The sequence below is a fragment of the Lampris incognitus genome, chromosome 2 (assembly GCF_029633865.1).
Source record: "Lampris incognitus isolate fLamInc1 chromosome 2, fLamInc1.hap2, whole genome shotgun sequence".
NCBI lineage: Eukaryota > Metazoa > Chordata > Actinopteri > Lampriformes > Lampridae > Lampris > Lampris incognitus.
The window spans coordinates 92,715,181-92,784,580 of record NC_079212.1 but is presented as its reverse complement, the minus strand read 5'-3'; the positions used below and the strand labels follow the sequence as shown (position 1 = coordinate 92,784,580).

The following is a 69,400-nucleotide window of genomic DNA, read 5'->3' as shown; positions in this document are numbered from 1 at the left end:
TCCGTTGATGGTGATGGGGTCCAGCCTCCACCTTCTCTTCTTGTAGTCCACAATCAGCTCCTTGGTTTTGTCGATGTTGGGAGAGAGGTTATTCTCCTGGCACCACTTTGTTAGATTGTTGACCTCTCCCCTGTGTGCCGTCTCGTCATCGTCAGTGATCAGGCCCATCACTGTTGTGTCGTCAGCAAACTTTATCACCAGGTTGGAGCTATGTGTGGCCACACAGTCATGGGTGTACAGGGAGTAGAGGAGGGGACTCAGGACGCAGCCTTGGGGGGCTCCTGTGTTGCGGGGCAGAGGTGTTGGAGCCCATCCTCACCACCTGGCGTTGGCTCGACAGGAAGTTCAGGATCCAGCTGCACAGGCTGGGGTTGAGTCCTAAGTCCCTGAGTTTGGTGTAGAGTCTGGAGGGGACTATGGTGTTGAATACTGAGCTGTAGTCTACAAACAGCATTCTCACATAGGAGTTCCTTTTCTCCAGGTGGGTGAGGGCGGTATGGGGTGTAGTGGCTACTGCGTCATCAGTGGATCTATTTTGTCCGTAGGCAAATTGGTGGGGGTCAAGGGTGGGCGGTAACATAATCCAGATTCATCCCTTAACGAGCCTATCAAAGCATTTACTCACTATGGGAGTGAGAGCAACAGGACGCCAATCATTCAAGCATGTTCTCTTGGTCTTCTTCAGCACCGGTACAATGACTGACAATTTAAAGCAGGAGGGGACTACACACAGGGAAAGGGAGAGGTTGAAAATATCCATAAAGGCACCCACCAGCTGCACTGCGCACGCTCTGATCACCGGCCTGGAATGCCATCCGGGCCAGCTGCTTTGTTCATGCACATGAATGACCTGCGCACATCGTACAGATTTAATGGTAACAACTATATCAGTGCCTGGATGCAGGTGGCTCCTTCAAGGACTTGAATGTCTCATTACATAGGCAAGAATGAGCTTCAAGCCCACAAAATCCAGGTCTCTGGTCCTCAGGAAAGGAAGAATAACTGACTAGTTCACCTTCTCTTTGGGAGGCATTCAATTTCCATCTGTGACTGAAAAGCCAGTCAAGAGCCTGAGTAAGATCTTCACCAGCAATCTGAAGGACACAGCGGCACACCAGGCAACCAGTAATGACCTCAACACTTGGCTCTCCACAATGGACAAGTCAGGGCTTCCTGGAAAATTCAAGGCCTGGATATATCAACATGGAATCCTGCCTCGACTCCTCTGGCTACTGCTAATCTACCAAGTCCCAATTATGATCATGGAGTGCTTTGAAAGGAAGATCAGCCAGTTCCTGCGAGGGTGTCTGATGTTAAGACCTGAAATACTTGATGACCCCGTGTTCATTACTTTTTTTTTTTTTTTTAATTTTCCCCCTTTTTCTCCCCAACTTGGCAAATTACCCCACGGCCGTCCCGGTCGCTGCTCCACCCCCTATGCTGATCCTGGGAGGGGTGCAGACTACCACATGCCTCCTCCGATACATGTGGAATCGCCAGCCGCTTCTTTTCACCTGACAGTGAGGAGTTTTGCCGGGGGGATGTAGCGCATGGAAGGATCGTGCTAATCCCCCCAGTGCCCCCCCCGAACAGCTTCCTGACCGACCAGAGGAGGCGCTAGTGCAGAGACCAGGACACACCCACATCCGGCTTTCCACCCACAGACACGGCCAATTGTGTCTGTAGAGACGCCTGACCAAGCCAGAGGAACTGGTGAGCCCCGTGTTTGGTTGGCAATGGATTAGACTGCTACGCTACCCGGATGCCCCTTCATTTCTGACGATGTGTCCAGGTTGCACCACATGATGTATCACTTCTCCTAGATCGCCACCTTGCCTTGGTGGAGAAGCTTGCATGCACCAATGATCCCAAGAGCTATGCCGCCAGGAACTTGGCTCTTAGTAGGGTCCCCCAAGGCGGATAGGTCAAGGGGGAGGTTCCAAATGAAGCGCGATCCAACAAAGACCTCAACAGCAGAACTGGCGGAAGATGGCTACAGGTCACAACGGCAGTGAAGGCAGATGAAGACTGCACCAGAGGGTTGTCCCCAGTCGTCTTGGTTCTCCATGACATTGGACTCTGGCCACCCATTGCTAAGGACCGTGTGGTGGCTGCAGGCGCATCAGCCACGCCACATAAAAAGCTTTCACGCACAGGCATCTTCCCATTATGCGGCTCCAGGATCAGCCTCTACGCCCACCTGAGGACCCAGAGGGAGGACGGTCATTCGACCCCGAGTGACCGCGGATGATGATGATAACATGGTGTATCAAAGAATGATGAGTATTCCCAATATGCTTTATGCAATCACATTTAAACCAGTAATATTTTCAGGTTTTTAGCCATTACAAGTCCTCTAGGATAGGTTTACTGTAATTTTTTTCCACATTAGATTTGAAGTTAACATTCAATATTAAACTCCAAACATTTTTCTTTTTTGTCATTTAAATGTTTTATTTATTTTCTTATCAATCACCCCGAAACATTAAAAGTACAAAACATACTTGTCATATGGTAGTCTACAGGTACAGTACACAAACACGAACAGAAAACAAAAACGGAAAATGAAAGCAAATACAACAGCACAGCATGATAGATCCCCCTCCCCACAACACACAATATTCCAGCTGACATAAATTAAGGCTTCTATTGCATATTACTATCTGATGATCCCCACCATTAATAAATCTGAGGACGCTACCCCACATTTCAGTAAATTTAGACACAGAATCTTCCAGTTTGGCTAATATTCGTTTGTATGGGGCTGTCACCGTCATGAGTTCGATCCAGTCCTTATAACAAGGTGTGCTTGTATTTGTCCAGTTCCTAACTATAATCCTGGCTGCATTAAGGAAGCCTGCCAGGGCTAACCCAAACTGTGGCTTTGTAAGTCCAGCTGGTAGAACAGATATGTCTCCGAGAGGGCAAAAACGTGGCGAGCTTGGCAAGCGCTGATCCAGCCATTCCTCAACTGCCCCAACCACTTGGGTCCAGAATGGGGAAACCAGAGGACAGTCCCACATGAGGTGTAGAAAAGTACCCATAGAACTATTACGTTTCCAACACTCATTGCTTTGAGATAAACCAAGCTTTTTAAGTCTGACTAGATTCCAATAATATCTATGAATTATTCTATAATGTATAAACTTGCTCTTACTACACTTACTGGCCAACCCATGTTATGGACAACATTCTTCCAGACCAAATGTCAAGCTCAGTGTCCAGGTCCCTTTGCCATATTATCCTCAGACTCTCACTTTTACCATACAAAGCGTTTGCTGCCATTTTGTAAAATACAGAGGGGGATTGTACAATATTTGGAAGCTTTAAGAACCTTTGCAATACACTTCCATCCTGTCCTGTATTGTAACCCATAGACCAGGGGTCAGGAACCTTTTTGACTGGGAGAGCCATAAAAGCCAAATTTTTCTAAATATATTTCATTGAGAGCCATATAGTATTTTTAACGTATAATAAATTAAATATGTCTTACTTTTAATGCGACTTCTGGTGCTGCATGGTTTTGCTGATGGCCTTGTAGTCTGGTTCATACGTGGTGAGGTTGAGCTTCATGCAGGTGTTGAGGCTTCCATCAGTTAAACGTGAGCGTAGGTTGGTCTTAATGTTCCTCATATGCGAGAATGACTGCTCACATGCATATGTAGAGCCAAACATGGTCAGTACGGCAATACTCACACGCTGCATTGTGTGGTATGTCACAGGAAGCTCGTTCCAAGTTTTAAGAATCAGCTGGTCTTCAGGTTGAAGATTTTTCATTTCTGTCCACTTGTGTTCCCTTGCCAGCTCTGCTCGCTGTTGTGCAAGACTTTCCAACTCTCCATTAAGTGACTTGAACTTACTCATCCACATGTCTGATGCCTTCAGGTCAGCAACTTCCAGCTCAAAGTCTCCGATAGAGACCCCGGGGATGCATGTCAGGTCGATTTTGTCCACTGCACACTCATGTGGATGAGTGATGAACTTGAAAAGACCAGTGCGCGCACGAAATTCTCCAAAACGTGCTTTGAATGACTGCAGGAGATTGGACGTAAAGCCAGCTAGCTGCTGGAGATCCAGATGTTGAGTGGAGTCACTTGCTAAGCATGCATCTCTAAATTGTTGCAGTCTTTCAAAGTGCAGAAGACGACCTGTTTCAATGTCCCTGAGAAAGACTTCCAGCTTGCTTTCAAATGCAAACACTGCTTGTTGAAGGGATGTGATTGTATTTCCAATACCTTGCATTTTCACATTGAGCTGGTTCAGAAGGCCAGTTATGTCCACGAGATAGTTAAACTGCAGGAGCCAGTCAGTGTTGTCTAGCTCAGGATGCTTGACGCCTTTAATTTCAAGAAAAGTCCGGATTTCACTCAGGCAAGCTGCAAAACGGCTGAGCACCTTCCCCCTTGACAACCAACGCACGTTGCTGTGTAAAAGCAGACCGGGATAATGATTCCCAACTTCTTCTAACAGAGCTTTAAACTGGCGATCATTTAAAGCTCGGGCAACAATAAAGTTGACCACTCGAATGACCAGCGACATCACCTCGCCAAGCTCCTGGCCACACGTCTGAGCGCAAAGCGCCTCCTGGTGCAGGATGCAATGAAAACTTAGGATGGCTCTCTTTTCATGTTCACGGAGAAGCGCTACAAATCCTTTGTTCTTCCCCAACATACAGGGTGCACCGTCAGTACAGACAGAAATAAGTTTATCCATCGGTAGTTTTTTTTTCTTTAGCAAACTCCATGAAAGATGTGAATAAATCCTCTCCTCTTGTTGTCCCTTTCATTGGCAAAACAGCCAAGCTTTCCTCACGCAGTGTGTCACCTGCAGCATACCTGGCAATGATACTGCACTGAGATAGATGGCTAACGTCTGTTGACTCATCTAACGCGAGAGAAAAGTATGTCCCGGCATTTATGTCTTAATTTGTGTTTCCTCGACTTGATTTGCCATCATGATGCTACGATCGTGCACAGTTCTTGCTGACAGGGGCATGTCTTTTATTCGTTTGATTATCTCGTCTTTATTTGGGAAGTCATCAAACAGTTCATTGGCCACATCAAGCATGAATGTTTTGGCATACTCGCCATCTGTGAATGGCTTTCCATTCCTTGCTATTGCCAAAGCACCCGCAAAGCTAGCGGAATTCCCGTCACCTTGCTTGGTCCACACACGTAGTTGCTGCCGACTCATCTGCACTCTCCGCTGTAGCTCCTCGCATGCCCTTTTCCTGCCGTCCCCCGCTGGAGATTTCCATGCAAATGAAGCATGGTGCGTATCGAAGTGCCGCTTTATAATTGACCGTTTCATCGAAGCAATTTTATCATTGCATATTAGACATACCGCAGATCCTGCTCTCTCCACAAATGCAAATTCCTCTGTCCACGCAGCCTGGAATGCACGGTAATCATCGTCTTTTTTTCTTTTCGCCATCTTTTCCGTTACAAGGGTTGAAGCGGATAAACTAGTTGGCTATCTGATCAAATTGATTTCTTCACTTTACAATGACCCGGACATGCTTGCGAGCCATTGGTTCCCGACCCGACCCACGGGTGACCCGTGACCCGTGAAATTTATCTTCAAAACTAATTTCTGTTTACTTTAAAATGACACAGTATTATTAAGAAATATCACAAGTATTTTAAAATCAGTTCCAAACTGATTTTTTTTTAAAAAAAATTTCAACTCAAAATTGTCTGGGAGCCATATGCCGTCACCGGAAGAGCCATATATGGCTCGCGAGCCATAGGTTCCCGACCGCTGCCATAGACTGTACACAACTCCATGGTTGGAGGTGTATTTCCAAAAGTCCCCTTTATCAGTTAAATTATATCAATCCTTTAGCCTCTGATAGGAGTAGAACACTTCTTACCCAAATAGATCAGCAACTGTGGCTAAACTTTTAATGTGCCATGCCCTCCAATATACTGTTTTCTTCCCTATCTTAATCGCAGGATTCTCCCATAAGGATGAGTAACCTTGTCTATACTGGGACAGGCCAACCCCCCCCCCCCTTTTTTTCTCCCCAGTTGTACCCGGCCACTCTTCTGAGCCATCCCGGTCGCTGCTCCACCCCCCGCTGATCCGGGGAGGGCTGCAGACTACCATATGCTTCCTCCGATACATGTGGAGTTGTCAGCCGCTTCTTTTCACCTGACAGTGAGGAGTTTCGCCAAGGAGACATAGCACGTGGGAGAATCACGCTATTCCCCCCAATTCCCCCGCCCCCCAGACAGGCGCCCCGACTGACCAGGGGAGGCGCTTGTGTAGCCATAACCACAACCGTTATGGCTGCACATCTGGCTTCCCGTCCGCAAACACGGCCAATTGTGTCTGTTGGGACACTCGACCAAGCCAAAGGTAACACGGGGGTTCGAACTGGCGATCCCTGTGTTGGTAGGCAACGGAATAGACCGCTACGCTACCCGGATGCCCCAGGCCAAACATTTTACTTTGTTCCAAACCTCTCATGAGTGCTGAAGTAATGGGTTAATATCCCCTTCAGGAGGAGACTGTGATGGTTTTTGAGATAAAGCATCTATAAATCTAAAAGGGGAGGTAAACGGCTTCTCCATCTCCATTCAACCCAGATGTGAACCACTCCCTGACCAGTGTTTGAGTTGCACACTTGGACAAAGAGGGGCTTCCAGGCGTGCATGGGTTTTCACTCTTTTTAATCTGATAATTCAGAGACACAGACACATCAGTCACTCGGTCATTTCACTGCAGGCAATCTGTTTACTGACGCACCCTGCCTTTACCTGAGGACCCCCGAGGACACCTAGCTGCCCTAAAGTGCCTGTATTAACTCCTCACATGTAACCCACATTCATATAGCCAAATATTAAAGTTGTGATAAATAGTCCAAAAATAAACAAACCAATTAATGTGACAAACAATGCAAACTACTGAAAATGGGGTGCCCCGTGTCCATAACAGTTCCAATATTACCCCGGGCCCCACATTTGCAATAGCTTAACCATTTCAAAGGCAATACTGTAAAGTTCTATATTTGGCAATGCCAGTCCTCCTCTCATTCTAGTAGTAAACAACTTAGTCTGACTAATTCAGGGTTTCTTCCCATTCCACAGGTGATCCCTAACTGCCTCCTTATACTGCTTAAGCACTGACACAGGACATTTTAAAGGAAGCATCATAGAGATATAGTTAATCTTTGAAAATACCATCATTTTAGCTTGTATTTAATTTCCCCCACAGAGACAAATTCAACATTTTCCACTTGACAAAGCTAGTCTTAATATTTTGGAGCACTGAATTTAATTTGAACAATCTCCTGAAAGTCTATAGCCAATATTGTGCCCAAATATTTCATCCCCAATGATAGCCATTTAAATGGAAATGCAACCCAAGGAGACTGACTGGCATTACCTCTGATTTTTGCCAGTTGATTTCGTAGCCTGAAATCTCAGAAAAACTCTCAACAATGTCCATGACACCTGGAATAGAGGAAGCTGGGTTTAACAGTAGCAACAAAATGTCGTCTGCATACAAAAACAGTTTATGCTCCCTCCCTCCTGCCAACACTCCCTTAATTCTCAGATTCTCTCTGGTTGACACTGCTAGTGGTTCCACAGACAGAGCAAAGAGCAGCGGGGAAAGAGGATCCCCCTGCCTGGTCCCTCATCCCAGATTAAAGAAGGGGGATATAATGCCATTTGTCAGAACTGCTGCCCGCGGTGCTGAATATAGTGCCTTAACCCATTTAATAAACCCTGCCCCAAAGCCAGAAGCCTACAAAGTATACATCAGATATCTCCATTCCACCCTGTCAAATGCTTTCATGGCGTCAAGCAAGAAAGCAACTGGAACATCTCCTTTACAATTTAACCAGATAAGATAGAGTAGGCATCTAAGGTTGTCAGCTGATAATCTACCTTTAATAATACCGACCTGGTCATCATTAAATAACTTGTGGTAGAACTTTCTCCACTCTCTTTGCTAATACCTAAGTCGAAATCTTGCAATCTGCATTCTCCAGACTATTTGGCTGAAAGCTACTTGGCTCATAGGGCTTCATGTCTTTTTCCAGCAGTACAGTGATTACTGCGTTGGTGGCAGCTGTCCCAGCGCTTCTGTATTAACTTCGGTCAGAAAAGGTGCTACTATGTCAATGTTCTGCAGTATTCGGCTGGAAAGCCATCTAAGCCTGGTGATTTACCAGACTTTGTTGATAATATAGCCTCCCCAACTTCACGCTCGTCTACAGGCGCATCTCCACTTGGGCTGGGACGCCATAGGACGATCTGTTTTTTAAAAAAAAAGCAAAAAAAAAAAACTCCTGCTATTTGCCTTCATCGACAGATGCCCCTGACTTACACAAATTCTCATAAAAGCTTTTGAAGACCTTGTTGGTTTCCACATTATCTGTTAAAAACTTCCCTCTTCTCATCATTAATCTCTGGAATTAAAAAGCTGGCATATTTTTGTGTCAGTTGTCTTGCCAACAGCTTGCCATATTTCTCTCCACTTCCGTAGGAGCTTGTTTTAATCTAAAGACGGCATGTTCTGCCCTCTTATTATATATATATATGATTTAGCTGATTTAGCTGATCACTGAAGTCACAGATATCTTTTAACCGGTTGTCACTGTAAAGGTGTGACAGCCCATTTTCAATGTTTTTAATCTGAGATTCAAGCTCTTTAATTCTCATGTTGGTCAGGTTTTGGTTTTTCTTTTCAGAGAATTAGTGGGTGAAATAATCCTGCGCCTTATGTACGCCTTTGAAGCCTCACGCACCGTCCCATCTCTCCACTGAGCTAATATTATGATCCAAAAAATCCTTAAGCTGGTTTCCAAAACAGTCTTAAATGTGGGGTCCTGAAGCAGCGATGCAGTCTCCACCCATTTACCCTATTTCCATTCGATGCTTAACTCTACATGATCAGACAAAGCTACCACCCCAATCTTACAATCTGCCCCTCCCGCAATAATTTCTCTAGAGACCAGGAAATTTTCTATCCTTGGGTATGATTTATGATTTATTCTTCTTCTCGGGGCTTGACCAACCTCCATAAGTCTACCAGACCAAGGTCTTTCATCATCAAATGTATAGCTAGTCTATCCCTTGGCACAACTTTACGAGATTTTGTTCGGTCTAACTGGGCATCTTGTACCTGGTTGAAGTCCCCAGCAATCAACATTTGGCCCTCCTCAATTCCTCCTATTGTCTTGTTAACCATACGAATAAAATTACCGTCCTCTTTGCTTGGAGCATACACATCACATATGATGGCCTGTATACACATCATCCTGCCCTCGTCGTCCTTTTTTTTTTGATTAAGTGCAACTAAATTCAGTTTCTTATGCACTAATATTGACACCACATTCTTTTTACTAGAAAACGGATTATGAAACACCTGCCCTATATACCCAGTCACGCTTAAGTTTGTCTGCTTCTTTGCCCTCCATGTGTGTCTCCTGAATCGGGCCTACATCTGCTTTGTTAGGTTTCAAATGACTCAACCACTTTTTTTCTTTCTATAGGATTCTGGGATCTGTTAATAGTCCACGTAATCAACTTTATATATTTAGCCATTAGGCTACGTATTATTATCTAGCATTTAATCGAGTGTGTGCCCGCATGAGAGGAGAGCGCCCACACCCATCTCTTGTGCTGTGCATATCACATAAAACTCTGTCCTGTACAAACCATAATGAACAACAGGAACACTTAAACTAACCCCCCCCCAATTCCCTCAACCTTCCCTATTTCCAAAGGATGTCCCCACCCATACATGGTTCGTGAGGCGCAACAAGTGGAAATCCCTACAGAACGCCCCCCACCCCATCTTAGATACACTTCACTGCCATGTCATAACTACTACCACGTCTTACCCAAACGTACCTAGAAGCGAATCCTCATTTTAACACCATACTGCTTGCTTATTAACCAGCTCAAAGTCGCTGTTCTTGTAGAAATAAAAAAGAGAAAAATAACTATCTGTATACGTACCTGTATAAATACCTAGGCTACGGGCCATACTCACAACCACTAATACTGCAACTAACTCGGTCATGTCTAGACAGTCCTGCATGCTCCGTGCGCACACACATCCATCCATCCATCCATCCATCCATCCATCCATTATCCAAATCACTTATCCTGCTCTCAGGGTCGCCGGGATGCTGGAGCCTATCTCAGCAGTCATTGGGCAGCAGGCGGGGAGGGGGGCACCCTGGACAGGCCACCAGGCCATCACAGGGCAACAGACTACTAAGCAGCTCTCTCTGAAAAATGAGAGACACATACATCTACAGTGAAATTAGTGTTCCGGTCCAGTTCCAAATTCAAGTATCCATTCCAGTCTTGACCTCTTGATCATGTTCGTGTGTCCCTTCTGTGGGCCCGATACAGTAGAAGAAAATTGTTCATCAACTGCTGACATTGTCTTCCTTGCCCTCCAGTCTAGCTTTGACCAGAGCTAGCCTCCGTTAACTCGGTTCAGACAGCAGGATGAAGATCCGCAAAGCTCACCTTCTCCCCCTTCCATGTAAAGCGAAGCACAGCCGGGTATGCCAACATGAAGCGAACATCCAAATGTGGAGCTTCTCTCTGACCTTGTTGAGCTGCCTCCTCCTCTCAGCAACATCCTTCACCATGTTAGGGAACAGGGATAGTTTAAAGCCGTCCCAATGGATCCCTTCGCTATCTTTCACCCCAGTCCTCTGAGAATAGTTCACATGGCCATTGAAACTCTAGTTAATGATCACAATAATTTGCTAATAAAACTGAGGGTTGTTTTTGGCTGTTATGCCACTGTATTGTTTATAAGGGTGGGGATACCTGCAGTCAGTTGAGACTGAAGAGGTCACTTAGATGATGAGACGTTTCTCACAGTAAACCTTGTGTCCAGATGAACTGATTCACCTTTCTGTGATTTCCTTACCTGGATTATTGAGCATGCATAAAGACATCCCTGCCTTACAGTGTGTTATAAGTCCTCATTACTGTAAGCCTGCTTAATGAAACAGACTGTGTTCTGCTTAAAAAATTATTTGTATTTGAAGTGAGTTTAACTGCCCCTTTCACTACTGTTAGTACGGTGGAGTAACTTACGGCGTACTTGAGTGTACTTGTAACCTAATATCTCCAGCCTTAAACCCAAAACTCCTTTGCCTGACAGTATATTAAATGCTGTCATGGGTGTTTTTATGAGTGAACTAATTAAAACGTGTTCTTTGTTTAGAAAAAGTATTACATTTGCATAGCGAATCCAGGGGGCAACCGGGATGTGAACCCGGGTTGCCCGCGACTGTGCTAACCAGTCGACTAAAGGGCCCGACCCGTTAGCCAAGGGCTAGCGAGTCGTCGTTACACTACCCCACTCCTTCGGGAAGCGCGTCCCCTCACTTCAGCATACCAGCTCCTTCTCGCCCCTGGGTGAACGCCCTTCTGATGGCCTCACGGTCTCACCATCCCACTTCTGACACCAATGTAGGTGGGACACGAACCCTGGGCGGCTACGTTAACCAGTCGACTAAAGGGTCCGACCCGTTAGCCAAGGGCTAGCGAGTCTAGTCATCCGTGGTCATTACATTTGTACAAGAGAAGTGATGTTGATTGACATTACCAATGAAAGCTGGCTACAAGTGAAGCAGATGCTGGTACCTGTGGAGGAAACTGTGACCATTCTTCTAAACCAGAAGCTTCTGACCTTGTATTTTCAATCTGGAAATGTATGTCAGTAGAAAGATGCTGCTACACTCTAGGTAAAATATATTAGTTTATTTTTTTTCTTATAAAAAGATACACTGATTGAAATATATTGGTTCAGTTTTTTTTTAAAACATAGCCTACATAGGATTTAGAAAATGCTTACTACATTGTTCATGAGAGTTGGATTTAGAAGAATACATTTCTTTGGTGCATATTGTTGTGAGTTAAAAAGAGTGCAAAATTATCACGTATGAAAGAGGAATAGGAGGCACATTAACAAGAGCTATGTATTGCCAAAACAACCACTCATAGAGATTACTCTGTTGAAAAAGAAAGTTTGCGACGTCCCCGTCCGAAAGTCTGAAGATGCACAGGAGAGACTCTCCTGTCTTGTTGAAGCAGGACTCCTGTCACTTCTTCACCGGTTCCACCTCGCCCCGGGTTGCGAGGCCCGGCATTAGTGCTCGGCAGAAACAAGGCTCAGGTGGCAAGATTTGCAAAGCACCCTTCCATCCAACGGATAGCAGCCTTGGTCGTTTGGCTCAGGAGAGAGCTGGATGAGACAAACCTGCACACAACAAGGAGTTGGACACTAAGACTGAATGTCTTTTTGTACTTGGCCAATTACCCCACGTTTCCGAGCCGTCCCGGTCTCTGCTCCACCCCCTCTGCCGATCCGGGGAGGGCTGCAGACTACCACATGCCTCCTCCGATACATGTGGATTCGCCAGCCACTTCTTTTCACCTGACAGTGAGGAGTTTCGCCAGGGAGATGTAGCGCGTGGGAGGATCACGCTATCTCCCCCCCCCAGTCCCCGTGAACAGGCATCCCGACCGACCAGAGGAGGCGCTAGTGCATCCACCAGGATATATACCCACACCCGGATTCCCACCCGCAGACACGGCCAATTGTGTCTGTAGGGATGCCCGACCAAGCCGGAGGTAACACGGGGATTTGAACCAGCGATCTCCGTGTTGGTAGGCAACGGAATAGACCGCTATGCTACCCGGACCCCCCGTAGAAAACTGAATATCTGAATGAATTCTTACAGATCACTGATTATTAGTGCGTGTGTGTGTGTGTGTGTGTGTGCACACCCTCACGTTGCATGCTTAAATGTATGCGGCACATGCCTACCTCACAGCGGTAGCAGTCCTCGTGGAAGGAGCGTCCCAGGCATTCTACCGTGTAGCTGTCAGTGCCGTCTTCTCTTGGAATTATAAGCTGCTTGCAGGCACAACACTGAGGAGCATATTCCCTTCAGAGATAGAGAGTTGAGAAAACACAACCTTACTACCGACATTACAGTGATTTACTACCAACATTCCAGTGATTTTTCTACCGACATTACAGTGATTGACTACCGACATTAGAGTGATTTATCATCATAAATAAAAACAATTTCCTCCAAATACAACATAATGCCATTGGCTGCCCCCCCCCCATTTTTCTCCCCAGTTGTATCTGGCCAATTACCCCACTCTTACGAGCCGTTACAGTCGCTGCTCCACCTCCTCTGCCGATCCGGGGAGGGCTGCAGACTACCACATGCCTCCTCCGACATATGTGCAGTCGCCAGCCTCTTCTTTTCACCTGACAGTGAGGAGTTTCACCAGGGGGACGTAGAGCATGGGAGGATCACGCTATTCCTCCCCAGTTCCCCCTCAGATGCCCCAACTGACCAGAGGAGGCGCTAGTGCAGCGACCAGGACACATACCAACATCCGGCTACCCACCCGCAGACACGGCCAATTGTGTCTGTAGGGACACCCGACCAAGCCGGAGGTAACACGGGGATTCGAACCAGCGATCTCCGTGTTGGTAGGCAACAGAATAGACCGCTATGCTACCCGGACGCCCTGACGTTGGCTGCTTTAATGTATCGTTGCTCTCTTCCATCTAGTAAGCACTTAGATCAACTGGTCTAGTGTCGGTATTTTTTATTTTGGGTGGACTATTATCCAATGCTTTATACATGAGGCCTCTTCTTCCTGTGGGGAAGTGGGATGACTGTGTGCTGATCCACCTGAAACATTCAGCCCTATACTTAATCACCATGACTTGGCTGAAAAAAACAAACATTTCACAAAAATGCAGCTAGAGTTTTTATTTAGCGGGTGCAGTGCTAGAATAGGCGGCACGGTGGCGCAGTGGTTAGCGCGGTCGCCTCACAGCAAGAAGGTTCTGGGTTCGAGCCCCAGGATAGTCCAACCTTGTGGGTCGTCCTCTGTGTGGAGTTTGCATGTTCTCCCCGTGTCTGCGTGGGTTTCCTCCCACAGTCCAAGGACATGTAGGTCAGGTGAATCGGCTGTGCTAAATTGCCCCTCGGTATGAATGTGTGTGTGTGTGTGTGTGTGTGTGTGTGTGTGTGTGTGTGTGTGTGTGTGTGTGTGTGTGTGTGTGTGTGTGTGTAGGCCCTGTGATGGCCTGGCGGCCTGTCCAGGGTGTCTCTCCACCTGCCTGGGATAGACTCCAGCATCCCCGCGACCCCGAGAGCAGGGAAAGGGGTTTGGATAAAGGATGGATGGGTGGATTTCATAATGCCGACTGGGTGGAAGGAGCTCAAACTCCCAGGTGCCGAGGGGGATTAGGGTTGTGAACTGCACCTCCTACAGCTGGATCAACTAGCTCCCTCTGCTGCTGCTTTCAAGACAACTTCAATTCTATGAAGTACACAGGAAATGTAGATTCTAGCAATTTCTATTTAGTACTTTGGCCTGTTCTTTCTTTCTGCTGTCTGATCACAGGAAATACGTGTGTGTGTGTGTGTGTGTTTGTTTGTTTGTTTGTTTGGGTGTAGGGTTGTTTGTACCTGTAGTAGTCCTGGAGGCAATAAACTTCCCCAACTTCTCCCTGGGCAAATCTTTGCTCCCCGATTGGCTGGTGACACGTTGCACATGTAAAGCAGGGGGGGTGATATGTTCGTTCCAGTGCACGGATGACGTTATCTTTGATAACTTCACCACATGCCCAGCAAAGGTCCAGACTGGCCTGCAGGAGGGAGGGAGAGAGGAAGGGAGGGAGACAGACAAATAGATGTAATGATTAAAAAAAAAAAATTTTTGTACAAGAGGGTATGGCATTGGTATGGCATTGTGATCGTGTCCTCATAATCAAAGCTTTTTTTGGGGGGGGGGGCAATTGTATCCGGCCAATTACCCAACTCTTCCAAGCCATCCCGGTTGCTGCTCCACCCCCTCCGCCGATCCGGGGAGGGCTGCAGACTACCACATGCCTCCTCCGATACATGCGGAGTCGCCAGCCGCTTCTTCTCACCTGACAGTGGGGAGTTTCACCAGGGGGACGTAGTGCTATTGAGGATCACGCTATTCCCCCCAGTTCCCCCTCCCCCCTGAATAGGCGCCCCGACCGACCAGAGGAGACGCTAGTGCAGCGGCCAGGACACATACCCACATCCAACTTCCCACCTGCAGACACGGCCAATTGTGCTTGTAGGGACGCCCGAGCAAGCCGGAGGTAACACGGGGATTCAAACCGGCGATCCCCATGTTGGTCGGCAATGGAACAGACCGCTACGCCACCCAGACGCCCTGATCAAAGCAGCTTTGAGGTTGTCTCTACCTGGTAGCAGTCCTCACAGAGCGGGACTCCTGCCTTGTTGTAGTACAGTTTGCCAGCTAAAGGAGCCTGGCACTGCCTGCACTGGAAGCAGCTGTCATGGTAGGTCCTGTTCAGGGCCTCTATCGCAGGCTCAGCAAGAGCCACTTTCTTGCGACAGAACCCGCACACCTCTGGTGAGAAAGACCACATACGTTACATGTCAAAGCCTGCATGCTACAACATGCATGTTGTCAGAGATGAATTGTGTGTGACATGAGTGGTAAAAATGCATGGAGAGAAACCCTTACCACGACTGTCTGGACTCATCAGCTGATCACTGCCGGGAGCCAGTTGGGGCTGTTCTTCACCCCCCTCACTAGACACTGTTCTGGTCTCTGTCTGCAATGTAGAACATTTCCAATAACGTGCCAATGAATAGCACTGAAAGATATTAACAAATGCCCCACTAATACACAGTAGCAGCTGGCTAGTACGGGGTGCCGGGCGCCGCCTCCTCCAAACATCAAGAGATTCACAGACAAGTTAAATATAATTTAGTTGTATAATGCAAATAATTATGTTTTCAGTCTGTGAGCGCCTGTCAGCAGCATTAAATATTGGTTCCAAATGGCATTTGGTTTATTTCTGTCTGAATACATATACTTCCTGGGTGAGGGGCGCCAGCCATACCGTACCTTATGTAAGCCCTCGAACTTGTGGCGAGCCGGTGACCTGAGGCTGCTGTCTGATTGGTTTCTTCAGATGTTCCATGGGGCACCCCAGACACTCCCACTTTTATTGTCAGCGAATTGGTATTGTTTTAATGTTTTTTGATCTAACATGATCAGACAATTCTCGTGGCTGTCAATCATGTTCACACCCACCACCACGCCTCGTTTTGACTGTCAATAATCCGCCGTCTACGAACCCCGATAGAATCTATAGGCTACATTGTCCTTCTTAATAACTCTGTGACTGTGTGGACATTAAAGCAGCTGTCAGGTGTGTTGCGCCGAGGTAAATTGCGCCTCCCCCCCCAAAAAAATTTGTAGCACCAGCCGCCACTGCAAATACATATTGGCAGTAGACTTGCCCGCATTTTATGTGCAGATACATTTCATAAGCATCAGCGCCATAGTAAATTTTACGCTCTTATATTTTCACACTTGCATTTACAAAAATTCGAAGCTGAAGCCCTACAATACCCAAACCACGAAGAGGAACTATAACGTCTTTATGCACGCTCAATAATCCAGGTAAGAAAATCACAGGAAGTTGAATCAGTTCATCTGGACACAACGTTTATTGAAAGAAACGTTTCATCACTCATCTAAGGCCCCTTCTCCACTACATGGCACCAGCTCAATTCGACTCAACTTTCTGGTTTTCCATTGCCGGAAAGTAATTTGGTGACCGTTACCACTTTTCTGGTGCCACCTTTGCTGAGGTCCCAAAAAAACTGGAGCGGGTACCCAAATCGATGCAGACCAGCTCCACCGAGGGGGGTACTGTTACGGTAATAGAAAACGACACTCTGCGAGTCGAGTCGAGTCGGGTCGAGTCGAGCTGAGCCGGTACCATGTAGTGGAAAAGGGGCATAAGTGACCTCTTCAGTCTCAACTGACTGCAGGTATCCCCACCCTTATAAACAACACAGTTACGTAACACAGCGATCGGTTTCACATGCAAATATGGGTGTGAGCATTAACTAGAGTTAAAACGGCCATGTGTACTATTCACAGAGGATTTGGGAATGTTTGCAATCACAGCATTGTAAGATGGCGACAGATGTACTGAGCACCGCCCTTAACACTGACCAAGTGTGTCTGCTCCTGAAACTGTGTCTTCACTCCACGTGCTTCTCATACAGGGGGCAGTACTACAGGCAGAGGCATGGGTGTGCTATGGGTTCCCCAGTCTCACCTGTAGTGGAGGAAGTGGAAAAAAGAGGGCTCTGATGTCTTATCCGGGGGCACCACCTAGCCATTGGTTCAGATTTGTGGACGACACCTGGGTTAAAATTAAATCTCAGGATGCACCACATTTCACCCACCACAGTAACTCGGTGGACAACCACATCAAGTTCACCAGGGAGGATGAGAAAAATGACAAGTTAGCCTTCTTAGACTGAAATTGCAGTAGGTGATGGGGGACATTTGATTGTTGATGTTTACCGTAAACCAACACATACTGATCAGTACTTAAGGTTCGATGCTCATCATCCACTGGAGCACAACCTAGGAGTGATCAGGATGCTGTACCACCGAGCTGACAATATCCCCCCCCAACACAGCTGACGGGGGAGGGGAAAATCCCACATTCAGCAGGCCCTGGTTGGGGGCGTCTGGGTAGCATAGCGGTCTATTCTGTTGCCTAACAATATGGGGATCGTCGGTTCGAATCCCTGTGTTACCTCCGGTTTGGTCGGGCATCCCTACAGACACAATTGGCCGTGTCTGTGGGTGAGAAGCTGGATGTGGGTATGTGTCCTGGTCGCTGCCCTAGCGCCTCCTCTTGTTGGTTGGGGCGCCTGGAAGGTGGAACTGGGGGGAATAGCGTGATCCTCCCATGCACAATATCCCCCTGGTGAAACTCCTCACTGTCAGGTGAAAAGAAGCGGCTGGCGACTCCACATGTATGGGAGGAGGCATGTGGTAGTCTGCAGCCCTCTCCGGATCAGCAGAAGGGGTGGAGCAGCGACCGGGACGGCTTGAAAAAGCGGGTCAATTGGCTGGACACAATTGGGGAGAAAGGGGAGGGGATAATAAACAGGCCCTGGTTCAGAGTGGTTATCCCAACTGGGCGTTTGTCAAAGCCAGGAAGATGCCCAAACAGTGCACCAGCCAGTCGAAGAGAGGAGAAGGACAACAGCTGCCCAAGTGTAAACCAGTGGTGAGTCCGTATGTGGTGGGACTGTCGGAAAAGTTGAGATGCGTATTTTCCAAACACCGTGTCTCAGTTGCTTTCAAACCCCAAAACACCCTGCATCAGAAGTTGGTCCACCCCAAGGATCGGGTCCCCAGGCACAAGCAAAGCAATATAGTGTACGCTGCTAAGTGCCAGGTGGACTGACGTGACTTGTACATTGGGGAAACTAAACAGACGCTGGCCAAGAGGATGGCACAACACAGGAGAGCTAACACGTCAGGCCAGGACTCCACAGTCTACACCATCTACAGACCAGGACTCCATGGTCTACACCATCTACAGACCAGGACTCCATAGTCTACACCATCTACAGACCAGGACTCCATGGTCTACACCATCTACAGACCAGGACTCCATAGTGTACACCATCTACAGACCAGAACTCCATAGTCTACATCATCTACAGACCAGGACTCCATGGTCTACACCATCTACAGACCAGGACTCCACAGTCTACACCATCTACAGGCCAGTGGCCACTCTTTCAAGGATGAGGATGTGCACATCCTTGATAGGGAGGAATGCCGGTTTGAACAGGGAGTCAGAGAGGTCATCTATGGGGCGCCCCAGTGGCTCACCTTGTAGACCGCGTACCACATACTATCAAGGCTGTGTCTTTACTGCAGCGGCCTGGGTTCGATCCCGGCCCGGGCCCTTTGCGGCATGTCATCCCCTCTCTCTCTCCCCTGCCCTCCCTGTCTCTCTCTCTACTGTCAAATAAAGCAGAAATGGCAAAAAAAGAAAAGAAGAGGCTATCTATGTGAAGAGGGAACAACCATCTCTGAATTGAGGGGGTCTGAGGGTACATCTGTCACCAACTTACAATGCTGTGATTGCAAACATTCCCAAATCCTCTGTGAATAGTACACACGGCCATTGAAACTCTAGTTAATGGCCACGGTAATTTGCACATGAAACCGATCGCTGGTTTGGGTCGTTATGCCGCCGTATTGTCAGTAAACATTGTATCCACATGAAATGATTCAATGTTCTTTGAACAGGAACCTCAGCCGTCACAATCTGCCACATCTTTGCAGGCATAATTATCTCATTTGACACCTATTTGGGGGGGAGTTCGCATTAATTACACACAAAATCCACCATATAGAAACCCTTAAAGGATGAGATAATCACAAAGTTTACACTGAAAGTCCATTATTCGACACAATGAAATCACAAACGGTGTATGCATAGCAGGTATTGTGTGTACAGGATTATTCAGACCACACAACAGTACAGATACAGATATCTATCTTCCTTCCTGTTCTCCTGGCCAGAGATGGACTAGCTCGCACCTCCTGTTATTGAAGGGGGCCAGAGCCATTGTGGGCGCTCTCAGCAAATACACCAGTTCCCTCATGACCAAGAAATGGAAAGGCTCCATGCATATACTATATCCACCCCCCCCGAACCCCCCCCCAGTTCAGCCGGGTTGATCACTGTGTGATTTCATTGCTTCTACAGTGACATGGGCTGTAGTGAAGTGAAGTTTTGTGTTGAGATTATCGCCAGTTTTGAATAACCGTCTCCAGACAAACAAGGCCACAATGTGGTTTTGTGTCATTTCGCCATATGTTTTTTATTCACTTATGTAACGTGTTTCGCAGATCATTCCTTATAGTCAGTGTTCAGCGTGATACTGCCTCTGTGAAAGGTGCGGAGAGTTGCGTTCCTCGAGGCTGAGCGAAGTACAAAACGGTCAGGATAAAAGCAACACACGTCGGCCGGAGGAAGTATTACTGCGAGCCAAAGCCGCCGCCGCATACCTGTTTGCTGTAAAGTGGTGTTTGGCCTCGGGACAGAGGGGAGGAGAGAGGTTCCTCTGCAGGAGAGGGTCGCGCAGGAGCTGAATCCTCCGCGAGTCCTGTTTGTAGAGACGAGGGCGGCAAGGGAGCCGGAGGAGAGACCTCTGCTCGGGAGAAAATGCAGAAAACAGGACCATAAGGTCAAGTTAAGGTCATTAATCCAGAGTAACAGATTTCCTTATTCACGTCTGTCCCCAGTTACCTTCGTTTCCCCCGTCCCTCTGCAGCTCTGCTCTGACTGGTCCGGGGCGGGCGGCCGTGGGGCTGCGAGCCTGGGCCTGGTCCAAAGCCGCTACATCAGTCTGATTCGCGCCGTCTCTGCCGCCGTGGGGCTCAGACGAGCGACTGTCGTTCCAGTACCTTTGGCTGTGCGCGTGGATGCTGCCGCTCGGGTCGACTCGCACGGCGGTGTACCGTTTATCCCTCGCGGGGGCATTGTGGGTTTGGAGCGTGTGCTGCTGCGGCGTCACGGTGGCCCGGTAAGGGGACGCGAGAGTGATGAAGACGGAGGACACCATCCTCTTCGGTGAAGCTGCCGATGCCATGCCTCAGTGACACATACACACATGCATATAGACTGACAGACAGACAGACAGACAGACAGACTCCTGAGCGTGTGGCACTCTGGTTTATAGCGTTGTCAGAACACAGCCAAACCGACACACATCACAGCAGTGCACCGTGACCGAGGTGAAAGCGTTGGGAGCAACCGGGCTAGGGTGAACTGAAAGCAAGTGCTGTGTCAGACATTTAGTCCTTCTGTCTCAGAGGCTGTTGGACTAAAGGGTACACACCCTCTTGATAAACTCTGATGACACATCAGGTCTCGAAGTGCTCTCCTGGATGAGCAGAACCGTAAAACACACAAAAGCCCAACACGTACACAACGCTCATTGAACCACAATAACTGCTTTTAAAAGGTACATTGCATGAATGTGAGGTATCCTGCTGGCTCTGAGCCCCCCCCCCCCACACACACACACACACACAGCCGGCGGGCTGAAGATACGCCGTTTTACATACCTGGGCGGAAAACGGTGTGGTCGGCTCGCTGGCTGCCTTTCTTCTCGCTGCCTTTTGTGCCTTATCTCGCACTCTTCTGGTTGCTCTGTTTTCCCTCCTAAGCGCCACTGAGAGGACTTACTCTGCTGGAAAAGGCAGCTATCTACAGAAAGCCACTCCTTTTCCTTCTGTACCCCCCCCCCCCAAACTCTCTCTTCCAACGAACCCCTCCTCCTCCCTCCCTCCCTGGCTGAAGGACAATACCTCTCTCCCAGCCGTAAAAGGTGAACAGTTAATCCCGGGCGAACCGCAGTAAAACAGCATGACACACGCGTACAGTATGAGAACTTGGGAGGGCAAGGGCGCGCGCGCACACACACACACTAAGTGGCGACGGTTGTGCAATCAAGAACACACTGGAATGTGTACAGATAGTCACACAAACTTCAGCAAAATACAGAACAAGAGGAATACGCAAACTGCTCACCCACCCACACCCGTAGAAAAGAGGCCGCTCAGCCCCCCTCCTCCTCCCTCTTTCCACCCCTTTATCTTTACAAATCCCACAGGATGTGACCGTACCTGCCTTTTCCACCAAAATCTCTATCTCAAACTGTCCCCCCTCCCTCTCTCATATTGTTCTGCCAGCTTTCATTTTCCCTACCTCCCTCAGCGAGTCTGCCTTCTTTCCCCCCCTCTCCCTCTTTCCTTTCTCCCTTCCCCCCACACACACCATTACATCGCGTCAGTCTTCAGCCTCGACTTACTATCAGCGCTGCAGATCATAGCTCGTGCTGACGCCTCGCTTGACGCGCGGCTCCGGCGTGCCGCGTGCTCGCCGGTGACAACGGGGGAAGACTTGCTTCTTCTTCTTCTGTCGAATCGGAGCGCTCAGCTCCCAGCCAGCGTTTGCACCCAAAAACCAACCAGTGATTGAGCAAAAGTGCATTACAGTGCGATGAATCACGGCATTGTTCAGAGAAGGGAGATGGCGCTTCTTGAAGAACCGGGGGGGGGGGCGTGGGGTGCAGAAGCGGCGAGCGGTTGTCCGCGAGAGCCACGGACCAGCTGCTCTTGTTGTGTTTGCTGTCCTGTCCCGTGACACCCCGTTTACACTGGGTTTTAAAATGGGGGGGGGGGGGTTGCGATCGGATCACAAGTGGACAGCGCTAAACACAAGTGTAAACGACCACCAAAACGTTCTGCGAACCGCTTACTCAAACCACTTGCCGGGGTGGTCTGGGACGCATTTGACCACATATCTTTTGTAGTGTAAACACTAATGCGTCCTGGTGCGTCCCCGACAAGAAATACGTCATCAGTGCAGGTTGTGGTGGTTGTTTTGGGGGAGGAGAGTGTGCGTGGCTTGGAGTACAAGTGAAACGAGATGCCTAATCTCCATCTAGGCAGAAGAATCGGTCCTGTCAGTCTCAACAGTTGGAATAGTCCGTACGTGTAGTATATTAGTGCTTGAAACGTCTTCAAACATTAGCTATTGTTTTCACAGCTAGTCGGCAAATCTGGCGCTTGACTGAGGCCCTTTGACCGAGTAGCGGAAGTGACGTAGACCGTAACGAACTCGTCTGATCACACGTGGTCAGCAGAACGCATTTGGAGACGCGGCATAGACACGGGTGTAAACGGCGACGTGTCCCGCTGTCCACTTGTGACCCGATCGCCCAAAACGCATTTTAAAACCAAGTGTAAACAGGGTCTAGCAGAGCGTCTGGCAAAATCAGCTCTGCTGATCAGCAGATATTTCGGAATTTTCTAAAGCCTAACCTTGCGGCGGTCACGGCCCCAAATGGAGCCAAAAAGGAGGAGGAGGACGCGACAACAAAGTGGAATGCGGATAAATGTTAGATTAACCCCCCCAAAAATACATACATATATATATCTGCGCAGGAAAAAAGATGGTGGGGTGGGTGGGGGTGGGGGGTGAGTCACTGTGAACAATAAAGTGATCTAGGAATTTATGAAAGAAAGCCGAGTGAGAGAGGGTTTTAGTGGAGACAAGCCGGGCACAGAATGGGGAAAACTTGTTGGGGGTGAAGGGAGGGGGGGGTCCTGGGGAATGGAATGCTGCAGTGATGTCACAGCTGCAGGAAGGAGCATGTCTAATGATGACACAATCCTCCACATTTCTACAGCCCTTCCCCCCACACCTAAAACCTTCATCACAGACGCCAAAACTCTTGTGCTCAGCGGGCTGAACAGCTTATCTTTTCACCAAAACATCGCTATCAAACATGACAAAATAGAGCCCCCTTTAACTGAAATACGTGAGTTTTGACGTGTGTGAAATGTGGTGTTGCGACGCTATAGATGAGTGAGCAGAAGGAATTGAGAAAGTTGATTTCCCAAACCATAACCTCGGTATATGTTGTTTCGTGGTCTGTATACTTTGTTGACAAAAGCTCACTGTCTGCCAATGGCCCCAAAGCCATTCAACCTTGTTTACAGTGCTGCTGGGTTATACTCCCCTCAGGTCCCACTTTAATCTATCATCTGTAGTGCCGGTTTGGACTGATCCGGTTGGATTTAGGGTAGATATGCCATACCCAGATAGCAAAATTGCTGTGGCCCGGACCCGTCCCACACCGGCACTTTCATCCGGCCCACTTACCGTGTGGAATGATGGCACTTGGGCGGTCCGCTCCTGTTTGCCGGATCTGGGCCAGAACCAAGCCATAGCAATGCCGCATGTGCCACATGTTTGCCAAAGGTGGCCCATAGTTGTTTTGTGATATTTGGTCCATATTCACCATTTACCACACGGGCCACTTCAGGGTCACATCCAGATCACATGTTGCCGAGAACACATCTTGGCCAAAAAAGGCCCACATGTGATTTGGCATATTTGGGCCATATTTGCTATTATACATGTGGGCCGCTTCAGGCTCACATCCATTTTGTCAGGGCCAGAAGGAGGCCATCGATGCTGCATCATTGCCGGAAGTGGCCCACATCCGGATGCTATCCGTATAAGTGAAAGGAATGGGTAGAAGGAATTAAGAAAGTTGATTTCCCAAACCGTAACCTCGGTATATGTTGTTTCGTCATCTGTATACTTTGTTGACAAAAGCGCACTGTCTGCCAATGGCCCCAAAGCCATTCAACCTTGTTTACAGTGCTGCTGGGTTATATTCCCCTCAGGTCCCACTTTAATCTATCATCTGTAGTGCCGGTTTGGACTGATCCGGTTGGATTTAGGGTAGATGTGCCATAGCAGCACAGAGAAACATATAACGACTATGCTCGATGCAAAATGTATTATTTGTCCATGTTGTCCATTATTGAATGTTCAGCAACAATGTGATGTATTAACACAACAGTCACACCAGTCACAAATGACTTCATTGGTCAAAGAAATAACAGGAAACAACTGTTTCATTGTGGCATTAGATGGCAATTTTATGTTTCAGAAAACTATGAAAAACATTATTAGATAAGCTTGTTCAAGGATTATATCAAAACACCAGCAATAATTGTTTAATTGATGGTAATTTATTTATTTATTTGCGTTTTCCCCTCTTTTTCTCCCCAATTGTACTTGGCCAATTACCCCATTATCCGAGCTGTCCCAGTCGCTGCTCCATCCCCTCTGCCGATCCGGGGAGGGCTGCGGCCTCCTCCGATACACGTGGAGTCTCCAGCCACTTCTTCTCACCTGACAGTGAGGAGTTTCACCAGGGGGACGTAGCACGTGGGAGGATCACGCTATTCCCCCCAGGTCCCCCTCCCCCCTGAACAGGCACCCTGACTGACCAGAGGAGGTACTAGTGCAGCAGCCAGGACAAATACCCACATCTGGCTTCCCACCCGCAGACACGGCCAATTGTGTCTGTAGGGATACCCGGCCAAGCCGGAGGTAACACAAGGATTCGAACCAGCGATCCCCGTGTTGGTAGGCAATGGAATAGACTAAGCAGAGGTGGTCATTGGTATCAGAGCTAGCATGGAGTAGTGGCAGCCTATAAAAGTGTGCTATCTAGTGTTCTGTCTCTGTGCTGTGTGATGGTGAAGTACAGGACTGCGTTCCCTTTTTGTGTCCAGAGCGCATGTCCTCTTCACATCTGTCGAGATCCACATCATCTTCTTCCTGAAGATGAAGCAAGGTAACTAACCGCCACTTCTCAATGTCCCATTCCCCAACATTATATGGGATCACAACTACATGACAATATTACAACAATAATTGTGCAAAAGCAGTGACTAAATAGAATCAGTACTGAAATAAGAAAACGAGAGGGGCCATGAATGAAAGAATTAAAGTAATTCTTGACAAGTAGTAATCTAATAGTAGGCTAGTCTAATAGACTTCTACAGTAAGACAAGATGTACTTTATTAAGTACTAGTAGAATACTGGTGAACTAGTATTCATAGAAATGTTAAAAACAAAGTGGCTAAGATTATACTTTTACCCACAGACCATTGGCAGAGCTTGGAGAAGGTCCTGAGAGGGCAGCAGGCACACGGCTTCCCCCAGCAAGCTGATGAGGACATGCAGAACATCAGTCCAGTGACCCGCCGTCAGCATCAGCACCAACAATGCCCCTAGACGCACCACAGCAGAATGCAATACGGCCTCTCCTGCAGTCTGGTGATGTTTCTCCCCTGTGTTGCAAGGTCAAAACACAAAGTTTAACTCAACCATGCCGGAAAAGCTTAAAAGGCAAGGTTTCTCCCTCTCTCCACTCACTTTTTATTCCATTTTCAAACTTGCTTTCGCCATTACCTTCCATGTAGACAACTAGCATTGCATAGCAGAGTGTCAAAGGTGTCCAAAACTTTAGGGCATCTTTTTCAGACAGGAACTGCTCGTGCACAATAGCAGTGGAGGCCACGGATGCTATTGCGAAGGCCAGGACAACCGTCTTCTGCAGCGAGCTTAGCAGAGTGTGTCTAGAGGTCAGGAGGAGGATGCATTTCCCACAGTAGCGCTCTGTGCTATGCAGAGGGTAGAGTCTCACTACATGACCCCAGAAATGGTGGCAGATTCCTGCCAGCACCCAGCTGAGACCTGCTGCGAGCAACAAGCTGAAGGTGCTGTGTGAAGCCCCCTGCTGGAGAAAGTTAAGGGTGCAGGTGAGAGCACAACCCAATGAAAACTGGCACTGGATCAGGCGCAGCTGAGGAACTCTTCCAAGGGCTTCCTAGGAAAGAGATTGAGAGTTGGGTGGTTGGGGGTAATGCAAGAGATCAAATATTTAAATCACTAACTTCAGAACTAATATCACAAACAAACTGAGCCGAAGAAACCAAATCCTTACAAGGAGTTGAGTTGGTTCCTCTGCCTATGAGTCTGAGAAACGTACCGGTCCTGCTGTGACCCAGGCAAACACAGCCCTGAGAGAGAACTCCAGCACGATCAGCGAAGAAACACGAGAGCCCACCAAAGACAGCAGGGCAGTCAGACACCAGAACTGTAATCCTGTTCTCCAATGTCTTTCCTGCAGAAGGCCTGCCGAGGAAGACCTCTGCTTCCTCTCATTGTCATTTCCAGAATCCCTGGAGACAACAGAGAATAATAGTGGTTACACATTAAGTGCATGCACGAACCCATGGCCACAGCGACCCTGTCTAAGCGCTAAAGTACGCTTCCAGTTTTCTTCCCTCAAGACTACACAGAAGTCAGTTTACCTGCATGTTTGGATGAACAAGTGAATTCTCATCAGATTACCAAGTACTGAGAGTCCACATGCACCAACCAGCCCTGAAGAAAACAGATCCCAGCAAAGATTAAAAATTGGAAGAGAGAAGGCGTCATCACCTCTGTTGCGTAAGAAGGCCGCGTGACTCAGTTATAGTGGGAATATCATTAAAAAAAATTGTGTAACCAATGAAAACAACTACAGTTGCTGACTCACCTTGACAAACGCAATCGACTGGGCTCGAATGAAAAGGAAGCCGTGTGAAAGTCTCGAGGATCCAGGAGAAAGGGAGAAACATCTTAGTGATTTCCTCGGAGGAACTCAACGAGGAAAGACTAAAACGGTGTAATATGAACCAGCTCACATGCTGGATCAGTGTGACATCTTATCAGTAACCACAGTAAAGTGTTCTGCTATTATGAAACAGGTGACGTGATGTTGAAATCCTCATAACCAAGCTCCTGGAGAAGACCAAGCTCCTGGAGGAGACCAAGCTCCTGGAGGAGACTTGAGCTTGTCTTTCTTTCTTCCTATTGACCACTACTGGGTGCCGACTTCCAAAGGTCAAATGACATTTGATAAGACCAACAAAGTCAAATGACATTTGACTTTGACTGCTGGTCTTATCAGCGGCTGATTAAAGGGTCTTAATGTCCTCTTAAACAGATAATTAGCCCCAAGAACAGACACGTTCAAGAAAAGTTTTTGTTTGGATAATTGCGTCACAACATTTGCTTTGTTTTCACCCACAGGGAATTAAAACATCACAGATGCCAATAAAAACCGACGCATATAGCACCTTTATTTTAGTGAAAAGTCTTTATTAATTGCACTTAAAAGGCTTAAAACAACAACAGTTCATATTTCAGGAAACGAAAAGCTCGTTCACATGTCACATGTCACAAAGCTTTATCACATTCTTTACTTCCAGCTGTCAAAAAGGCAATTTAACTCGCAAGAATTAGAGGATGTGACATCAGTGCAGCCTGATTTTGGACTTGGAATAAAGCCCCTAGACCTGGAATAGAGAGAATTTGTCCTGTCAGTCCAAACTATTTCGTTTCAGTGCATCATCGAGTCATCAGCATTACCCTTGATTAACTCACAGCTGTCGTTTCCTCTCTCCTGACAGCAGAACATGGAGTTTTCTACATCCGGATGGTTTGCAAATGAGTCTACTGAGGTATTGAGGTAAAACTCGCCAGTTCGAGAGAACTCAACAATTTGACATATCTTAAAACCAAACAACAGCTCCTCGGGTCGCTCATGAGAGTCAGTGCATTACTGAGTCAAGTAAGTGAACAGTCATCCATTTTCCCCATTCCCGGAGACGAGACGAGTCTGAAAGTTCAGCGCTGCTCCTTCGGCGCTGGACTGCCCGTATGTATGCTGGGGTGTTTTGAGTCCTTCCTTGGCTTCACTTGTCCCGGAAGGCCTTCTGCCTCATCAAATCCCAGAACAGCATGCTGAGTACTGTGTGTGGCGCCAAGCGAACAAAGACGGGGCCCATTCCTTTATATAACCCCAGCAGGCCTTCAGTCTGGCACACCTTCAGTAAGCAATCGGAGAAGCCGTGGTACAGGCGGCCCTGAAAGACAAGAAACTCGTGTAAATGATATGTATATTGAAAAGAAACCCCCTTCTCACAACCGTCTTTCCTGATGTAATCTGGCATATGCAATAAAACTTGACAGCAAGAAGGTATTGGCGGTGGAGCGCCCGGATGGCATGGTGGTCTATTCCGTTGCCCTACCAACACAACACTGGGATCGCCGGTTCGATTCCCCGTGTTACCTCCGGCTTGGTCGGGCATCCCTACAGCCGTGTCTACGGGTGGGAAGCCGGATGTGGGTGTGAGTCCTGGTCGCAGCACTAGCGCCTCCTCTGGTCGGTCGGGGCGCCTTTTCGGGGGGGGAGGGGGAACTGGGGGGAATAGCATGATCCTCCCATGCGCTACGTCCCCCCTGGTGAAACTCCTCACTGTCAGGTGAAAAGAAGTGGTTGGCGACTCCACATGTATCGGAGGAGGCATGTGGTAGTCTGCAGCCCTCCCCGGATCAGCAGAGGGCGTGGAGCAGAGACCGGGACAGCTCGGAAGAGAGTGGGGTAATTGGCCAAGTACAATTGGGGAGAAAATGGGGGCAAATCCAAAAAAAAAAAAAAGTGTAGGTGGTCTGAACGAGGCGAGTGCAAAGTGACGTTATGGTTATGTAGCGCAACTGAATTCACCCTGTGACTCTCATCCACAGGCTGGTTGTAGAGCCGCGTGCTGATGACATCAAATGGTGACATGGTGATCGTCACGGCAACGCCGCTGATCATGGCTGCTACCAAAGCAATGAGCCAGCTGTTTGGACTGAACCACTGTGAGGAGAGAGAGAGAGAGAGAGAGAGAGAGAGAGAGAGAGAGAGAGAGAGAGAGAGAGAGAGAGAGAGAGAGAGAGAGAAAACAAATACGGCGTGCTTAAAGACAAAAGCGGAAGGACACATTCAGACTATTCCGCTACATGGCGACTATTTAAAAAAAAAAAGGCATTTCCTGGCCACACCTGGAGATGTGACACCCATTCCTTGGCAGAGCTAAAGGTTGCCAGCTGAGCAGCTGAGCCCACCATGACGCGAGGAACGGCCCCGTTCACGCCTCTCCACAGTCCAATCACCCCCTCTCGTCTATAGATAGTAGCAAAAGCACTTGACACTCCCTAGAATGGAAGAGAAAAAAAGGTTTAGGTACAGTTGAAGTACACCATATGGGCGCCCGGGGCGGTTAGAACAGTCCAAACAGCGATCTAGATGACTAGAAGGCTGATTTACGGTCTCGTATTTGAGTCAGTGTCACACCCAACACCCAACACCTCGGAGTAAACCCGGCTGGCTTGTGGTTTTAACATTTTTTCAGGTGCGGTTTTGGCACAAAGGTCAAATATGTTTGGCACTTGGACGGCGATCAGCCATGCGTACGGCTCAAATTCACACACACACACACACACACACACACACACACACACACACACACACACACACACACACACACACACACACACACAAATCTATGTAGACACACAAAGAGTTGAACCACAAAGCAAGCCATAATTATTTACCTGATGGTTATGCTGATGACCCACCGCTATGGTTTGAACCGCCTGTGCCTGCAGATGGGTCTTCACCTATACCAACAAAACCACACACACACGTTTGTTTTCCCCTGTATATTCACTATGCTCAGCTGTGATTTATTGTGTATCAGGAGAAATTGTGTCGCATTGAATGCAAAACCTGTCAGGGGAGGGAAATATGTTTGACCTGAGATGTCGGCCGCGGGTTATGCAACATCTAATCTTTTCGTCTTAAGCACACTTTCACACACGGAGCTGAACCTTTAACTAGGTCACAGCAGCCCCACGATGATGCTGTGGCTCAGTTTTGAAACCCAAGTTCGGCTCTCGGCTTACCCACACGCACACGCCGGGCCGCCGGCCACTATTTCTCACATAGGATCTAAATAAACGACCTTTACATTTCCCACCCCACCCCCCGTTTGCTGCCAAGGACCACGTGGCGAAGGAAGGACAAGGAGTATTTTCGGCACCACCGAGAAGCCCAAAGCAACACGCAGGGGTATATTTAGTGACTTAAAAATACACCAACATTTCGCCACGTGTATCGTGTGTCCGTTACGGTGCAAAAGGGTGGGATGGTTATGCAGACGTACTGACTTGAGACCTGCTGCAGGAAAACAACATCGCCACCGCTGCTGCACAAGGGGGACATGAAGGAGACACACACCGACACCATGAACAGTGAAACCGGACTCCCCGGTGTGATGGGGTCAAAGCACGGGTCGAAAAACTGGAATAAAAGTAGTGTTTCAATATGGAGTTCCTTCTCACACACTGAGACTACGTCCTTTAAGTCTGACCCCCTTTCAATCAAACAATCATTTGATCATTTAATTAGGTAGCGCGGGAGCAGATATGAACAATCTTGGAACCAAGAGGCTAAATGGTTTAATGATGAGATCCATCCATCCATCCATTATCTAAACCGCCTATCCCAATTCAGGTCGCGGGGATGCTGGAGCCTATCCCAGCAGTCATTGGGCGGCAGGCATGGAGACACCCTGGACGGGCCACCAGTCCATCACAGGGCCCACACACAGACACCTAGGGACTATGTAGTACGGCCGATTCCCCTGACCTACATGTCTTTGGACTGTGGGAGGAAACCGGAGCCCCCGGAGGAAACCCACGCAGACACGGGGAGAACACGCAAACTCCACACAGAGGACGACCCCCAAGGTTGGACAACCCCGGGGCTCGAACCCCCGACCTTCTTGCTGAGGCAACCGCGCCGACCACTGCGCCGCTATATATAGAGTTTGTTGATAGAGATTAGATGTGGAATGGAGGCAGGCGCCTCATAGGAAGCGTGAATCATCAGTTTCTATAAAATAAAGGCTAACCCACTTCACGGTGTCATGCTGTGCACACTTGAAGGTCAAGCTTTCAGGAATGTATACACACAATATGACCCCGAGTGCGAGTCTGATCCTGGTATACAGACCGTGTCGTAGGTGCGTCCTTGGAAGACCCCTTTGTAGGCAGCAGTGTTTAAAACTCTCAGCTGTGTCAGGAAGTCAGATTGATATAAAGGACGTGAGCAAATAAACATTACTGGCTCTTTGGGCTTTAGCATGACATCTGTTTAGGCCGGACATGGATGGTACCGATTTTGTAAGACTCGTAAAGTATGAAATGAGCAACACGCGATAAAGGATCTGACATACACATGGGAATAACTTTATGGGGAATATCCCTCGGCCATCTCTCCGCTTTGCATCGTTGCCTCGGGTGTGCAAGTTAGAAAACGTTTTAATGTGTAAATACAAAATGTCAACTGTCTTGATGACTTTTGATTAATCAAAATATAAAAAATAAATCCGTTCCCTCTAATGAAGTCTATGTCTCTTAATGGATTGTTCTTTCATGTCACCAGCAGCAATTCTATTTTTTATTTTGTTTTATTTAATATATATTTTTTATTTTTATATTGATTTTCCTATCATTTATTTTTATATAATTTGTATTTAATTTTTATATTACTATCATTTAATTTATTTATTATTTTATTTATTTGTCAGTTTATTTTCCATATTTAATATATATTTTATTTTAGCAATTGGACAAAATGAGGTCGATATAAACAAAACCAAGTGGTCCACAGACCCGAATGGTGTTTCGCTCTGCAGTAATGCATGGGCTGGGTTGCACGGTGACTGTGCTGTGCTGAAACCTTTGCATAATGTATAGGCCTGCTTGCTTCAGAAGATGACATTGTGTTACCACAGTAGCTCTGCAACAGGACGTTGCCTTCTTACCCATCATCTTCATATCTCATGTCAGTGGTTTGCCGCTTACGGTTATAACGAAACCGATCGGGTTAAATTAGTTATTCAATTTCTGAAAATAACTGGAAGTGAACGAAACCCTTGAATCTGACCGTCCTCTGTCAAATTCACAACAGCACTTGCTAAGAACTGATCTGAAGAAAAAGGGAAGATATCACAATATTCAAGGCCATTTTACAACCACCATCTTACATAATTGAAATCAAATTTGAAAGATTATTCCTGGCAAAGATGTCACTCATTTTCTGAAGAAAAAAAGAAAAAAACAACTTTGTGTTTTATGAAATTGGGCACATACAAATGTGTCAACGAAATAACAGCGAGACCACACAGTAACGCCATTTGGACTCACAGCTCTAACAATCTTAATCAGCCGAAATAGTCTTAGACAACTTACCAAATAGGCAGGAGAAGCAATAAAAGCCCCCAGCGCCCCAGCCACGGCCCCGGACAGGATGCTGCCCCCGTGGACTGCAGTAAGGCCCAGAACCTCACAGTAGGAGTAGGAGCCCAGCCTCACGCCATTCATAAGGCCTTGGTACATCAGGCCAGCCGAGAGCCCCTTCTGCAGGCCCCGGAGCCCATCTGTGCGTCCCACCACCCAGAGGGCCTGAAGGACCCCGCGGTAATGTCTCTGATAGGTGCCCTTTGCAAGAAGCTCTCCCTGAAGCTGCAGGCGAGTTTTCACCACCTCCAAAGGATTGGTAAAGACACATGCCCCACAGCACGCCAGGGCGCCCAGGGCAAAGTCCATAGGGGGCCAAACAGCTGGCAGGGCCGGAGAAGGGTTCAAAACGCCACACGGAAGACCAGGTACGGCAGACGCCACCCCACACTGTGGCTGAGAGGTAAACTGTGAGTCTTGGGAGGGGTACTCGAGGATCTGAGTGGTTGTCATTGCTGAGACGTAACCTTCAAAATGTGCCCAAGGAGTTTTTAGTGTTATTGTCCACCATCCGTCTCGGTCTTAAGAAGGAATCTTCGGTGGGGGGGGGGGACCCGGGGACCCCAGCGAGGTCAAAGATAGCTGCCACTAACTGTCATAAGATAAGTGCTTGTCTGTTCTGGTAACAACTGTCACCATGTTCCTTGGGTATCTTTGCTTGCTGATAAGTGTTGGAGATTGTGTCAGCCTGGTCGTGAGAGGGAGCATCTACATCCCCGTGGTGTCTACCTCCGCATCACGTTAACTTCTGCTGAAGCAGTCCGAGCAAGACGTCAACAGTCCAGCCGGGAGTGCGGGACAAGCAGACCGCAGACCGATATTTTGACTTGAGGACAAGATTCGGCGGAAAACTGTGGGGGCAAAGGACACGTTCAGATCTTTATTCGCACGTATCCTGAAACATGTGAGCACAAATTAAAACCGGAATACCCTCGAGCACAACACCCCCCCCCCGTCAACTTCATTCAAACTCATGTGCAAGTCCATAAACTAGCACAGCAACTTTAATGGCAAACAAACGCCAAAACCAAAAAAAAAACAACCAAAATCCTCAAGTTTAATTATTGGTCACTTTAGGAAATACCTGTTAAATTGGCTGCCGGAGACAGACGCCCACACCGATCAACATTCCTGTTTGTTGTTCTTCCTCTCGCCCTCAAAGGCAACGTTGTAAACATGTGTCCTCAGCACGTTCATTGTCAGAGTCCCCGCCCACCGCCTTCCGTCACAGCCAATCCGGGAGCAGGCCCGTCCGCCACCTCACCACGGCCCTCCGCCCGCACGAATCAAACGGCTCGCTCCGGACGCCCCCCCCCCTCACCTCCCCGCCTGCCCCGCTTTGGTCCTATAGAAGCTCTCTGGGTAAAAGGTTATTGTGAGCCAGAGTCTGGGGTGGGGGGTGGGGGAGTGTCTCAGGAGAAGGGGACCAATGTCCAAGCCCAGCTGGCTGAGACGAGTGATGGAACGAGGCTCATTCGGGAGGACCCAGAACAAAGGAAGTAAACATACGCTAACTTCATCCTCGTGTTTCTAAACAAGTATTTCTAAAGACAAAAAGCTATATGGAATCCTCGTGCCTCAAACTACTTGGGTGGTGCAAACTGGGGAAAAAAAGTGAAATATGTGTGTCGGTGTGCGTCCCCCCCCCCCCTCCCCAGTGTGTGTTAGTGTGGTGTTTATATTTTAATCCCGGTGTGTCTCAGCAGGCGAGTAGACAACCTGGAGAGGCCGATAGGCTCCACCATCCCAGCTACCCTGAGGGCAGGATAAGTGGTTTGAATGGATGGATGGATGAAAAAAAGATCATTGCTAGGCACCATTCTAATACAAACGCATGCTGTGGTTGGAATTGAAAATGTTGGGCCATCTCTTGATGTGGTTGTTCATCTACTCAATATTCCTCATATGCTGTACCGCACAAGGAGCCACCAGAGGACGATGTCCTTCAGAATTAGACCATCAAAGCCTCGTCCGTATTACTCCAGCTGACCACCACCTCAAACAGGCCGAGTTCTGAATACACGCCATACCGAACTGCAAATACTGTGAGAAGCGTTACGCAACAACAAAAACGACATCTGAAATGGACCCCAAATTGTATGACAGGTAAGACATGGAGGCCTTTATTGTTGAACGATGTTTATAGTACAATACAACATCCCTCACCTGCCATGCCCCGCCCCAAGACATTAGTCAAACAACTTTAAACAACCACCATGCCCACGTAACACACACACGCACGCACACTCAAACGTCTTCAATGTAAACAATGCAGGCTTAGAGAGTGATAAAAAAAGCAAAGGTAGTCGTCGAGTGCCCCTCTGGAGTGTCCTTCGTCCAGTCCTCCAGCACTTCTCTCGATACCCTTTAAGCGGGGAGATACAGGAAAACGGAAACATCCTCGTATATGGTGGAACACCATCTGGAAACAATGGAAAAGCACTTTCGTCTCAAACCACTGCACACCAACACTCAAACGGATACACACACACACACACACACACACACAGACCCGCGTTCGTGCACACACATATACACACCGTCAACACACTCAGTCAACCAAATGCTGTTATCAAAGTGTAGCTAAACTGTATGTCACTTGAATGCTTGCAGTAGGCAAGGGTCAGCGGTGTAAATCGAAAGTGAAACATCTAATAATGATTATGTTCTTTTCCCATAATCCTTTCTACAGGAAAAAGGCCTTGTGTGTCAGTTCCCGTGTGTGATCACAGGGTCCAGTGTCCGTCGTTCTATTCCTGGTTCCCACTGCATTACCTTTTAGCTCGGACAAAGTACAAGGCGTTGGTTTTAGGGTAGTACTTCACATTCTGTTTCTTGTCCATTAGCCCCCCGAAAATAATGAGTTCTCCTCTTCCTTGCACTACCGTGTGAAGGCTGGTCTCAGGCGGCCCAGTGACAGCAGCAGGGGTTCCGTTTCCGTGCACTCTCCAGGACACCATGCCAGCACTTTTTGCCCGAGACACATCCAGAACATACATCTGCATGGGCTTGCAGTTGAGTGACTGGTAAAGTGGCTTCCCAACGTTCAGGCTCTGAGGTGGGTGGTGGCCAAGACGCCGTGCAATGGGTGGAATAGCGTGTCCGTCAACCCCGGGAACATGTGGTGGACTTGAGGAGGATGAAGGTGGCGTTCCAGCGGGTGCTGGCCCAGCTCCGCTACTTCCTGTCCCCGGAGTAGGTCCCTGTGTCTGAAAGGAAGATGAGGACGATGAAGACGACAGGGATGAAGAAGATAGATTTTTCACTGCCTCCAACCCCCTCCGCAATGCAGCAGGGGATACCGCTCCTGGTGGAGTGCATGGGCAACTGGTGGGAGGCGTGTGCAGGCCGTTAGTGGCGGACACCTCATGGTGGTGTGTAGAGGATGGAGGAGACTCCCAGCCATTGTCTGAGGAGGAAGGCTGGTGGGGACGAGAGGGCGGAGATGCAGCTTGGGCTGGGCTGGTTCGGGGTGACGGGGAGGATCCGTTTAGTAATGGAGGCAGTGGAGGGACAGGTGGGCTATCTGGCCCCTGTGAAGGGGAAGGCTGTTGGGAGGAAGATGGGCTCCCATCTCTAGCACTTCCTCTGGCTGAAGGTCGGGGTCTCAGGGTACCCCATCGGCCGTTTACACAGGGTGCCTCCTCAATGGCTCCCAAGACCACACCAGCAGCCCCACTCCGTACAGGAGACTGGGAGCGCAAGGAAGGCGGTTCAGGGCCCAGTGGAGCAGGAGTGGCACTTATGGGGGAGGGCCGTGAGTTTAGACTTGGGCTCAGTGGCGCACGGCCAGAGGGAGCCTGTGAGAAGACCACCACACACTGGCCAACCTTCATGTAAAAATGAACAAAAACAATGAGAGAAACTCATGAGTCACAAACTTGAAGGTAACACAAAACAAGTAAGCTCGGAAACAGACCCATAACTCACCCTACAAGCTGGATGACACCACAGTTCAGGGGCCCCGTGGTCATCGTTCTCCACTTGAAGCTGCTGCCATGTCCAAGGTAGAACACCCATGTGAAGTAGCCAGGCATCCTTCAGGAGCTGGGGGAATATAATCACAGTTCATGTGACATCTGCATGTGGAACACTGACTTGTAAACGGAGAAATACTGTCCTGATCCAGGACTACAAAAACAAAGGAAACGTACTGCATTGGGTCCGCCACAGCCTCCCAAGATAAGCAAGGTGTCATTATCAATCACGATCTAGGAAGAAAGGGAGACATTTGTATTTTAATGGTACTTTTCCATTTTGATGTCAAAAAAGGCTTGCAGTCAGAATGATAAAGTAAACATTTTTGTCAGGAGTTTAAATATGAAGCAGGCACAACACTTCCAGGCTCATCTTTATTGGGAGCGGTGTTGTTTATGCGATTGTATGCTTTGCTTCAACTGCGAAATCTCCTTACTTGAGACTGGCCCCCTCGTGGGTGTGGGGACGGACCAGATATGGGAGGTTTGGACCAGGACCACTGTTCAAGATCCAGAACCCAGACCTCGTTACTCCTGATCGGGGATCAACACAGAATAGGAACAAACAGACAGCAGGGAAATACAGTGAGATAAGACAGCCAGTTACGTACTACATAAATGTACAAACTTGGAATTACAAATTACGTATGGATTCTGAAGGTTTAACATGTGCCAGCAGGTTTCCTCATCGGGTTTGTACGAAGGATGTAACCGAATACATATACATTATTTGGAAAAGCACAGATACTGCGTCTTAAACAGACAGAAACCTCATCCAAACGGGAGACACGTTATTCAGTTTGTGTGCTTGGTTGTTTGTTTTTACTGCACAGGTCACCTCTGAAAGTTTTGATCCGATTGCTAGAAAAAAATCGTGGAGGAAATTTGAGACGCAACCCTTGAGAGCCGACTCAGTCTGTTCTGTATGGAGGCGCCACAAACTCCGCTCCTCTGCTCACCCAAACACAGCAGATTAACTCCCAAAATAATCCAAAAAGTTCTACATGCACTAGACCAAACTTTAAAAAGTCTACAGTCTGTAAAATATATATCTCATACTGTACTGTATTGTGTAATTTAGGGCTGGGCAGTATATTGATAACACTAAATATCATCTGGGATTCTGTATATCGTAATATCATGACATGACAAATGTTTTCTTTCCCTGGTTTAAAGGATGCATTACAGTAAGAGATGCAGTTTTCTGAACTAACTAGACAGTTCTAGTTGTATTATTTGTCTCTGTTTAGATATCATATCCACATTACAAGTGTTTATCAAAAATGTCACTGTAAATATTTTGTGAGAGCACCAATAGTATAATTTTAATAATAATCTCCACAACATCATCAAAATATCGATAGAGGTATTTGGTCAAAACTAGTGATATCTGATTTTGTCTGTATTGCCCAGCCCTAGTGTCATCATCCTGGTTGTCGGTCATAAAATAATGCAGAATTCATAAACGCCTCACATAGAAACACAAAACTGCTTTGCTAGCTCAATACGATTGTAACTGAGATTTACCCATAGAAATGTTTTCATGCATCTCATGACTGTATGATTCTACCTTCCTGGTTGAAACCAAGCCCTTCTCGCACTCCCTATTTCAGCTGAGCTTGTTTTTTTGTGGGAAACCAACATTTTCTGTCAAGCTTTATTATTGGGGGAAAAAAAGCAGTATTAAGAAAATTACTTTTTTGCTATTGTCTGTGAACAGATGTATGGTCAAACATGAGTAAAAATGTACTATAATTTTTTTTCTGTCCCTAATTTCAGTATTCAGTACAGCTCTTGCTGACTAAAACATCCATCCATCCATTATCCGAACCGCTTATCCAGCTCTCAGGGTCGCAGGCATGCTGGAGCCTATCCCAGCAGTCATTGGGCGGCAGGTGGGGGGACACTCTGGACAGGCTGCCAGGCCAGCATACAGGGCCCACACACCCACACATTCATACCTAGGGACAATTTAGTACAGCTGATTCACCTGACCTACATGTCTTTGGACTGTGAGAGGAAACCCACGCAGACACGGGGAGAACATGCAAACTCCACACAGAGGACGACCCGGGACGACCCCCAAGGTTGGACCACCCTGGGGCTCAAAACCAGGACCTTCTTGCTATGAGGGGACTGCGCTAACCATTGGGCCACTGTGCCGCCCTGACTAAAACAGACATATATAAATACAGACAGTGGTGTTGTTTTAAACCCCTAGTTTGTGCATTGTGTAAAAAATATTCAAAAAGCTGCATACATTTGGCGTGCCCCCAGCGATCCACCAAACACCACCATGGTGTTGCGAATAACGGAGGAAGAATGGCCAGCCATTGGTGGAGGTCCATGAGTCGTTACTATGCAGTTCCACCTAAGAGACCAAGGGAACAATTCACAGAGCAAAAAGAAAAAAAGAAGATGAACTCCACAAGACTTACATTGATGTGTGTTCTCTCTCACCAGAGGAGAGAACAACTTGGAAAAACCAGCACTGAGGTTCAGCTCACCAGTTCTTTGAGGGGGAGTATGTATGGATTTCGTCAAAGAACCTCTCTGGCTGATGCAGTGGATAAGGGCTCGGGCGGGTCCAGCCCCCAAACAGCACCAGCAGGTCTTTGTACATAACTAGAGTGGCTCCAGCTTTAGGGGAGGGATAAGATCCTGTGAAAGAGAGAAAAACAAAAACACTTATTCTTCATAGGTTTGTATAGGTGTCCATGTGTTCAGAGTGCATACTATTTGTGACATAAACTCTCAAGTCAAAAAAAGACGAGATATCAAGTGTTTTTGTCAGCAGCAGGGTTTACTCCCCTGTGTGAAAACAGCCCCCATGACAAGGAAAATAAAGTAGAGATTAATAAAACTCATCTTTCCCTTCTCAAACAGATGACATGAAACAGCAAAAACATTCTCTTCAGAGACCTGAAGTGATTATTCAAGCGTTTGAGAAACATACCCAGGGATGACATACTCAGAAGGAGAGGACAAGCCATTAAAATGTCTACAATGATTTGCACCCCGAAAAATCCAAAATAACTTTTTTTAACCAAGCTGTCCAATGCCCTGTGAGGTCATGCATACCTACTGCAGGCGTGATCAATGTCCAAAATATTTCATCACACAGAGATGTCTTAAAGAGCAACTGTACATTAAAATGCAATTTGAGTGGAAAAATATGGCTTCATTTCAATGAAAGACATCCATCCATCCATCCATTATCCAAGCCGCTTATCTCAATTAGGAATGCGGGACACTGGAGCCTATTCCTGCAGCCACTGGGCGGCAGGCGGGGAGACACCCTGCACAGGCCGCCAGTCCATCACAGGGCCCACACACCTGACTTACATGTCTTTGGACTGTGGGAGTAAGCGGAGCACCTGGAGGAAACCCACGTAGACACGGGGAGAACATGCAACCGCCACCCAGAGGACAACTTGGGGTGACTCCCCCCAAGGTTGGACAACCCTGGGGTTCGAACCCAGGACCTTCTTACTGTGAGGTGACTGTGCTAACCACTGCGCCACCGTGCCGACCAAAAATTGATCATTTATGAGGATGAGGATCCTTTTTTTTTTTTCAGCCACTTGTGGCATCATAACCCGCTCCTCCTTACTTCAAACCAGTAGGGAAGTGGCTTCATTTGAATGAAAGACATCAGTTCTGGATAAAATCAGCATCTCTATCAAAATATATTGTCTGCATTTCTTGCGATAAATCTGCCAACACCGCCCTCCTGGTGGTTGAACTCTGCCAATGACATGCAGTCTCAAATGCTCACACGTCCCAAGTACTTCTGTCCATACATGTACACGTTTAAACCCAAAAGCAAACCAAACCAAACACTCCCATGTTGTTGTCTGTCAGTGACAAACTGCCCCTCCAGTTCAGTTCTGAGAAGAAGACGGGGAGCTCTTACTGTTATTTTCCATTTGCAAATCCTACACATTTACTGCCATAATTTAACTTCAGCAAAGGACGCACATCATATCTTGCTCTCCAGGTTTGCTCCTGTTTTGTCCTTCTTCCTCCAAATAGTCATTTGACCCCCCTCTGCAGAACGCTCTGTGAGAAAGCTTTCTAATCTGCATTCAAAAGAGCAACGTTCTGAGTGACATTTCATAACAATCTTAAAGTGCTGCGCCGAGGCCTGGTTTCCAAGGCAACATATTTAAAGACTGGCATTTTTCATCTTTTAATACGGCAGTGGTTTAAAATAAAGTACCATGATCCAGCAAGAAGACAGCAAACCCACTGTAAACCCAGCTACAACCCCGTTTCATCAGAGCTCGTTTAATCTTTCCACTGCCGCCTCCGCAACTGCTGCAATATCAGTTTATGATTGCGGCAGGGTGAGGTGTGGACCAGCTATCCCGACTTAGTCCGATTAAATCAGGACAGATAAATTGGCTCCGAAACCCAAAGGAAGACATACCAAAGCCGGGACGAGAACTGAATGCTGTGGGGATGGACCTACATGGCTCGCTTCCCGCCATCTTTTAATAAACTGTTTAATATTTTAAATGGTTTTAACGCCCGTGTTTTTAAAACCCATGGTTTTAATAAATGGGCTGTTGTGCCTTCATTGACAGTCCGTGTCCATGCGCCGGGGAGCCCCGGTGGTGGCGTAGGTTTGCCACACTGATGTTGAGCATCTGACCACTATTCGCCCGTATCAAGCGTCCTCTCACAACCCCACTTGCGTAACTCCTGCACACGATTCCCTTTTTACCACACATTGTAAACCGAGTTGTTTTTTGTTTTTTTTTGGATTTTCCTCCCCAGCTGTACCCAGCCAATTACCCCACTCTTCCAAGCCGTACCAGTCGCTGCTCCACCCCCTCTGCCGATCCGGGGAGGGCTGCGGACTACCACATGCCTCCTCCCATACATGTGGAGTCGCCAGCTGCTTTTCACCTGACAGTGAGGAGTTTCGCCAGAGGGACGTAGCACGTGGGAGGATCACGCTACCCCCCCCCCCCAATAGGCACCCCGACTGACCAGGGGAGGCGCTAGTGCAGCGACCAGGACACACACCCACATCCAGCTTCCCACCTGCAGACACTGCCAATTGTGACAGTAGGGATGCCCTACCAAGCCGGAGGTAACACAGGGATTCGAACCAGCGATCCCCATGTTGGTAAGCAATGGAATAGACCGCTACACTACCCGGATGCTCTTAAACCGAGCTTTGATAACAATTCAGTTAAGTTTTTGCAGGACTCTTAACACATGATGAACAATGTGCCAATACCTGAGGCTAAAGGTCGAATCCACTCCTTGCTGTTCAAGTCAAGTCTCCAAAGATCATTGAAGGCAGCGTTGCAGCTACTCTGAGTGCAACCCCCAAACACATACATGGACTGGTTTGAGTCATAATAACATGCACCTGCAACAGAAAAATAGCAAACGTCAGCCTTTCAATTTTAACGGATAACCAACACCTTGTCTCAACACCCTGGGGGCAGTAGAAGAACTGGAACAACTAAGAAAACCTGAGTTGTTATTAAAATTAGAGGCCTACCGTGGTTCTAAAAGTGCAATATCAAATCACACTGCTTAAATTTTGAATGGGATTTCTGAGTTGCAGGAAACCTATTCAGATTAATTTGGGCATTTAAAACAAACTGAAAGATCAGTGCAACTTAAGTAATTTCATTCTGCTTTACATTACTTGCTGGACAAGTAAGCTGGTTTTCAGTTTGGATTCAAGTCTCAGACATGGCAATCCGAAATTTGAAGTCAGTCAGCAAAAATTAACATGAACAAATTTTAAAATGCTTGTATTAACTTTGTGAAGTGACAGGTTTTTCTTGCTAATTTTCACACTGAACAAATTTGACTAATGGAGAAACATCACAAAAACCTAACTGCTCTGGCTCTTGCCTATCAATCTGTCCTACATGACAGTGATCCAGACTGACCTTGAATATCTAAGCTGATTGTTATATATTCATGTATTGCAATATATAACCCTGCCCTGAAAGTGGGTAGACTGACCACATCAACTATTCAAAAATGGTTAATCACACAAGAAATAAGGTTATGCAGCTGCCCCATTATATACAACTTTACTTCAAACAATAAGCAATTTTCACATCAAGTTGAATCAGTTCATCTGGACACAATGTTTACTGGGAGAAACATTTCATCACTCATCTAAGTGACCACTTCAGCCTCAACTGACTGCAGGTATATCACCCTTATAAACAATACAGTTGCATAATGACCGAAAACGATCAGTTTCATATGCAAATTGCTGTGACCATTAAGTAGAGTTTCAATGGCCATGTGTACATGTTCAGACAGGATTGGGATGGTCAGGGATGGTTGTTCCCTCTTAACATAGATGGCGTCTTTGACTCCCTGTTCAAACCAGTGTTCCTCCCTATCAAGGATGTACACATCCTCATCCTTGAAAGAGTGGCCACTGGCCTGTAGATGGGTGCAGACTGCAGAGCCTGACACATTACTTCCTCTGTGTTGTGCCATCCTCTTGGCCAACATCTGTTTGGTTTCCCCGATGTATCAAAGCAATCCTCCCGGCACTTAACAGTGTACACTATATTGCTCCGTTTGTGGCAGGGGACCTGATCCTTGGGGCAGACTAATTTCTGGTGCAGCGTGTTTTGGGGTTTGAAAGCAAATGAGATGCGGTGTTTGGAAAATACACGTCTCAACTGTTGCAACACTCCTGCGACATCCAGAATCACCACTGGTATACGCTTAGGCAGCTGTTGTCCCTCTCTTCTATTCGATCGGCTGGTGCACTGTTTGGGTGGCTTCCTGGCTTTGACAAATGCCCAGTTAGGACAACCACACTTAACCAGAGCCTGTTTAATGAGGGGTTTCTCCCCTTCCCCGGCTGCTGTGTCGGTGGGGACATTGTCATTGCGGTGGTACAGCGTCCTAATGACTCCTAGTTTGTGCTCCAGTGGATGATGAGATTCAACAACAATAACAACTTAGTTTTGTATAGCACCTTTCAAGGAACCCAAGGACGCTTTACACTAGATTAAAAAAAAAATCAAAATAAAGATCAAAAGACTACAGACCATAGACCGTAGTAAAAAGGCAGGTTTTCAGTAGTCTAAAATTATCCAGTGAAGCAGTGTTGCAGATTTCTGCTAGAATGGAGTTCCAAAGGGTAGAGGCTGCCACACTAAAGGCTCTATCCCCAAACGTCTGCAGGCTGTTGTGGGGGATGGAAAGCAGGCCCGTGTTTGCGGGCTGCAGATTCTGGGACAGAATATAGGTGCTGAGGAGGTCTGACAGGTACTGGGAGGTATGGGCATGGAGGGATTTATAGGTGAGGAGGAGGGTTTTATAAGAAATGCGGGATTTGACCGGGAGCCAGTGAAGGTAGACAAGGGTGGGAGTGATGTGTTGCCAGCGCTTGGTGCAGGTGGGTACCCTGGCAGCTGAATTCCGCACATACTGAAAAACCTTAAGTATTAATCACTATGTATTGGTTTACGGTAAACCTCAACAATCAAATGTCCCCCATCACCAATTGCAATTTCACAGTCTAAGAAACTAATGTCATTTTTTACATCCTCCCTGGTGAACTTAATGTGGTTGTCCACAGAGTTAATGTGATCAGTTAAATGCGGTACGTTCTGAGATTTAATTTTAAACTAGGTGTCATCCACAAATCTGAACTAATGGCTAGGTGGTGTCCCTTGAAAGGACATCAGAGAAATCTTTTCCACTTCCTCCATATACAAGTTGGCCACTACAGGTGAAACTGGGGAACCCATAGCACACCACTCATATTTCTGCCTGTAGTACTGCCCCCCATATGTGAAGTACATGGACTGAAGACAGTTTCAGGAGCAGACACGCTTATTCAGTGTTAAGGGTGGTCTTATTGCTAAGGGTAGGGTCGTCCTGTAATTTCATATGGACCATCTCCGCTGCTTCATCAACAGGAACACACGTGAAGGGAGACATAACATCATTAAGAGACCATTGTTTCATCCGCCTCCATAATAACGTCCCTGACATTATCGGGGGGGGGGGCTAAGAGTACATCTGTCACCATCTTACAATGCTGTGGTTGCAACTATTCCCCAATCCTCTGTGAATAGTACACACGGCCATTGTAAGTCTCGTTAACAGTCATGCCAATTTGCATATGAAACCAATCGTTGGTTTCAGACGTTATGCCACTGTACAGTTTATAAAGTTGGGGATACCTGCAGTCAGTTGAGACTAAAGAAGCCACTTAGATGAGTGATGAAACATTTCTCCCAATAAATGCTGTGTCCAGATGAACTGATTCACTTTCTGTGATTTCCTTACCTGGATTACTGACCATGCATAAAGACAATATGCAGTTTAATTGGATTATGGCAAAACATGGTTTCACTGAAAAATGTCAAAAGTAAAGAAGTAGTACATGATGTGAATTATGAAATGATATATACTGACTGTGTGAAAAGCGTTGGGTGATCGGTGTTCCTGGATAAGGATATGTGCGACTTTCCCACTGAATATTTCCCTCCTGGACAGCCCTCAGGAAACCATGGTAGCATTGATAAGCAACACCTAAAAAATGAGAACGTATTCAGGAAGCAGAAAAAGCTTTTTAAGCATGTTCAGTCACTGACTAATGAGGGTAACGGACAAAGTTTTCACACGACTCATTGTACTTTTTGAAAATTCCTTATCATTCGCATGGAGAAGGTGTTTCTTAAGACTGTCATGATGCACACACATTAGAGTATTAATCAGTCCCTTGACTTGAGTTTTGCCAAAGCGTATACCTTTGATGAGGCGATACCACTGCTTACACACAAGTGCAGCAGTCTTGTGCTCCTGGTAAGGTGAAAGGAATGACAGAATGTATTCTACAACTTCCTCTGGCAACTCCATCATTGTTCTCCCCCATTTGGCACCACTTTCCACATCCTTCTCTTGCCTGCTGAACCCCATCTTAGCCATCACTTCTTCTGTTACCCCAATAGACTCTGCAACATCTTCCTCAGTATCCATGGCAACAAAGTATCCATCCTCACCATCAGAGGAACGGGACATTATAATCTGTTGAAATATAGACATGATATTGATGGGGTTGGTAGCATTCAGTCTTTACCCAGTGCACCCCCATGTGTTCTCTTTCAAATTACTGTGTGCGCGTGCCAAGGTTATTTTGGTAGTGCAAAACAAAAAAAACAAAAATTTGGTAAACCAAATTTTCTGATAATACAGTAAAATATTTACTTTTATCCAATTTACTATTACACAATCACGTCTTTGAGTTGTTTTTCTCAGTTGTTGAAGTCTGTTTAAGTCTATGAGGCCAGTTTCATTACCATGTATTTTGATACACTTAAGATAGCCACCCCGATGAAAGCAGCCAAGTTGAAACCCACTGGTGTTTACAAGAAATCTTTTGCATCTCTGCACATGTTAAAATGCTAAAGTCTATTATTTTCCGCGGAGACCTGGGTTCAAAAATCATTTTGAAATATCGTTAGATAGTAGCTATTTGAAATGATCAAATATCCATTCTTTAAGCCTCACAATTTACAGATTCTGAGGCATTTAGTGGCAGGGCAACTCGTTCTTGGCGAGGGTGTGTTACAATGGAGATGGGATACACCCAAACCTTCCCCAAGTGTCCGTTTATATTATAACCACTCCAACATATTCAAGACTGTAAAATATCATATATCTTATTCAAATCCTTTGTCTGGGACGGTAAGTGTGCTTTCTTTGGACCGAGCACCTGCCCTCTCAACATCGATAGGTCTGTATGTATCACGTTAGCTAGAGCTAGCTATCGTTAGCGACTAATACCTGCATGAAGCGTTTGTTGGGTAATTTTTTTTGTTTCTGATACTTATAGTTGACTTAGCTTATCAGCAAACATATATATGAATTCTCATGCGAAAAGACGACTAACAGCCATGTCAGTACTGGCCTATTTCAGCAAGTTGGTAGTATTGACGGGTTACAGAAGACACCATTCGGGAATTGTCCTTACACACAACTGCTAACTGTGTTAGCATTAACATTGGCTAAATGGTTAGCCTGACAGCATACACCAAATAATATAAAATGTCTGTACAGATTAGACGTCTGCTGGCTACGGACACTGCGTCGATAAGCAACGAGAAAACTCACTTTTTTTTAACGCCGGCTCAAAGTCCTCACCGTTTTACGTGACATGTTATATATCCAGAGATAATGAGAAAAAAAATGAAATGCCAACTGCCAGCTAGCTACGTGAACCTAGCTAGCTTGGCTTGTGGTCATCTCCGCTAGAGGGAAACGGCTAGCTTACGGCTAACGATAGCTCAGGCAGCGTTAGCTAAAGGTTGTGTGGCTCGATCCTCGCGTACGTTGGTTAAACACATCTGTCAGGCTACCCGGCGCGACGCCATCGATTAAATCTACCGTGACGCTGGTGTTGATAATCACCGCTGTTTTTCAGACGTGATTTTACGTGGACTCAAAATGTCTATGTTCCACTTCCTCCTCCCCTGCATCAGCCCCGGTGGTACATCTGCACACCCCGAACCTTCGCCATCTTCCGCTCCGTTCCGGTGGCAGTGATGGGCGACACTGAACGAACGACTCTTTTCGAACGACTCGTTTTAGTGTCTGGTATATACCGGGTCAGCCTGTCGAAAGTGGCCGATTGCCCATCAACGCCCGACTTTTCACATTCATACTGACCACGCCCACTCGCTATTATCGTAGGGTATGGCTCACGCTGCCTGCTACGGTGGCGCAGTCGCTCAAAACACAGGGGAAGCGGGACGACCAATGAATGAGCGGGAATCATTGTCTCGAACAAGGACGTCAGTGAGTGACTCGAGTCGAGAGACTTGGCAGCTGAACGAGATTGGGCAATTGCTCTCTCGAACTAGGACGTCTGCTACTTGCCCAGGGGTGTAGCACAAAATTCTGGGCCCTATACATAAGCAGTCTCTGTGGGCCCCTTTCCTCTTTAGCTTGTTAGCTATCATATCGTTCCTCTTTAGCTAGTTAGCTAGCCACCTTTCTTTTAAAAGCTCCTAGCTCACCTTTCGTTTTGGAAGAAATTACTCAACAGTTGTTTTCCCTCATTTTGCCCCCCCCTTCTTTTCTGGAACCCAGATTTTGCTTTCTTCGGGAAAGCCATGACTCTGTGCTTGTGCTTGTATCAGCAGTCACTCGCGACAGGACTAGATGAGCTGCACTGAGAGATGCTCGTGGGGGGGGGGGACTAAACCATTTTGCACCTTTTGTAAGGGGTGAGAGGGGCCTCAGAGAGCCTCCACTATTTTCTTCAAGTCCCTCAACCGATGTAGTGAGCGAATTTTAACCGAAGTTATGACACTAATTAGTTAGAAATACAAATTTGCAAACCTAAACAAACTTTTAATTACAGGCTTCCCGAGCCCCCCCCCCTTATGGGCCCTGGTAGGTCCTTCCCACTTTTCTCCCCACTACGACGCCGCTGTACTTGCCCCTCGAAATGAACGACAGATCGTTGGTCATTTCTGCATTTCTGTAACATCGTATTGAGCTTACATGGCCTACCTACTACATACAAGTGGGATGGTGATCAATGCATTAAAATTAATATTTTATCTTTATTGGTGTAAACATATACATGGTGACTGGTAATGCGTTGAAGATAAGTTGCGGGGCTGGCAGCACTGGCTGTCGAACGTGCATGTACAACAACAGAGTGTCATGGAAAAACTCACGCCATATTTGGCAAAAAGTATCAAAACTTGAAAGGTTCCGAAAGTTCGATACATTACATGTATCACCTCAAAGGAAGCGATTCTGTGAAAAGAATCGGTCCGCCCATCACTATCCATGGGAGCAGCATCTGCTAACGCGTCTTCTGCAACAAGAGGGGCACACTTACACCAGGGACAAGCCCAGAGAGAGAAAGAGAGGGTGCAGAGAGAAACACGCACACACACACACACACACACACACACACACACACACACACACACACACACACACACACACACAGGAGAGACAGTGGCAGAATACCTGAGTACTGTGACGGATCCAAAACGAAGGAAATCCTTGACCATGTACAGACTCACAGTGAGCACAGCCTCGGCATGGAGAGAGGCCACCACAGGCAGACCTGGCTCCTCAGAGAAATAGTAGTTACCCTGGATGTAACTCCAGTTTTATGAGTACGTGCGTAGCTCTCTAACGGGCTTTGCTATTGGTTTACCCTATCGAGGTGCCACCTCGGCACCTGAGAAAGATCTTTGCAGTCACCACCCAATCAGGCGGTATGAGCCACACAGCGCTCACCCCCTATAAAACCTCCGTATTTCCGCTGCTCGTCTTCCTTTGAAACTCAGCAACAAGGACTGGGGCCAGCTGGGCTTGTGGTTAGAGGGCTACACATGTACACATAGAACTGGAGTTACATCCAGCGTTACTACCATTTCCATGTTGTACGTGCTCCACCCTCTAATGGGCTTTGCTATTGGTTCACACCTAAGGCGAAGGCCATTAGGGGATGAGTGTAATCCCAGCTGGTCCCAAACTGACACTAGTCTGACACCAGCCAAACAGCAACATACACAGCAGCAGTCCATCAGTCGAGAACTGTGTCCTGCCTCATACCATACTGCAACAACCAGCCAAAGGCTAGACATAACCAACGTCTCAGTCTGCTACAGACGAGCCCCCCCCCCCAGACAGTGCACCATGCACAGAATGGGACACCAAGTCAACAAGTTATATCCCTGAGATATGACTGTACAAAGGTCAAAGTAGAGGACCAGGAGGCTGCCAAGCAGATGTACTCCATGCACTGACACTCCCCTGAACAGTGCCATAGAGGACGCAATGCCCCCTGAGTGCCCCCTGAGGCCCACTGGGTTGGGGATGCCCATTGCGTCATAACTCTTACGGATTGCATCACAAATCCAGTGAGCAAGCTGCTGCGCCCCCCCCCCCAGCCCAACTGTCATGGCAGACAAACAGCCAGCTGGACTTCCTGAAATTCACTGTGCTGTCCACATAACAGCAAAGTGCCCGCACCAGACAAAGGGTGTGGAGGTGCTCCTCCTTCCTGTCAGTCAGCGTGAGGAGGAGGAAAGTACACTCTCAGATGCATGAGCCTCGATCTGAACGAGGAGGTGATGACCTTCGGCCTTAAGGATGGGTTGGGGCGTAGTTCCATCGACCTCCCATCATCACAGATAGACCTGCAGGAGGGATGTACAGATAAGGCACGCAAATCCCCTGCTCTGTTGACCAAAGTAAGAGCCAAGAGAAGTGCCATCTTGATAGAAAAAGCTCCAAATCCATCTGACCTAGCGGCTCAAAAGGTGGACCAGTCAAACCATCCAGAACCACCAGCAGGTTCCACAGAGGAACAAAGCATCAAGGAACTCAGCCTGCAGACCCCCAACAGGAAACTCTTAACCAGAGGGTGACTACTGACAATGAATCAGCCAAAACCATTGTGGCCCACTGTAATCACTAATGCAACACTCCCATGGTGGAAGCAGCACAACCACCATCAAACAGATCTTGTTGGAACTGGAGAACATCCTGCAAAGGGCAGGAGTGCAGGTTGAGGTCCCTGGCCTGGCCTCATACCGGTCCACAAAAACCTGCCAGTGCATAGCATAAGCCCTGGAGATGGAAAGGGCACGTGCATTCTGAGTTGTCATGACAGTTGTGCCTGGGAGGCCCATGTCACTGAATCTCATCCTCTCAACCACCAAACCACGAGGCACCATCCCAGAACTGGATGTGAGAGGATTGTGCCTTCTGCCTGCTGCAGGGCTCGTGCAGGTCCGGGATCAGCCACAGACCTGCCACCCTTAGCTGAATTAGATCCGGAAACCACCTGTCTCCAGGGTTCTCTGGTGCTTCAACTGTCACTGATAGGTACTGCGTCCAAAACCCTGTGAAGCAGCTGAATCATCGGCCACAGGGGTGGAAACGTGTACAGCAGAGCAGGAGGCCACACTAGGTGGGCTAAAACATCTACCCCCAACGGAGTAGGGTGGGGGGTGGGGTCACTCTGACTGTGGCCACTAGGCCACTAGTTCTCCTTCCTTGCAAAGAGGTAGCCCACCGGTCGGTCGCCTGAACCGTCACCAGAACTGTTCAACTATATATCAGGGAGATGCTCCATTCTCCCTAGAGCAGGCCCACTCTGGACATCCTGTCTGCCCACATAATGAGAGAACCCAGGATGTGACGGGCTCTCAAGGAGCGGAGATGGCAATCTGCCCAAGTTGGGATGGATGCTGTCATCCTGTGCAGGGCTGGGGATCTGACGTCCCCCTGTCTTTTAAGGTAAGCCATCACAGTGGTGTTGTTTGAACTCACGTGCCTCCCTCTCAGCTGAAGAGCGAAGTGGTGAAGCACCTTCTGAACCGCTGTGAGCTCTAGAAGGTATATGTGGCAAGGGGAGCCCGACCAAATTACCCCCCACATTGACCTGGCTGAGCCCACCCCCATTCTCCCCAGCCAGCCAGGGAGGCATTCGTTATGACCTGGACGTAGTGAGGGATGCACCCCAGCCAAGCCCCCTCACGGAGACGGCTGAGTGAGTCCCAAAACATCAAGTCTCTCCATGCTAGTGTGGGGATATGGACCTTGTGCTGTTTGTCTTGGTTTGGGTCCAGCCAAAGCCGTTCGAACCAACGTCACAGGTTCCTCATGTGTAGCAACCCCAGGTGCACCACTGGGTGTACTGCTCACATCATCCCGAGGAGTGACATAATACTCCCTGCCGGCACCGAGACTGAGGATCTCATGTGTCAAGTCAGCCGCAACAATGCTTCCACATACTCTTCTGAAAGGCTTACTGTCATAACGTGGGAGTCCAAAAGCAGACCAAAGTAGGGCATCTGCTGGCTCAGCTCAAGGGCACTCGTGGTGGGGTTGATAGTGAAGCCCAGCTGTGTGACATGTGCAATGACTAAGACTGTGTGGGCTTCTGCTTCCTGCCGTGACACGGTGAGAATCAGCCAGTCAATATAAAGCCAAGACTCTCACCCCTTTCACTCTGAGTGGCTCCAACGGCCTCTCCACACATTTGGCGAACATGCATGGAGCCAGGGACTATCCCAACGGAAGACAGGGATATTGATAGATCTGTTCTCCCACCGCAAAGTGCAGGAACTTCCTGTGACACAGCAGTAGAGGAATGTACAATACTAGGGTTGTGTGATATGTCAAAATTTTCCTACTGGCCATCGTCAGCCCAACAATCAGCGATTGCTGAAATGTACTCAATATGGTGCTTAATGCCTGCAACAAAATAGCACTGCACAAAAGTCTATAGGATCTTTACAACAAACAGTAACATACGAAAGCTGAATCCATCATGTCTGACTGTTCCCATCCTTTACATCAACAGTTTTAGTTTCTGCCATCTGGTACCCTCCTCAGACCTCCACTAGCTAAAACCAACAGATATTAACACTCTTTTATACCCTCTGCCTTCACCCCCCTAAACTCTAGCAGGAAAAGGTAGTTATTTGCATAATCTTCTTCTTTTGGCTTGTTCTGTTTTTCAGGGGTTGCCACAGTGGATTTTATAGTTTCCATCAGTACCCTATGAGGGCACAGCACCAGTGGCGGCCATTGTTAACCCGGGCCCGACCTAACCGGTATGGTCTTGTCAAGCCACATACTGATTTAGCAAAATTTTACATATTATAGGTAAAATAAAATATAGCATAAAATCTAAAAGGTGACTGACACAACCTGACACAACCACTAACCTATGGATGGCAGCACAGGTAAAGCACTGGATGCCATCCCAGTATTCATGGACTTGCGCCAACGCCTGTCGCCACAGCTATTTGCATAAATGTTTTAACTTATTTTTTGTTTTCTTTATTGACTATTTTATTGTGTATTTATTTTTTTGTCTCAGTGTTTTATTTATATGTCCTGTGTTTTATGTGTGCTAAATGTATGCATCCCACTACTGTATAACCAATTGATTGATTGCTGAAGTTATTGCTTGATTACTTAATCTTTCAATATTGAATTCTTAAGAAACTTGAACCCCCCCCCCTTTTTTTGTGTGTGTGTGTGTGTTTTTGTCTGTTTATAATCCTTTGTCAGTTTTTTATCCTTTTTGCTCAGACAGGATGTTGTGTTGCCGTAAAGCCCCTTGAGACAAGTTTGTAATTTGTGATATTGGGCTATACAAATAAAGTTGACTTGACTTGTTTGTAAAACACAAAAATGTTATGTATACTGAACTAAAAACTAATGAACACAAATTGGAAAAAGGGGGTAAAACAGTGTGTTCAGATACATCAAAATGTGATTCTACTGTTGTTGTTTTTAATACAAAATATTGCTTCCAGAAGTAACTTGTTACAAATTGCATTCTATTTTTTCCAGACTGTTCAAATACAAACGACGAATTCTCAAAAGGTAATTAAAAAACGTATTTGAAATATTTTTAATTGCAATACTACCCACCTCTGCTCACAGACAGGGTCAGGGATGGGCAACATGATCCAGAAAAGGCCAGTGTGAGTGTAAGTCTTTGTCCCAACCAAGCAGTTATACACCTGATTCTATTAGTCAACCAATAGTCTTTGCTAAGGACCTTGATTTGTAGACTCGGGTGTGTAACTGCTTGGTTGGAACCAGGGGCGATTCTAGGATCAGAGCTTTAGGGGTGCTGAGCACCCAGAGTGCTGGCCAGCCAGGCAAGATACATTTTGGGGGGTGGATCAAACCATTTTCGAAGCATGGGGGGGTTCTGTATTTTTGTTGTTAAAATATTACGTTTAAACTATATACTGGATATGGTTTTGACATTTCTTCAGCTTATTAAACATGGACATACAGTAAAAAATAAAAAATCTCTTCAATTTCAGGGGTGATGGGGTTCAATTTAGGGGTGCTGCAGCACCCCCAAAAATGGGCTAGAAACGCCTATGGTTGGAACAAAGACCTGCGCCTACACTGGCCCTTTCTGGACCATGTTGTCCATCCCTGGATGTGATTACTGTCAGGTTGGAGTCTATAGACCATAAAATCGTGCATTAAGGTAGATATGAGCAAGAAAGAGAACAAATGTAAATAGGAAGGCTGGACTTCATGAGTTTGATATGACGGTAATTATGAATTTACAGAACGTTCTTTGATTTAAAACTTATCAATCGTCATTGAAAGGTAGAATTTAATTTCTGGTCTACACTCCGGGGCAGTAGGTGGCGGTAACGCGCTTAACGCTGGTTGCAACCGTCGTTAAAAACACAAAGAAGAAGATTCGGCACACCCCACCTCCCAGCGTTTCCAAGTGGTATTACCGACTTTACGTACGCTCAATAATCCACGTCAGAAAATCAAAGAAACTGGTTCAACTTTCTTTGAAATTGTATAATTGTTTAAGCGGCTGTCACAAAGACAGCCACTTAAGCAATAAAACAAACAAAGCCGCTGCCACGTTACGTTTATTAGCAGCCTGGCTACTGTCCAACCTAAGAATCCCAACTTGAACTAAAAAAGGTGTACTCTTGGGCCCCCACCTCGGTCTAGGGATGACCTCTTTGACTCCCCCCATTCAAACCAGCGTGCCTCCATTTGCCAGACTGGGCTACTTTTATGTGATTGGGCGGGTAAAAATGGCACTGATAAACATAATTGTTATCACATACATACACCGGACGGAGACAGAAACCTTCGACTAAACGGCAGTAAAAAAGAAAAAGGGCTATTTTTGGGCGGGTTCAGGGCTCTGACTGGGCTCCGGCAACGCATCATTGAGCGGCCACTGGCCTGTCGATGGGTGCAGGCTTCGGAGTCCTGGCCTAGTACATCTGTCGCCATCTTACAATGCTACAATGCTGCAAACATTCCCAAATCCTCTGTGAATAGTGCACGCGGCCGTTGTACTCTAGTTAATGGTCACACCCATATTTGCATATGAAACTGATCGTTGCCACCGTATCGTTTATAAGGGCGGGGATACCCGCACTCAGTCTGAAGAGGTCACTTAGATGAGTGACGACGCGCATGTGTGTCCAGATAAACTGATTCAACTTTACAGAGGGTGCATAAAGACAAAACCACAATTAAGCTTTTCAGATAGTTGTCGCATATCCGCCACTAAATGCCGGAGGTAAAAAATATCTGTGAATATGTGTGGAGCGGTCTATAGCAGCGTTTCCCAAACCTCTTCCCGGAGGACCACTTGTCCTGCATGGTCTCCCTGCTCCAACACAGCTGATTCAAATGATCAACTCGTTATGAGCTCCGGAAGCTGCCTGATAACAAAACTGATCATTTGAATCAGCTGTTTGGAGCAGGGAGAGCTCTAAACCATGCAGGACAAGTGGTCCTCCAGGAAGAGGTTTGAGAAACGCTGGTCTATAGTACACACACACACACACATATATATATATACACACACATTTCAGACGATCAAGTGTGAACACCTGTTCTTTGCCACAGTTATAATTATTCCCTTTCTACATGAAACACATTTGATCCCCACCTACACAGAGTGATCAGAAACGAGAGGGGGGTTGGCGGGCCAACGCGTGTGCAGGGTGCCTGGGCGCCGCCACAGAGTTCGCATGTCGCCGCGGTGGAAAAAAAAGTTCGCCCGTCACGACCTCCTCCGCGAGACGGTGACAAATTACCCAATAGCGGAACTCTCGCGGCTCCGACCGCGGACCCGGGATCAGCGTGGGTTACGTATGAGCGAGCGATCAGCGTGGGTTACGTATGAGCGAGCGTAGCGATATACTAGTTGGAGGGGGGGGGGGCCGCTCGCGCCGCTGCCGACAAGTCCCTGACATGAGGACCAAACACCAACGAAGAAGAAGCCAGCGCGTCCTGTCAACATGGAGGAAGACGAGGTGGCCGAGAGCTGGGAAGAGGCTGCGGATAGCGGGGTGAGAGAGAGAGAGAGAGAGAGAGAGAGAGAGAGAGAGAGAGAGAGAGAGAGAGAGAGAGAGAGGCGCCTTGGCGCAGATTAGGGTTGTTTTGTTAATCGGCTAGCGAGTTGGTATTTCGGGCGGGTGCGGCTCGCTCGAGACAATCGGCCTTTTTGAAAGGCTTAAGATTTGCCGGCCCCCCCCTTCCTCCTCCTCCTCCCCAGCAGGGTGATTAGCCCACCTTCTTCCCTGGTCGTGCAGGCCCCGCCGCTTAACGCTAGTTTAGGCGGCGGGACCTGGGTGTGATGGGGGAAATGGTAGGTCGGCTGAATGAATGACTTGGGGGGGGACAACCCGTTTTATTACCTTTTTACGTCGCGAATAACGGTCCGTGTCTTGCAGCCGATGTTCTAACGTACCGTTGGGTCCCGGTTTGTTGTGGTTCCTGCACAAAACACAAGTTATTTCTGGACGAGGTAAGCGCACCGCGCTCCAGTGTGTTCTACCCCCAGATAGAAGAGAGAAGAAGAAGAAAAACACAAGTGGGACTGGAAGTGCTGCTCCTTCATCAGCGACTCTTCCCTCCCCTCAATTCAGGCCACATGGAGTTGAAATTACAAATGTACTTTAAGATACGAGAAAGAAATCTAATAAGTAATATTTTAAAAAAAATAAAGAGGAACGCTCACCTGCTCATCCCTGAGCAAATTATCGCGAACAAGCGTCGCTTTTTAAGCAAAACGTTCAACACCAGATGTTAACCAAGTGTTGTCCTGCGCTACGGTGGGAAAGACTGTGTGTGTGTGTGGGGGGGGGGTGAGGGGGGGAAGGGTTTAACAAAATGGAATCTTTCTTATGACTTACTCTTAGTGCATGATATAATTGAAAACCATCTGTTTTTCACAAGGCAAACATTTTCCTATGCCAAAAAAAAAAGGATTTTCCCCCCCCCTTCTTCATAGACTTCAGTACATTTGGGGCTGTGGACTTGCACCCAGCAGAACTTGGAACGCTCCTCTGTTGTACGTTTACAGTGCAACTGCAAGGCATGATTCGCTGAAAGTTTAGGTGACATTCGTTTTGTAACTTCATTGCCAGTCGTGTAAATTAACCGGCAAGTTAACGATGCAAAACATGATCGCCTTGAGATTGGGCTTCACTTGGCATACATGCAGGTTTATATGCCATAACACCATACATGGATATCCAAAGGGGTTGAATCAAGTGCAACTGGACTTGGTGTATATCCGTGAAGACGTTTCGCCTCTCATCCAAGAGGCTTCCTCAGTTCGTGCCTTTCTGACTAGACCGAGCTAGTCTGACCCCCTTAGTCTAGCTTGGTCTAGCCAAGACTAGCTGGGTCTAGTCAGAAAGGCACGAACTGAGGAAGCCTCTTGGATGAGAGGCGAAACGTCTTCACGGATATACACCAAGTCCAGTTGCACTTGATTCAACTCCTTTGGATGACCTGGATGAATGAGAACATTCACAGACACCATACATGGATAGAACGCACACATAAATATACCTACATAAATTATACATCAAAACAATACAGTACAATACAATAGCTGGTGTCCATCTCCTTATAAAAACAGGCAGTTTAAGTTGTAGCTGGGCAGTCATGCGTTCCGTCATGTAGACATGTCTGACTTTTTGCAACCATTGAGTCATTGTGGGGGAGGGGGGTTAGGCTTCATCCAATTTATCGTATTTTTTGTTGTTTTTTTGCAACCGTCAACAAAATATGCAGTATAGAGCACTGGTCTGGTAAACACGTGCTCATGTGATATTTCCAATAGAAACAATAGTGGGTCTAGGGGAATGTCCATTTCCAGGGTTTTCTCCATTTCTTCTTTGACGTTTTTCCAGAATGTCTGTGTTTTCGGGCAGTCCCAGAATATGATTAGGTGTATTTAAATGTCATTTTCCCCCCACAGTTGTTTGGCTCCATCCATTGCTGAAATAAAAGCTTTATAGCTTATTTTTCTTAATAATTATCATGACACGATGCTGTATGATCAACGCTGACTCTCAGTGAAACAGATTAGTCTGTTAAAGTGGGGGTGTAGCATTATCACCCTTTGATTGCAAATATTGACTACAATTTGTTGAGTATTTACAGATTTCTAGAACCCAAACAAATAGTGCTATTTGGGCTGTTTCAGTCTGATATAGTATGCGAAATACTCTACAGTTACTCTAAAATAGAATACAGTTTTCAACAGCGTTGCCCAGCTGCACTCAGCTCTGGACCCTCTTTGCAGTATAGAAATGTTTCTATGCGTCCGCGGTGGCGTAGCGGTCTAAGCATCGGCTTGGTGTCGATGCAGTTGCCCACTGGGGACTGGGGTTCGCGCCCCGGTCTCGTCAGATCCGACTATGGCCGGACTCAATGAAGCAGCAATCATTGGCAACGCTGTCTTCGGGAGGGGGGCGGAGTCGGCTTGTGTTCGTCATGTGAATGCGTCTCTGTGTGTGTCGGGAAAACAGTGGTTCGGCTTGGATTCGCCTTGTCACGAAAGTGGGGAGGCGCTTTCCTTCGAGACTGCCGGCCGGAGAGATGCAGTTGACAAACGCATGCAATACGAGGGTGGGTGTTTGAATTAAAATAGGGATCAATTGGCCACTAAATTGGGAGAAAAAAGGGAAAAATCAGAAATAAATTTATAAAAAAAAAAGAAAAGAAATGTTTCTATGCATGTACAGTAATCCAGGTAAGAAAATCACAGAGAGTTGAATCAGTTCATCTGGACACACCGTTTATTGAGAGAGAAACATTTCATCACTCATCTGTGTGACCTCTTCAGTCTCAACTGACGGCAGGTATCCCCACCCTTATAGTACAGCCTAAGAGTACATCTGTCGCCATCTTACAATGTTGTTATTGCAAACATTCCTCAATCCTCTGTGAATAGTACACATGGCCATTGAAACTCCCATGCTTGCATATGAGACCGATCATTGGTTTCGGTCGTTATGCCACTGTGTTGTTTATAAGGGTGGGGGTACCTGCAGTCAGTTGAGACTCAAGAGGTCACTTAGATGAGTGATGAAACGTATCTGTCCCAATAAACATTGTGTCCAGATGAACTGATTCAACTTCCTCTGATGCAGTATAGAAAGTTTTTGCCCCAGAGAGGACCAAGTATCAGAATACTCATGGATTTGCATTGAGTGGAAGTGTAGCCCCCTACCCAAACAGATTGCCTTGTCCATTATTGCTACATTTTCCAACTTTATTTTATTACCGTGGCGGCACGGTGGCGCAGTGGTTAGCATGGTCGCCTCGCAGCAAGAAGGTCCTGGATTTGAGCCCCAGGATAGTCAAACCTTGGGGGTCGTCCCGGGTCATCCTCTGTGTGGAGTTTGCATGTTCTCCCTGTGTCTGCGTGGGTTTCCTCTGGGTGCTCTGGTTTCCTCCCACAGTCCAAAGACATGTAGGTCAGGTGAATCGGCCATACTAAATTGTGTGTGTGTGTGTGTGTGTGTGTGTGTGTGTGTGTGTGTGTGTGTGTGTGTGTGTGTGTGTGTGTGTGTGTTGGCCCTGTGTGATGGCATGGCGGCCTGTCCAGGGTGTCTCCCCACCTGCCGCCAAATGACTGCTGGGATAGGCTCCAGCACCCTCGCGACCCTGAGAGCAGGATAAGCAGTTCGTTTAATGGATGGATGGATTTTATTACCACAAAAATTTAAATTTCATATCGAATTTATCACCTCATTTCTGAGAAACGAATGAAGTATTGGGTATATCTGGTATCTCTGCAGTTTCCTTAAATAGCAATTCAGAAATGTGGATTTCCTGATCTGTCTTGTTTTTTATGTAAAATGATGAGCCCAAGGTTGTGACCATGTTTGACTTTAATATTTAGATGACACATTTCTGACTTTCATGAGTGCTCTCTGGTTGCATGTGTTTTCTCTCTAGGAAATAGAAAGAAGACTTGAGGCAAAGTTGAAAATAAACCAGGAAGCGAAGTAAGGAAATAGAAAATTTATTCACAGACTAAATAATTAAAGTGTGTACCGCGTGGTTACAAAGTTACTCATGCTTCTGTCTGCCTTCACTTCGTAGGAAGTCCAGTTTGAATTCAGGTGGTTCTCCTGTGCGAACTGCTGTTGTCATCCAGGATGACTCCCTGCCTGCAGCCCCGCCCCCACAAATTCGGATCCTGAAGCGTCCCTCAAATAATGGAACTGCCGCAAATCCCATGTCCTCTTCCCGTCCCTCGCAACAGATGAAGTCTCTGGCCCAACGGGAGGCAGAATACGCAGAAGCCCGTAAGAGGATTTTGGGTAGTGCCAGTTCTGAAGATGTGCCTCAGGACAAACCATGCCAGGAAAGGTAAGACTATTTTTTTTTCAACTATCAACACTCGATCAATCTTAATTATCAATAATAATTCATATAGGACAGGTTTTAGCCCTTGTTTTTGGAAAAACAAAAGTTGTTCAGTACTTTTCCCTGATCAGTGTTCTTATCAACAGGCCAATTCGTGTGAGTGTGCAGCAGCCACCAGAACCAGTTCGTCCAAACAATCATGTAATCCGGCAACCAACCGGCCCAGATGGCACCTTGGGGTTTCGGCTCTTCAGATAAATGGGAGCTGGCTACTGTTAGGAATTGGCGATATCTTCCAAGTGGTCATCTGGGGTGGAGGTTAAAGGGTGTGTAGCCGGCATTGTGTATGAGTAGCAGAGTGGTGGGATGAATTAAAAGTTGACGAACATAAGAAAAATGGAGATGAAAGACAAAACGACATGAACTACTCTACCCTCGCCACTCTGCTGACTGGCATGCGCTTTGCCTTATGCCTTGTCTCTTCCCAACATGGAACATTCTAAGGGGCTGGCCAGGGATCAGAACCCCCCCCCCTCCCCTTCTGCTCCACACTGTGAGCAGGGTGTCGCCTCAGGGCCCTACACACTGTGATACATCCTACGATGTACCATGAGCTGTCCTAAGACTCCCCTACACTGTCATTGGCTAGCTTAGAGCCATGGCATCAGGTTTGTGGCCCTCCAGCGAGAGTAAGAAAAACATCTGGATCTGTCAGAGCAAGGCAACGGGTGAGCTGGCAAGTCCAACAATGTGAAATGAGCTACGGTTTTGCGTCAACCGGGGACTTGTCTTGGCAACAGTTGGGATTGTTTTCGTCAATGCAAAGGAGTGTGTGACAGTGGGGAAGGTTTACCATGTTTTCAGCACTGGGAATAGGTGCTCAAACAGCTCAACCTGTGGTAAAAGATCAACACGATTCAAATGGTTTTCTCCAGTAGTGGCATAACCACAGCTATGTTTATGCCACTTGTCTCAAGTGTCCCGCAAGAAGCACTGCTAGCTAGAGAAGAGCTGCCCTGTGCAAACATGGCCTGTGGTCCAAGATCATGGAAGACGGAGACAAAAGTGCCACTAGATCCTCGCTTGTTCGAGCAATAATTATTAAGTTAGCTGCAGGATTATTTTTTACTAATTTTGTTGTTCAAGTTATGTTAAACAGTTTGCAGTGTTTCTTTGATGTATGTTTGGTTTTTTTTTTCTTTCTAAGAAACGTTCAGCTAGCTTCAGCTAGATCATCAGATGATGTAGAAGTACCTATATGGCATAGTGGATTTGTAGTGTCTGGAAAATTTTACGGTTTAGAAGACACTGATCTCATTATTGGGCTGATAAAATTTGAACAATCCATCCTATAAATTTCCCCATTTGCATTGCCTTTGTGTTTTCAATTAACCTATTAAACCAGATCTAGAGTCAGTTGTAGGGTTCCTCTGGCATGGTCAGTTATATTCTAGAATCTTCAGTGATGTGGAATAGATGGATGCGGAATTCAAAAGGTAGTAGCTCGGGACACAGCCAAACACAAACGAGGGCAAGTCGCCCTTTTTTTAATTGAGACCAAATTGTTGCCTTCATCAGAGGTATGTCGCGTTCTCCCTTTTTTGGCAAAGTGTTTTGGGAGGATTTTTAATGGATTAGAAAAAAATAGCCTAACAAACACTAAGGCCAAAGTCATCTTTTTATCTGAATTTCTTTTATTGTGAGGTCAGATTGTACACTGCCAGTCCTGTTTTCTTTTCGCTAGGTGCATGTCTTTCCTTGGTTGTGGGATTTACACGGGGGAATAGTTAAACAGATTTGGAATAATTATTAAAACGATGAACTCATTTGGGGGCATCCGGGTAGCGTAGCGGTCTATTCCATTGCCTACCAACACGGGGATCGCCGGTTCGAATCCCCGTGTTACCTCCGGCTTGGTCGGGCGTCCCTACAGACACAATTGGCCGTGTCTGCTGGTGGGAAGCCGGATGCGGGTATGTGTCCTGAGTCACTGCACTAGCGCCTCCTCTGGTCAGTCGGGGCGCCTTTTCGGGGGAGAAGTGGGGGGAATAGCGTGATCCTCCCATGTGCTACGTCCCTCAGGCGAAACTCCTCACTGTCAGGTGAAAAGGAGCGGCTGGCAACTGCACATGTATCAGAGGAGGCATGTGGTAGTCTGCAGCCCTCCCCGGATCGGCAGAGGGGGTGGAGCAGAGACCGGGACGGCTCGGACGAGTGGGGTAATTGGCCAAAAATTTGATTGGGGAGGAAAAAAAACAACTTTAACTCCATGAGGGCACCCCAACTGAATGCTGTTGCTTGTTGGCAGTATTGGTATGAAGTGCCAAATACTTGGTGTCGTAGGAATTACTTTATCTTCAGCTATCTCACAGAAACTGTAGTCACTGGGAAGAAATACACTTTTTGGGTTGAGTTTTGTATGCCTTAAAACAAGCTCTCTGGTTTCAGGAACACGGTCTTGAAAAAAAAAGCCATTTATAAAGGAGGTGCTCCTGGATGCTGTTTTTACTCCGCCAGAGCGCCCGACACGTCTCGCTATTCGGCCCCAGGACACGGAGGATCCACTTAACGGATATTTAGTGAAGTTGCGTCCGAATGTGGCGTTTTGCTTCTTTTTGAGAATTGTAAATCTGAGTGCGCTTGCTCCCGTGAGTCCCCTCGCTTGAAGGATCATTCTGATGGGTTTTCTTTTACAATCTTGGTCTTATTTTCTTAGTTCCTGCCATCGTGCATATCGGTTGATATCAGATACGGGGCTGCCGCCCGGTTATCTAAACAGCATGTTTGGAAGCGTAAAGGAATATGAAAGTTAAAAGCTTGCATGATCAGTTTACTTAACGTAGGAAGTAGTAACTGCTCAAAACTACCCGGCCAGAGCAACTGGGGAGCAGACGATAATGGGAAATAATGTACACAACTGAACTGGTGCCCCGGACTTTCTTGGTTCTTGTTGAAAGGGACCGGTTTAAGGCTGGTGTTGAATTGCCCCACAAAATTGCCCGTTGTAATTTTGTGGTGATTTTGACATTTTTGTAATTTTCTGGTTGGCGGTCCCATGTCCAACATCTTGTAAACGAAGCCGGTGGGTAAAATGTCATAACTGTGATTTGCACACTGGTGAAAACTATGAAAATAAGACCCAAGTTAAAAAATTTTTTTTAAAAAAACTGGAATTATCCTTAAAAGTCAAAGCCAGCTCCCAGCGTAGTGCAGTATAGTAATGCAGCAAGATTCCACGGGACGACTTATTTTAATCATGTTTTGAAGAAAAAAAAATGCCATGTTGGAATGAGTAATGCATTTAATATGCAGTTCTGCAGTATGTGTCCAGTCAGAAGAGATGATGAGCAGGTTCAGAGAACTGGATTTGGACCCACAGCGTTAAAAGTATTTTGTGGTTCATGTCTTTAATACAATAAACTACCAGGGTGCCCAGAGCTCATTTTAAAAACTAAATGGTTAACGTGGGATTTGTAGTTATCCCAGACCGAGGATCACCAGTAGAGGACCGTTGGGGTCGACCTGTAGTATTGTTTCACAGCAGTCATGCACAGCCTCCTGTCCTGTTTGAGGCCTAATTGATGTCATTTGCTCGTCATTTTGGATCTAGCAGAACAATGTGATGAAATTTACAAATGCCCTTTAATAAAGACGATAAATGCAAGCTTTGTTGTTATTTTAATAATTTTCATAATAAATGCCGTTTACAACCAAAAAGAAACAATCACTAATGCTTGTAGAACAATAAAAACTGGTTTTCAGCTGTTGTGTACAGTCCCCCAGACAGCATCCGGATGTGGGCCACTTCAGGTAGTGATGCAGCACTGATGGCCTTCTTCTGGCCCTGACAAAATGGATGTGAGCCTGAAGTGGCCCACATGTATAATAGCAAATATGGCCCAAATATGCCAAATCAAATGTGGGCCTTTTTTGGCAAAGATGTGGTGCTTTCGGCAACATGTGATCTGGATGTGACCCTGAAGTGGCCCGTGTGGTAAATGGTGAATATGGCCCTAATATCACAAAACAGATATGGGCCACCTTTGGCAAATATATGGCACATGCGGTATTGCTATGGCTTGGTTCTGGCCCAGATCCGGCAAACAGGAGCAGACCGCCCAAGTGCCATCATTCCACGCGGTGTGTGGGCCGGATGAAAGTGTCGGTGTGGGACGGGTCCGGGCCACAGCAGTTTTGCTATCTGGGCAGCCTGCTAGATCAGCAGCTCAGTACACACACTGTATGGGTGATGCTGGAGTTGTTCCACTGCTCCTTGAGTGTATCTTGGGTTTATTACCTCGGTAGTTTTATTCCAGCTGACCTTTCAAGACACAATCTGTGGGGAATCACCAACTTCCTCGTAAGACAGATGAGTCAATCAATAATCAACTTTATTGAACATATTAGAAAAAAAATATGAACAATAAAAATAACCAAAATCATCAGCGGGGTAAAAAGAAGTTGCGAACTTTTCTAGTCCTACCAACTTGTGCTATTCATGCACTGGTAATAGAAAATGAAAGGTCAATTTACAGCCAAGTGAGACCGGGGAAGCAAACAAACCCTTCTGAAGCAAGCAGGGGCACTCCACAGGAGTGCAAGCTTGCTCCTCCTCTCTTCTTGCCTCTACAGAAACAGCTGGTCCTCCAATGACCCCTTGGTCAAGTTCCTGACGTTTGCTGACCAAGCTGCCGGTTGGCTTCTTGGCACAGATGAGTCAGCGTACAGCCGGGAAGTGAAGCAGCCACAACAACCTGGAGCTCGGTAGATTTTATAAGATGCCCCCCCCCCCAAAAGACAACATTGCCTTGACAGTCTCAAGTTTCATAGTCATTCAAGTTGAGAAGCAGGACCCCTAGTGGGAGTTCAAGATGTGATGCTGTCAGTTAACTGAGGTTATGAATGACTATTATTGGGGGGGGGGATGTGATATATTGGCACTGTAGTGGTAGTGTTCATATCTCAGCATGAAAAGGCTTGAATCCGCCATAGAGTATGTAATTTAAAGAATGATATCTTGGGCTACACTGCAATATCAAGGCAGCGATGCCACTTGAGTATGATTTGAATATTCAAAATAAACTTTTTACAACAATTTTTTATACATTTCATATTTCGTAGTTCATTGCAGTATCTAAACACTAAAAAGTCTGTGATTCCAACGATTATGCTGGTATGGATTTATAATCACTTTTTGAAAATTAGTGGATGGAGAAATTAATGGAGACTGTCCTCCAGAAGGAATGCAACAACCATTAGAGAACGTAGGTTTTCACTGTATATTCAGGTTTTGACTAAAGGTCAAATAGGGATAAAAACGTCAATTCAGTGGCTTTTTAACATTTATGACCTATTGAGTCAGCAAAAGTAGCAGTACTCATTTCTTCAATATTCATCCATTCATCCGTTATCCAAACCGCTTCTCCTTACTCAGGGTTGCGGGGATGTTGGAGCCTACCCAGCAGTCACTGGGCGGCAGGCGGGGAGACACCCTGGACAGGCCGCCAGACCATCATAGGGCTGAGACACACACACACACACACACACACACACACGCACACACACCTAGGGACAATTTAGTATGGCCGATTCACCTGACCTACATGTCTTTGGACTGCAATTAGCAATCTAAAAATCAAAATTATACTTCCAAAACACTCAACATTCAGTCAGCACATGGAGCCAAAATGGACACTAGAGTATAATTTCTTCAATATTTTGTGCAATATTCTCACATGTTTAAATAATTGGGTTTTTTTTAATGCCACTGTGTCTCTCTCCGCTGTTTTGAAAAGGGGAGGAGGGCATTTAGGGGGATATATATATATGTATATATATATAAACTTAGCACAAAAAGTAAGGAAACGTGTGTTTGGTGGATTATTTCTTTGTTGTAACAATGCTTCTTGGCAATAAATCTTATACCAGGCACCTGATTGTCAGCAGCTGGGGTACCAGAAGCTCAAAACAAGAGTCAATAGCAAGAGCAAAATAAGCTGTTGGGCATTGGCAGAGAAGATTTGGCACATGTTTCACGGGCGCAACCCACATACTCAGCTCTGCTGCTCATCCCACCAATGCATGTTCCTTACACATGTGGCCCCATTTAAAAGGGGAATAAACAGGCTTCCCAACGGTATAAGATTTATTGCCAAGAAGCACTGTTACAACAAAGAAATAATCCACCAAACACACATTTCCTTACTTTTTGTGCTAAGCGTATATGTGGCTCTGCCCCCCCTCAGAGGGCCTAGATTTAGAAAGTGCACTAATCATCCTTACCAGAAGAGGCGCTCTAACGTTTAAACGCCACCTGAACGCAACGCCTCGTCCGGCTTCGCTCGTCTTTCTCTCCCTTCAAAACCCCCCAGCTCGACTACGGAAATTTCGGAAGTTTAGTTTGTGGAACTTGGGAACATGGCGGAGGACAACGGCTACGAGTCCGTCCTGTGCGTGAAGCCGGAGGTCCATGTGTACCGCATCCCGCCGCGCGCCTCCAACCGCGGCTACAGGTAACGCGGCGCCCGCGGCGGGCTTGTCGCCGTATTAAATGTCGCCGCGGCGGACTCGGCGGGCCAGCCCCGGCTAAGCTCACCCGGCGCTGCTAGCCCCGTCCGCGCGGCGCACGGCGGGGCAGTAGAGCGGAAACGGAAGCGGAGCGCGCGCGCCCTCGCTATAAGGCGTTTACTCTCTCGAGTTTCAGTGTATTTCCCAAAGCGAGTTCGGCAGGCACCGTCTCGCCCTCCTAACTGAAAGAATACCCGCAGAACAGGTGGCGGCTATCGGGGCAAAGGGCTGAGAGCAAAACCAGCCCGAAACCGGGACCGGTGTGATCCCAGTTGCGTTTCGGGGCTCGTCGGAGTCTTGGTTTAAAAGCCGTCTTTGAGGCATTTTCCTGATCCTTTACTGACGCTTTGGTGTTAGTCATGTGACCGGCCCGATGGCGCTTTGTGTCCACTGTTGTCCCTCCCTTCTAATAAGCAAATCCACTTATTGGGGTATTTCTGTCTGTCTGTTTGTGTAGATGGAGAGAGAGAGATGGGTAGAGAGGTGGAAGTGTTTTCATCACAGCCATGCAACACTTTCTTAGCACAAACTGCTTTTCAGATGTCGGTCGTGTCATTGCTTTGCAAGGTTCCAGCAGTTAGGTGTCTGTCACGTACCACATGTTTAGATACCCCAAGACAGGTTTAAAGCCCTGGTGTGCCGTGCATAGCAGCCCCGGTGTGCCGTGCATAGTAGCCCCGGTGTACCGTGCATAGTAGCCCCGGTGTACCGTGCATAGTAGCCCCGGTGTACCGTGCATAGTAGCCCCGGTGTACCGTGCACGACCCACCATGCTGGTACCATTAATTATGAGTTGTTTTTTTTTTACTTAGTTTTTATTTCAATTTCAACAACGTATAAAAACAGATCCACAACTTTCCCTGCTGGTTTTTCTTTTTCCCCCATTTGTTTCAGCTGTACCTATATGGTTTACAGATAATTGAACAAAAGGACATTAAAAAAAACCTTTACTTCAGCTTGTGGTGTCAGTTGTTATGGCGGTATAAATTAAAGACTTGGAATACTTTAAAAAGGAAAGGAGGGGTCAGGGAGGGGAGGGGAGTTGTGTACTAATGTGTGTAGTGGCATAGGTGCGTGTATATGCATAAACAGGTAAGGTGAGTTGAGAAGACAGAGGTGCATGTGTGATACAGAACGTATACGAGGGTCTAGAACACGTCACTGTCTCAATATAGCCATGGCCGGGCTCCACCTTTTAATAAATATATCTTTCTGAGGTCTCAAAGAGTATGTTATTTGTTCCAGCTGATATATATTTCCCATACTTTCTCAGTCCACAAATTGTATGTTGGGGAGTCAGGTTTTAACCACTTAATTCAATCAATCAATCAATCAGTAAGTCAATCAAGTTGCACTTTATATAGCGCTTTTCTAGCTGCAACAGCCACTCAAAGCGCTTCACATTTCTGGTCAAATCTGAATTTCAGACAAGCTGTTTCCTGTACTATTAATTGCTGCTGTTAGTAATATTTGTATGCTCTTCCGGCATTGATCCCAGTAATACTGTCTTTGGATCTTTTGTGAAGTTTTGGTGGAATACTTCTTTAATTTGGTTCTATGATTTCAACTGATGAGGTATGAACTGATGAATATATTAGTTATTTTTAGTGTAGTGATCCGAATACTGGCAGCACGGTGGTGCAGTGGTTAGTGTGGTCGCTGCACAGCAAGAAGGTCCTAGGTTTGAGCCCCGGGGTAGTCCAACCTTGGGGGTCATCCCGGGTCGTCCTCTGTGTGGAGTTTGCATGTTCTACCCATGTCTGCGTGGGTTTCCTCCGGGGGCTCTTGTTTCCTCCCACAGTCCAAAGACATGTAGGTCAGGTGAACTGGACGTACTAAGTTGTCCCTAGGTATGAATGTGTGTGTGTGTGTGTGTCTATGTATGTATGTGTATGTGTGTGATGGCCTGGCGGCCTGTCCAGGGTGTCTCCCCACCTGCCGCCCAATGACTGCTGGGATAGGCTCCAGCATCCCGCGATCCGAATTCGGATAAGCGGCTTGGATGGATGGATGGATTATATATGAAAATACTGTTTGACTGTATTTCATGCACGAATTACGATACCATTAAATCAAAGTTGATTGAACTTTAGCTCAGTCATTGTATGAATCTCCCTTTCTTAAATTAATAGCATCCAGGTGCTCAGTATTAAAAACTGTGTCGCGCTACCTCCCTACAGAGACTTTATTGCAAAACAAAACCAAAAAAAAAGTTCCCAGGAATGCAGACGGTCCCCAACACACCCGCTGCTCACAATGTGAGCTCGTGGCTTCCTTTGAGCTAAATGTAAATGTACTCATTTGACATCAGAAGGACAATAATATTTCCGTGTCTTTCTTCTTAAATTGTACGAGAGAGTGTGAGTAAAAGGTAGATTATTCTCCTTTCTCTCTCTCTCGTGTATTCAAAAGCTGTTACAGTGATCGAGCCTACTGCCTTGGATCATGACGGCAACATAAACTGCTGTTCTTCTCACATTTGTGTTTTCCTTTTGAACAAGGGCGGCTGACTGGAAGCTGGATGAGCCCACGTGGAGTGGGAGGATGAAAATCACCTCTAAAGGCAAAATAGCCATCATCAAGTTGGAAGACAAAAACACGGGTAACCAACAACCGCACCTCCCTGCTGTGTTGAATGTGACGCCCTGATATGTTTTGATAGCTGTTGTTTTCTGGCACAAGGCAAATTTAATGTCACATGATAACATGTTCATCAAAATGATTCAATTTTACTGATAAAGAAAGCCCTCTCTCTCTCTCTCTCTCTCGCTCACACACACAGCTAGTATTAGCACATGTCTAATATCTATATTTTATCTAGATACGATTCAGCCAGTCAAATTTTACACAGAGCATGAATTTGTATCTGCTGTGTACTCATGGAAATTGAATTGCTCTTTTCCTTTCAAAATAATTGCCTTAAATATCAAATTCCTTTGTAATGGGGGATTCTCCATATTGTGGAGTTACTATTTTAATTCCTCTTTACTCTGGTACCTCAAAAGAGGCGAAATGAATTTGTTGCGTTATCGATCAAGCATTGTCAATTCGTATTTCAGGGCAGCGTTTCGTCTTCACAGCAGAAGTCTGTGCCTTGCTCCTGGCCTGGGAATGCATTGAAAATATCCAATAACAGAACTCCTTGATTTGTTCTGACTCAGTCTTCCGCTTAAGGGCACAT

General features: G+C 46.9%; 6 protein-coding genes across 11 annotated transcripts in view; 2 read left to right on the top strand and 4 right to left on the bottom strand.

Moving 5' to 3' along the window:
* Positions 1-11,732: 11,732 nt before the first annotated feature.
* fblim1 (filamin binding LIM protein 1) lies at positions 11,733-21,963 on the bottom strand. 2 transcript variants are annotated; one of them, XM_056274104.1, is made up of 8 exons: positions 21,743-21,963; positions 20,176-20,550; positions 19,935-20,077; positions 15,549-15,639; positions 15,262-15,431; positions 14,492-14,670; positions 12,817-12,937; positions 11,733-12,246 (listed from the first exon to the last, which is right to left on the bottom strand). In XM_056274104.1, the coding sequence occupies exons 2-8, from the start codon at positions 20,516-20,518 to the stop codon at positions 12,136-12,138; spliced, it is 1,158 nt and encodes a 385-aa protein (XP_056130079.1). In that variant the 5' UTR covers positions 20,519-20,550; positions 21,743-21,963; the 3' UTR covers positions 11,733-12,135. The 2 variants fall into 2 exon arrangements, with proteins under 2 accessions (XP_056130079.1, XP_056130078.1); XM_056274103.1 differs by lacking the exon at positions 21,743-21,963 and adding an exon at positions 20,997-21,197.
* Positions 21,964-24,373: 2,410 nt separating this feature from the next.
* LOC130108184 (transmembrane protein 82-like) lies at positions 24,374-26,928 on the bottom strand. Its single transcript, XM_056275039.1, has 6 exons — positions 26,847-26,928; positions 26,620-26,692; positions 26,295-26,487; positions 25,715-26,132; positions 25,409-25,593; positions 24,374-25,077 (listed from the first exon to the last, which is right to left on the bottom strand). Exons 1-6 carry the CDS (start codon positions 26,926-26,928, stop codon positions 24,967-24,969), a joined length of 1,062 nt encoding a protein of 353 aa, XP_056131014.1. The 3' UTR covers positions 24,374-24,966.
* A 517-nt stretch (positions 26,929-27,445) lies between these two features.
* On the bottom strand, positions 27,446-33,638 carry slc25a34 (solute carrier family 25 member 34). Of its 2 annotated transcripts, XM_056273830.1 has the most exons (6): positions 33,567-33,638; positions 32,435-33,333; positions 29,732-29,797; positions 29,180-29,332; positions 28,860-28,994; positions 27,446-28,218 (listed from the first exon to the last, which is right to left on the bottom strand). In XM_056273830.1, exons 2-6 carry the CDS (start codon positions 32,933-32,935, stop codon positions 28,048-28,050), a joined length of 1,026 nt encoding a protein of 341 aa, XP_056129805.1. In that variant the 5' UTR covers positions 32,936-33,333; positions 33,567-33,638; the 3' UTR covers positions 27,446-28,047. The 2 variants fall into 2 exon arrangements, with proteins under 2 accessions (XP_056129805.1, XP_056129807.1); XM_056273832.1 differs by lacking the exon at positions 29,732-29,797.
* Positions 33,639-34,143: 505 nt separating this feature from the next.
* Positions 34,144-47,130, bottom strand: fbxo42 (F-box protein 42). Of its 3 annotated transcripts, none has more exons than XM_056273852.1 (11): positions 46,588-47,130; positions 45,225-45,501; positions 44,890-45,006; positions 41,711-41,845; positions 38,967-39,120; positions 38,720-38,830; positions 36,897-36,993; positions 36,637-36,693; positions 36,413-36,529; positions 35,258-36,312; positions 34,146-34,940 (listed from the first exon to the last, which is right to left on the bottom strand). In XM_056273852.1, the coding sequence occupies exons 2-11, from the start codon at positions 45,493-45,495 to the stop codon at positions 34,850-34,852; spliced, it is 2,205 nt and encodes a 734-aa protein (XP_056129827.1). In that variant the 5' UTR covers positions 45,496-45,501; positions 46,588-47,130; the 3' UTR covers positions 34,146-34,849. The 3 variants fall into 3 exon arrangements, with proteins under 3 accessions (XP_056129828.1, XP_056129827.1, XP_056129826.1); XM_056273851.1 differs by having other exon boundaries at positions 34,147-34,940; positions 46,885-47,130; XM_056273853.1 differs by having other exon boundaries at positions 34,144-36,312; positions 46,885-47,130.
* An 8,064-nt stretch (positions 47,131-55,194) lies between these two features.
* Positions 55,195-63,307, top strand: LOC130107383 (SUZ domain-containing protein 1-like). Of its 2 annotated transcripts, none has more exons than XM_056273965.1 (4): positions 55,195-55,328; positions 59,239-59,288; positions 59,386-59,655; positions 59,799-63,307. In XM_056273965.1, exons 1-4 carry the CDS (start codon positions 55,278-55,280, stop codon positions 59,908-59,910), a joined length of 483 nt encoding a protein of 160 aa, XP_056129940.1. In that variant the 5' UTR covers positions 55,195-55,277; the 3' UTR covers positions 59,911-63,307. The 2 variants fall into 2 exon arrangements, with proteins under 2 accessions (XP_056129940.1, XP_056129941.1); XM_056273966.1 differs by lacking the exon at positions 55,195-55,328 and adding an exon at positions 55,604-55,627.
* A 2,672-nt stretch (positions 63,308-65,979) lies between these two features.
* Positions 65,980-69,400, top strand: part of necap2 (NECAP endocytosis associated 2) — a 10,199-nt gene continuing 6,778 nt past the window's right edge. The window contains exons 1-2 of the mRNA XM_056274169.1: positions 65,980-66,164; positions 68,721-68,821. Of these exons, the coding sequence (XP_056130144.1) occupies positions 66,070-66,164; positions 68,721-68,821 (196 nt within the window). The 5' untranslated portion in view covers positions 65,980-66,069. The remainder of the gene's footprint in view (positions 66,165-68,720; positions 68,822-69,400) is intronic.

Bases quoted from the DNA above. Each gene is read 5' to 3' on its own strand.
- fblim1 (XM_056274104.1), bottom strand. From the start codon at position 20,518: ATGGCATCGGCAGCTTCACCGAAGAGGATGGTGTCCTCCGTCTTCATC. The intron at 20,078-20,175 runs GTAACTGGGGAC...TCTCCCGAGCAG, and splicing joins GAGGGACGGGGGAAACGAAG to AGGTCTCTCCTCCGGCTCCC. The intron at 15,432-15,548 runs GTAAGGGTTTCT...CTTTCTCACCAG, and splicing joins GATGAGTCCAGACAGTCGTG to AGGTGTGCGGGTTCTGTCGC.
- LOC130108184 (XM_056275039.1), bottom strand. From the start codon at position 26,928: ATGTTTCTCCCTTTCTCCTGGATCCTCGAGACTTTCACACGGCTTCCT. The intron at 25,594-25,714 runs GTAATGGCGAAA...CTTGCAACACAG, and splicing joins GCTAGTTGTCTACATGGAAG to GGGAGAAACATCACCAGACT. The intron at 25,078-25,408 runs GTCTGTGGGTAA...CTTCATCTTCAG, and splicing joins TTCTCCAAGCTCTGCCAATG to GAAGAAGATGATGTGGATCT.
- slc25a34 (XM_056273830.1), bottom strand. From the start codon at position 32,935: ATGACAACCACTCAGATCCTCGAGTACCCCTCCCAAGACTCACAGTTT. The intron at 29,798-32,434 runs GTAAGTTGTCTA...TTGTTGGTATAG, and splicing joins TTGCTTCTCCTGCCTATTTG to GTGAAGACCCATCTGCAGGC. The intron at 29,333-29,731 runs GTAAATAATTAT...CTTCCATTCTAG, and splicing joins GTCATCAGCATAACCATCAG to GGAGTGTCAAGTGCTTTTGC.
- fbxo42 (XM_056273852.1), bottom strand. From the start codon at position 45,495: ATGTCCCGTTCCTCTGATGGTGAGGATGGATACTTTGTTGCCATGGAT. The intron at 41,846-44,889 runs GTCAGTATATAT...TTTCTGTTGCAG, and splicing joins CACCCAACGCTTTTCACACA to GTGCATGTTATTATGACTCA. The intron at 39,121-41,710 runs GTATTGGCACAT...TCTCTTTCACAG, and splicing joins GATTCGACCTTTAGCCTCAG to GATCTTATCCCTCCCCTAAA.
- LOC130107383 (XM_056273965.1), top strand. From the start codon at position 55,278: ATGGAGGAAGACGAGGTGGCCGAGAGCTGGGAAGAGGCTGCGGATAGC. The intron at 59,289-59,385 runs GTAAGGAAATAG...TTCACTTCGTAG, and splicing joins AAAATAAACCAGGAAGCGAA to GAAGTCCAGTTTGAATTCAG. The intron at 59,656-59,798 runs GTAAGACTATTT...TCTTATCAACAG, and splicing joins GACAAACCATGCCAGGAAAG to GCCAATTCGTGTGAGTGTGC.